The sequence below is a fragment of the Diadema antillarum genome, unplaced genomic scaffold (assembly GCF_040938485.1).
Source record: "Diadema antillarum isolate AM-2024a unplaced genomic scaffold, OU_Dant_1.0 seq00001096_RagTag, whole genome shotgun sequence".
Classification (NCBI taxonomy): domain Eukaryota; kingdom Metazoa; phylum Echinodermata; class Echinoidea; order Diadematoida; family Diadematidae; genus Diadema; species Diadema antillarum.
In genome coordinates, this window is record NW_027271913.1 from 157,821 (window position 1) to 229,909 (window position 72,089).

The following is a 72,089-nucleotide window of genomic DNA, read 5'->3' on the forward strand; positions in this document are numbered from 1 at the left end:
AAATTGAATCGAATTATTCAAACTAAAATTATTCAAACTAAAATATCTATTGAGTAATTTTATAATGAAAGTAATCACTAAATTAGAAATTATCAAATAGGCTTACACGGTGTTGACTTTATTATATTGCTACAGCAAGATGCGTGACTGTTGGGAGGGTATGGGTTAATGGGTTAATGGCGGTGTTGGTGGTGGTGTGTGGATGGTGGCAGTGATGGTGAGAGTGGTGGTGTGTTCCTGTAATGTGTGATATCGTGACTGGTATGGGTATGTGGGTTAATGGGTTAATGGCGGTGGTGGTGGTGGTGTTGGTGGTGGTGTGTGGATGGTGGCAGTGGTGGTGAGAGTGGTGGTGTGTGTTGTTCCTGTGATGTGTGACATCGTGGAGGGCTTGCGCTGCACGTCCACTCATGGCGGCCACCAGGGAGAATTCCGCCCGACCATCCGGGGGTTGCATCTCTTTTATTGACTCTGGACGTTCTGCATGAATGATCCCAAATATCCTAGTCTTCTTTTGCCAGCCGCTTTCTCTAAAATCTGAAGAGGACAGTAACCTAGAGCCGAATAACTTAGTCTTTTCTTAACAGCCGCTTTCTCTAATTTCTAGACAGGGCAGCGTTCAAAACAGCACAACATTATATTGGGTGAAGTGAAAAAGACTTGCGCGTGAAGACCAAACTGTTTATTGTTCGCGTCAAGTGCTCACAGTTTAACTACATAAAAAGCTTTAAACCACAATCCTAGAGTTCCTGTAATTGTGTATACAATAGGTTGTGAATAGTGATGACAGTTTCAATACACCTGCTGATAGGCCTTATCCATCGCTGAAAAGGAACTTTGACACCAAGTATTCTTCCAGTATGGTCGAGGATTGAAGTTCAAAAGACTGGAGTGGACAATGGACAATGCAAGCCTGGTTTTCTATACGGATTACGTAAAGATACCGCAGTTTTAATAGTGTGGAGGCTTTCTGCCCGTTATTCGCTCTGCATTTAGGGCAGGGCAGGCATGGGAGCAATATGTATCACACCCCACCCATAAACTAAAAGCATACATAGCAAGGCTTAAATTGCCTTTCTCTAAAATAATAAGTTTAAGTTTGAGATCTAATGTGTACCTCACGCAAAAACCGTTCACATGATAAGTTCACATTTGTTCATTATGAAATATGATATACTGTTAATACCCGACTGTCTGCTATAAGAATATATTTTGTTTATCCTAAATGCTGGTCGTTCTCTCGCAAACTATTTTGGTAGATCAATTGGCGCTCAAAAAAAAAATCGCATTACGAATAAATGAATACACACAATATTAGTATACAAGAGTGTGGCGGCCATTTTGGATACCGTTTAGGCTGATTTGATGTATTCGCTGAACTGAAATATTATACATAAATACAAATTTTTGACTTTCACCCTTGGTTCGATCTCCCTTATCACTTTAGAACGTAATATCTTATTTCACCACCTGTAAGACATATTTCATATTTTGGTGGCCATGTTTATTTTGAATCTGTCAAAATCCTTCAGGATGCAAGAGTTGAATCATGCAGATTCGAATTCAGTCCCTGAAGCAGTGTTAAACCACCGTGTTTTCCGGGGAAGGGGGCCATTATTCATAAGGAAATGCACAAGCAGGATTTTAGATTTAGTTGGCGGCCACTTTGACAATCATTTCGCTGGTCATCTTCAATATTTCAAACTTTCAAAGCAGCAAACGTTGTATCGTCCAGGCTCAGATTCAGCACTTTCGAAATAGGGAAAAAACAATTTTTGTTTAAGTTATTTCACCATTTATAGGTAAAATATCAAATGATTTAAGAGTTTGGCGGGCATCTTAAATATCTGAAAACCCATTTTATTTTAGCATTTATTTCATGACGTTGTAAAATGATAGTTCTAAAAAGTAAATGAAATGTTTACAACAGATAACAAAAAGTATGTAGATGTTAATTCTTTGTCAAACGAAGTACATGTAGTTCTTTCGTCTGGAGCTCACGTGACATGTTTTTGTTTTATTGTTCATCGAGAAGTGACGAGGAATTATGCTGAACCAATTCTCGGAATTCAGAAGCACAGTGAGATGGGGCGTACTAGATATGAAGCTATAAAATAAAGCTGGCAAATGTGGTTACATGTATATCACTTGGATAATTGTCATAAGTGCGTTTAGTTTTTCTTGGAACCAGGATTGCTTAAGAGTGATTTCTCTTTGTAATCTATTCCAACTGCAGATATTGACGAGTGTGCAAGTAGCCCGTGTGAGAATGGAGGGACATGCATCAACCGCCTTAACTCCTACTCCTGTGACTGTCCAACGGGAACCTCTGGCACGAGGTGTCAGACAGGTAGCTGTAGTCTTCCACCCTTTCTCTCTCAGACTGCATCGTTGTTCAAAACACAGCTGACTGTAGTCACTTTGTCACGATATTTTGGAGGAGAATTCACTTATCAAAGCACGCCAACAGAGCTAAGTCAGTCACATTTACCACCATAGTACGGCAGTAACGTGAGAAAGAAAATCTGAAAAAAGAAAGAAGTAGAAACAGAAAATTATAAGCTCTGCGGTGCGGTATCTTCCTTGTCTTTTTCGTTTCGCAAAGAAATTTTGTTTACCCATATTCAAACATTCAGGTACGAATAAAAGTCATTATATTATATATATATATATGTATATATATATATATATATATATATATGATTCATAATCATAGTATGAAATACATGCAGCATCTTATCATTCCAAACCTTGAACGTGGTATCATTGCAGAAAAATGTCGCTTTTATCAAGTTTGGCTTGAATGAAACATTGTAAGAAAAGTGAAAATATTGAGAGACACTGAAGTTCAAAGAAATACGCGATTCATTTTACATAATAGAATTAATAACAATTGTTGAACTATAGAAGAGTTGAGTTACCGTAAGATTATTGTAAAACATACGTTACTGTGACAGTATTTTGGCTCAATATAACTTTTTTTTTTCTCGCTTACACTGTAGTGTCTACAGTCTGTTCGTCGCTACAGTGTCAGAATGGAGGAACATGTGTGACTAATGCAGCTGGCCAAGCAAGCTGCACCTGTGTGGCTGGTTACACCGGCAACCTTTGTCAAACAAGTGAGAAATGGCGACTGGAAACTAAAATTCATGTCGAGAAGACTCTCGTCTTTTTCACTTTACCACCTGATGATATTTTACTTTTGTTGCTGTTCTGTGTAGATACATTGGTTTGAATATGTAATCGTAAGACACGGCCTCGCATTGTAACAATGCTCATTTTGTAACAGGGAAGATTGAGGGGACAGATGACATGATTATTAAAAACAGCAGCTTTTTATGTTACGCTCTTCCCTTATTCTCTCATAAGAACCAACTAATTAGGGCGTAAGATTCATTTCAGACTATGTTCTTTCGTCACTTCGTCAGCAGATATCCAATCTCTAGCAAGCTTTCCTAAGCAAGCCCATGTTGTCATGGATCTTATTCCACACCTGCCAGTTGAGTTTAGCCAACATGACTCCAGTATCACGAGGGAGTAGCCCGGGGAGCAGCCCGGGGGAGTTCCTCATGGAATAGCCAAGTGTGACTGAAGTATTCATGTAAATGGAAACACAGAACCAACGAAAGTTTAATTAATGTTGTGTTGCAGACATCAACGAATGTTCCAGCACCCCGTGCCTTAACAATGGAGTGTGTACGGACCTAGTCAACAGCTACTTCTGCAGCTGCCGGGATCCCTTTACAGGCTCTCAATGCGAAACGAACTGTAAGTTTTCTCTTCGGAAACCTCTTCTCCACTCCTTGCCTGTCTTGTGTAGACTGCTGTATCATAAGGCTGCGTTCACATAGAAGTATACTATTCGGGTATTCGGGCTCGTTTTTCGAGGGCACGCGAATAGCTTGAATCGAACGATAGGATTTCCTCACACCGGTTCACATAGGAGGGCACTATTCGAAAGTACCGAATAGCTGCGAATAGAATAGCAAAGTGGGAATCGAGCTTGTTCGATTTTCTTGCAGCGTATACCGTCTCTCGTTTATGAAATAATGACACTTTTGGTCTAGATTTGCCCTTTAGCAACAATAAGCATGTAGACTGACATTCTGATGCAGTTTAGAAATTATTAATAAGATTTGCTGGGATGTAGGAGGAAGAAATCCTCACTGCATGGGATGGTGAGTTGATGGTGCGGATGATAGTGTACTCGGTGCCCGAATAGCGAATAGCGAATACCGAATACCGAATACCGAATACCGAATACTTCTATGTGAACGCAGCCTCACAGTCAATACAGTGCTAGAATGGCTCTCAGACATAGATAGAGGGCGGAATCATTATCCTCTTGGTGCTGATACACAGATAGCTGCATGCAACCGAGCTTAGAGCAAAGTTCTCCCTCACTAGTCTGTCGGTCACATGAACTTAGACAATGGTAGAGGGTGATTGTGACTTCTTGTCTGCGCAAGTAGTCACAGTTCTCACCAGAAAAGCTTGCAAGTAGTGGTAAAGCGATTTGTTTAGACTCAGTTCGGTGGCTTTCATGGGGCGATAGGGCAAGAAAGCGACTGTTGGAATCTTATCAAGGTACATTCTTGTCCTAGAGCAGGCGTCCAGATCATTTTAAGTCGCCTTCTCTCCCTAGAGACTGAGAGAAAGGGCCCGGATAAGTCGCCTCCAAGCCGTACGTGTGAGCTTACTTAATTCTCCACTCCTTTAATTCCCGGAGAAAGAGAGCAGCAGCGTGGAAAAAGTTATTACAGATTGTCTTTGGCTTTTCAACAATACTCATTTCATTCATCAAGTTTGCGTATTACAGAAGTTAACGTTCAATTTCTTCAAAATATGGGCAAAGTCTAAACAATCTTTATTGTCCTTGTTACCTCCCAGCTCTGAACAATGTGCGCTCTGCTGTAAGCAGCGCCCTCGGAGCTGCTAACACGGCACAGGGAGGATTACCGGGGTCGTGGATCGGTGTCATCGTCGTACTCATTCTCATCATCATCGTCATGGCCATGTACATTATCTACAGACATTACAGGGCTAGACGGGAGCGGTAAGCAGGCTTTGCTCTTTTAAGTTTTGTGCCGCAATTATGAATTCAAGTGCAAAACAAACATTACCTCCCCTTCATCCTCGACTGCTGATAATAAAAGGGGACAAGATGGATGTGATTTCTACCTCTGTTTTCGGAACCCGTTTTACACTTTAAAACACGTGATTCTAACTCATTTAGTCATGCATAAATAGGGCCTACGTCGTTAATCAGCTAATAGATGATGAAATCAGCATGAATTTACTGGGTTTTTTTTTTCGCTGCTGCTTTTCCCATTAGTTCACCAAGCTTTAGACCCATAAAAGCCAAGGGAAGATTTAAATTGGCATATAAGGCATGCATTGATTTAAAAAAAATCTATGAGAGTTTGATTATTTTACATCACTTTGGTAGCCTTGCGACTAACACCACAATCTTTTCTAAAGAGTAAAAAACGGCTACGTCTTCATTTGAGACTTTCCCATCAATACAGCAAAAGAATGGAATAAAAAGGGGACCTTCAATAAAATGCTGGCGTTTGCCTGACCCATATCTTTTTTAGGAATCGTTTTGAAGACGATGAGGAGTTGCTCCGCCAGTATGCCCACAGGGAGCTGGACCCACAGCAGCCGGCTGAAGCAGGTGCCTACGAGCTGGTCCACGTACCCAGAGGGGCACGGTGAGTATACGTGCACACTGTGAGCGAACATTGTGATATGCCATAATTGACCTATTCATTTTCATCTCTCATTTTTATGTCGAATCATCAAAAATAACTTACTACGTATTGTGAAGATTAAATTCTTGAAGGAAGTGCTAATTTGATCACACGACCAATTCTCGGGTAAAGAGATAACACATGAACATCAGATACATTTGGACTACAGTGAAGTATTTTTACGCCAACAACATGTTTTCTTTTTTTTTTCCTTCCTTGACAGCACTGGAAGTGTTGCCGCCCTTAACGCCAATCAGGCGCCTTGGCCGGTGAGCGCTGATGAGATCACTAGTTCAGGCACACCAGCGAATATCTAAGACCAAACACATGAGATCAACATAAAGTCACGTGACCTCATTGTGTTACGATTGCACTCGAGTCTAATAGCGTGATGTTAACAAGAACGATTATGGCAAAGCTTCAGAACATTCACTTTCCCACTTAATGATGATTATGGATGACTCGCGTTAATACCAAACTATTATTATGATGTCGATTTAGCTTGCACACAGTAAGATCGCTGACTGAAAAAAAAGAGAACCTAATCATGTAAAATTGCATTTATCCTGTTTGCTCCTGTTTATTTGTCTGGATTAAATGCATCTAATAATATTGATTTGAAGTAGCAAAATCGCATTAAGCTTAAACGAATGTTGTTGTTTTTTAATTACTTGATATTTGAATTTGTGGTTTCCAATATTATATTGTATGTGATACAAAAATATGCGATTATTATGAAGTGTCTTTTGTATGCAATAAGATTTCCCATATAGTGACATAATACGTCTTGTAATGCAGTTGGAACTCTCAATATTCAATGGTCTAATGTCATCTTAATTAACAAAATCACAAGTTAAATCCAGATCAGACATTCACCAATCACCGCCTGAATAAAACCTACTTTGTTATTGAACGTTACCTAGTTGTAGGTTCCCGTGAGCTGATGAGCATGTGTGTATTGTACATTGTAGATGACTATCATCTAGATTATTATGACTGGATCATAACACTTTTTTCTTCTGCAAACAAGTACACTGTCTTGATGTTATCATGTCTGTGAGCCTTGTGCCTGACCACAGAGTCATGTAGATAATCATGATATTCACAATTTGGTCGCAGTGTTGCTCGCCAGACAGGGGTTAAATGTCTGCCATTATACATTGTATCTCTTGCATTTCAGTAACTGTGTATCATTGTTATCATTTCCGATATACTCAGAATAATCCAAGTATATGGATGACCTAGCAGAAAAAAACAAAACAGAACATTAAAAAGACTGAAAATTATATCCTAAAAAGAATAATTCTCTCTTTGTTAATTGCTTCCTATTGTTCTTTTTGTACATAAATTGATTCAAGATGTAGTGATGAAGAACTCGTGACAGTATATCGTTACTGTAGCGATGAAAAAAAAATGTTACTCTGGCAAAGGGCTGCACGACTCATTGAATGATCATAATCTATAATTCAAGTTTCTTATAGGTTTTTTCTACTTTTCAATACGGGAACAATCTTTGGATGTTTTGGCTATTTACTACATAGCTTGCGTGGCTTATTTTGTTCTTTGACTCATTTTATCTCATAGTATTAATCTTGGTAAGACAGGATATGTAATGACTGGAACATTCTCAAAAAGCTTGACATTATCTATTACAGTAGATTCGCTATGTACTTATATAGAAGAAAATTAGTTTTACAAGGCATAAAGTGACATAGGCCTATTGATATAACTGAAACATGCATGCATGCAAAAAAAAAAATGAAAGAAAAGAACAATCAGATCATCGAATATGTCTCACCTAAACCGTTTACCACATGTTTCACTACAAAAGGAGTCAATGTAATGAATATAGAGAATATGAATTTCTCATTCTGTACTTTGATGTATCAGTGAGCAATAATGTGCAGGCGGCATTTGCTTAACACAGAGGGATGCACAAAAGGACTACATATAGGCAGTACGCTAGCTTTTTAAGAGTCTCCACAAACACATTTAGTGAGAAATAGAAAGAAAATCCCTCGTATACGCCATACATGAGATTGTAATTCATAAGCATACCATAGACAGATTCGTGGTAATATAGGTTTAACTAGAGATGCTCACATTTTCATCCTATATCAAGAAATTATGCAGTCTGCTTTCATCGATATTATGCATAAATATTTGTATGGGATGTATTATTACTCAGATGGGCATTAATTTAGAAATGAATAGAGATTTATTTTTGCCTAAAAATGTATGTGTAATGAAAGGTAGCTCATAATATATCAGAGGTGTAATCAATACAGTATGTTTACTGTCAAGTGTAAATTAGTTCACAGTAATTAATAATTACAGTATAAAGAAGTCACGATACATGTTGTTACTTTGCGTCTGTGGTTACATGATATCTAGTAGCACAATTTAAAGTATGTTTATCTTTAAAGAATAAATATTGCATATCCATCAAAAGTTTGCGGTTATTTGACGACTCGTATGTTGTGGTCCCATACCGGTTCCATAGCAAGAAGCTATCCGTCGGAAAGGTGATTACATATTTCTGAGAGGATTGTCTGCTTCTGTTTACATTGCATGAATTTTGCTACATTACTATACAGAATGTATGTCTGAATGAAACATATAAAGTCAAATCATTCAGCTTTCCGCTCATGTCCTAGTCACATAGGTAGTTGAGAACCCGGCCTTGCATTACCACAAGTAGACTAGAATCCCCCGATATTCCAAGTACACTATAAATAATCTAAAAATTTCATTTCATTTCATTTCATTTATTTCCATCATTCCACAAGGATAAAAAAACAAACACATGACATATAAAAAACAAAACAACGTTAAAACAAGGTATTGTTACATTCATATGCTATACAAATCAGCACAAAGTACACAACTTTAATGATGAAAAATGGAATGCACATAAGAAAGCCTTTAAATGGCTTGTAAGACTGTGCATACCTAATAATGTATAGAAACAGATTTGAATTGAGAAAACAAACAAGCAAAAACACACAGAAACAAACAAACAAACAAATTAACATGGTCAAAATACATAAGGATATCACCCAAAATCTAAAACCGATACTTTCACATAGAACTTCAGTATAAACTCAGAAGAATCTTTTTATACTGTTTTTTAAAAATATTATTAAAATGGGCAAATATAAGGCAATGTTGAAGCGCTTTACCCCTTCCTCAATAATTACATTGAGCATTGTCTCTCCACAAAACAAAATTCATTTTTCATTTTCTACTTAATATCAACAGCATAAAGTCCCAATACGAGGATACTTAGAAAAAAGAGTAATCACGTTACATTATGGGTAACAAAAATAATGTCAACGAGAAAAATGTCAACTTCATTATGTGTTCCCTTCGATACAACATCCGCTTCTGCCTCTGAAAATTACTTAATATTCAATCACCTTGTTTACCTCGATCACTCCTGCAATTATTCCCTACCAAATTACCGTGAAGCACACATAATCAAATGGAGAAGAAAACATTATATATTTACTGGCATAGAGAAATCGTACAAAAAGAGCAAATTATACGAGATGAACGTGAAAGAGGGGAAATGAGAGAAAATTCGAGGCTGAGAACAAGCGACGCCGAAGAGCAAACAGAACTCATTAAATGAGAAAACAATGTTGAGGTGAGAGGGAGAGAGGGAGGGAGGGAAGGGAAAGAGAAAATGAGACTTGAATCGAGAGAGGCTGAGTCGAAACTCAGACAATAGAGAGCAGCCATTCCTTTTCAGTAAAACCAGCGACGCGTAACAAGGTTTGATCGTGTTCAACATGTCTTTCACTGAAGCCAACCCGAAAGCGCACAGGTATTAAAAGCAGCCGTCCTCAGACCCCACGCTACTGTTCTACCAGAGGTAATGTGAGTGGATGGTGCGAAGGCGTGTTACACACCACCAAGCAGAGAGCTTTTGTAACGTTGTCTTCACAACTGACGCTAAGTCCAGACATCTGAACGAGGTGGCAATTTGTTTAGACGGACTAAGAACATCATTATAAAGTTAGGATTACAAGACGATTAACGGGGTGTCAACGCGTAAAGTGATCAACATCAACGTGAGAAGAAGCAATGTTTCGTTGATTATTACTGTCGACAGAAACGGAATTATCTCGTCAACATGAAAACAATACATCTGCATCTGGGCTTATTTCTTATAAGCTTCATTGGAGTATCATCGGCTATCAATGGTGAGTATGTTCTCTCTCTGCTTGATATATAATCTATTATATTTGAAATATTCCCACTAAACATGCTTCTGACTTTTTGATTACTTATAGGGGAAAAAAAACTAGACAAGAAATATAGCTAATCATCTATGATTGCAAAGTTATTTCCTTCATGTTCATCTGCAGAATAATCATCGACCCTTACAGAAAAAGAAAATCCTATGCAGCAAACTATTTCTGAAGACATTGCAGATGGTACATGATTATTTTATCATATTGACGCATACATGTCGACGGAAAAGAATCTCTTAACTTTGCTTTTTGCAAGAGAATTATGGCAATGATCATCTCCTTAATCACCGTAATGCTATCTTTGGTAGAAAGTACAGTAAGTCTGAAATAAACCGTAATTCAAAGTGGTGCCTGCAGGTATCCAAAGCGCGTTACAAAATTATATCGGAAGTATTACGAACGCCTTAATGCAATGATTATTATCAAAGTCTAAAACGAAAACATTATAAAATGATTTTTGATCAAACGTTTTAGTGTGTCTGCGTCGTTAAAATATGTGAATATATTGTAACGTTAATCTATTCATCCAAAGTAGAGTACAATATATATATATATATATATATATATATATATATGGCCTATACAATGTATATATCATTTTTTAGTTAGAATATTCTTTCTTGTTAAAAATCAAAGGAAATTTGCCAAGGAGTCAAACAAATTCTGATGTGATTCGTTTTCAAAGAGTAATGAAAAAATAAATTCTATTTAAAAAAAAACTATAAACACACAGGTCTCGTTTGTGATACTGAAGATCGCAATGTGCCAATGTACCTTCAACAACTGAACGAGACACTTATATCATTTGTTTGGCTAAATCTTGTTGCTTGTATTGATTGAATGCTGACGGAAGCTTTCGTCATTAACGTGCCATTTATAATTTTGTAAATTAACGCAAAGACTTAACTAACTAGTAGCTCTATACCCATTAAATGCCTCGTAACTAAAGAACTCTGAAAATGCAGCTACGTAAGTGGGGTTTTTGTTGTTGTTGTTTTTTCGACCACACCCGCGGATTGTGTATCAAGGTTGGTGTGGTTCTTTTTCAGTGAACCCCTATGTTATGAGATCACAAGGGACGAACACAATGGAATCCGCACCCATGAAAAAGACTTAGCATAACAAAAGGACCAGGACTCTGGCATTCAGCAAATGCAATGTTACGTAATCAACATCTCGACGAACTTGTTACGCCAAGCTTCGATGTGCAATAGATTTTCACAAACAGTTATCATGACCAGTTGCTTCTCGCAGTTTAACTGTCCTCATTCTTATTGGTCATATTCACTGTGTATCAGTGGTACATCAGTCCTAATGTGGATCATCAGTTTAAACAAAAGCATTCATTAACGTGTTGGGGGAAGCACCTACTTCATTTAACTTTTACCTGCGATGTCCCATGAATCCCCTTGTTAAGTGGTAATACCTGGCAGTCTTTCGATGATATTTATGGCATTAGATCCTCTAGGAAAACAGTGCTAACATTGGTCAAAGCCTTGTGAATTATAAGTTCATATCAATGCCACTGTCCTCATAAAATCTTTAATATACCTGATCTTTTAGCTGACAATGAGGGTAACATTATGGTTGAAATTCTCGTGTAGGATGTGTGAGGAGATCTTATACCATGCACATTCTTCTTTGCATTCACCACGCTATAAATCATTTCAAGTGTATCACGCCACTCGATGTAAAACGACTTTTCGGGAAAGTTATTAAAACACTATCAGGATACCAACAGTTTCATTGAATTATGAATTTATGAAATGTCAAAGTCTCCTTTCGTTCAAAAATGGCTACTTCCATTGCAAACTGCACAACAACAACTATCACTGAAACAACGCACACTCATTAAACGCGCAGATACAGTAACTCTCAATATGACTTTTGTCGATGTTAGCCATTGTGACACCATTCCGTTTTAACTACATTTTTTAATATTTTATTCGATCATCCTTTTAACAATGCAATTGTTTGGCGAAAGAATCTATCTTATCTTAATTGATTGCATTTGAATGAAAATATGAAAGAAGTAAATAATTCAGTAGATATTCAGGAATGTTTTTTCTGGCTTAACTAAAAGACAACGTTTGTCTGTAGCTTTAATGTACTTACATCCATTATCTTTATCCATGTTTTCTCTTTTTTTTTTCACCTGCCGTGATTTTTCCTTGTTTCCTGCTACAGTGTTTATCACGCGTTTAATGGGTTATCCCTATACAATCGTACATTTCTAGAACATTGTGACGTTAGAAAGAAAATTAATGAAGTGATCCTTTTCTGGCTTCTTTAGATGTTTTCCTGCTGTACAAATATGTAAATAGCAATGTAAGTGGAAAGAAGTAAACCACCCCAACCTTCAAACACTGTTTTTGTCATTGTATCATAACAGTCTCGCAGGCAGGACAGTTTATGTACCACACCTCCGTAGGGTCACAAGAAACACTCCGATATGAAAAGTGTGTTTTTCTAGAGCAGGGTGAGACACTGGTGTTGCCGCGAATTCAATATTTAGACAGCCTTTCCGAGGTGTCTCAATCAACGCTCACACGAGGTAGCTTTTTTTGCCATCACCTGTCTTGAATTGAACACGTGATTAAATAAACACTGATGAGATGGCAGGGAGGAATGGGGAGCGAGGACAATGCGTTGTGACTGATGCTATACTACATCATGTATATGGATGACTGGATGTGTGAATTCACAATGTACTTCGATTGATTAAGCTTGTGTTTTATTCAGCCTACTTTTTGTACATGTAAAAGTCTGTACAATACGACAGCCAACGTACAGTATGATTGTACTTCAATTCTGTAAAAACATACGAAACCTCAGTCTTAAATTAGATATTATTTTATGAATAGATACATAATCTTGTCAGCATTTTATACATGGTCATTCTAGAGCGACTGTATCAGTAACGGGCGAAGTCATTCTGTAGGGCCAATTTAACAGAAATAACAGGCAATGTTACGGCAATTCTCATTTAAAGAAACTGCAAAATGGCTACATCAGGGTTGGATTTTTGTCTCGCCTTTAATTGCTTGTTACTAATTTGACACGAAATGCCAAGTACACCTTTTCAAGTCGTTATGAATAAAAATGCATCAATATTTCTATAAACTTGTAGATTTCTAAACCCTGGAAAACTTGCGAATTTCCTTTGAGTTGTTTCAATCATTTTTGTTAATGATTTAGATTTGAACAATTATTGTAGGAATTATGAATTCTAAAAAGAAACAAAAAATATCATGTATTTACGGCTATGTGTGTGACCACAACATTATACAACATGTAGATCACATTAATGTGAGCCAAGAAACAATGTCTCTTATTTCCATTGCATGCAGTTATGAAGGCAAGCAATCACTAATCAAATTTACTTGACATCAACAGATGTGTACGTTTATGGTGTGAATCTAAAAATCCCGAATTTTAATGGATCAAAGAGAGTTGTTCAGTTATATCGTGTCTAAATTAGAGACTATCGCCAAATTTCTGGCGGGCGTATATGGCACACAGCGGACGTTTCCCCAATATTAATTACACTCTTTGATTGAACGATGCACGTTATGAATGGCCGGCCGCGCTATTTTACGTTGCCATGACGACCCTGTATCCATTGACTTAACGCCTGAATGATGACAGTATATTGCTCTCCAGGTTATTTCATACACAGGCAACTATAACCGTGCCGGTATGACTAATGCATAAACTGTGCATTAGATAAAATGGCGCTTTTTGTACGGCACTGAGACAGTCTTCGCTGTACAATATGATTTCAATGATAATTATATTGTACATAACTTTGATTTGCTTCGTGTTATTAGCTATCAAGACTCAAAACTACTTGCTGTTTAAGTGACAAAAAAAAAATGATAATAGTAATGATAATATGCCCAGTGTACTATGTTGGGTTGAAATTCACTTCTCCAGTTAAGTTCTCTCATGAATGTATACATAATGTGTCTCATATACTAGCAGGAAGAGATTCACTGAGGTGATTTTGAAGCTTCGAGAAGGAAAAGATAGAGAGACAAAGAATAAATAACTACCTAATGTACAGTAGCAGTATAGAATGGACAAGGGAAATATCCTGACAATTCCTCTTAGGCCAGTAACTCTACATGTACATCCATTACAATGTGTCAAACACTCTATCCCCATGAAGTTTTGCCACTGATTACATGTTTTTATTAGATGTTAGATATGTTATAAACTGCTCTTCCACTCTCGTCATTTCTAACATGTTCTCGCTTAGATTTTTAAATCTCGTAGACTTTGTACAGGATTCACCGGGATGATGCAGGGCCCGAGCAAAGGGTTTATGTTTTAGTTAAGACCTATGTTACAATTATTATTGTCATCGAAATCATGCACTATTCTTGGCACAATGTGCTGCAATACCAACATCAGTTTTCATGTTACCATCAGCATCTATATCTATAGTAAGTGCGTTATTGTCATCGTTTTTATTGTCGCCATCATACTTATTAATCACATAAATCGTATTGTCTCCTTGTGTTTAGAGTGTGCGAGTTCACCCTGTGAGAATAATGCACCTTGCGTGGACGGACTGGAGGGTTCCTACACCTGTTTGTGTCCCCAGGGCTTTGAGGGGACCAACTGTGAGCTGCGTTCAGGTAATAACACATAGGCCTGCTGGGATGTGTATATCAACTTGTGACTCTTTTTTTAAACTACCTGTGGGGAAATCCCCTATACAAATATATTGAACTTTGTTTACGTGCAATCGTTTGTATTCTAGTTGTTTCCTCTGTGCCAAAAAGGTTTACAATTTATAGAAACATGCACGAGGAAAGGGGTATTGATTATTGTTTCTTCTCTGATCGTGTTTTGGAAAGTTCATCCTTGGCAGTCTGGAAGATTACATGAAGAACACATTATACGAACTACCTCAAGAACAGATTGACTATAAGACGAACAGAAAGACTTTATAGGAATCTGAAATCATTATAAAAAAGGGGAGAATGAGAAACACTACCGATAACGGGAAGAATGAAAGATTGAAAAAAAATATTTTAAGTAATGCACTGAAGTTGCCTTTTAAGTTGACACTGTCATTTCGAACCTGGAAAAAACTGTTGTTAAAGAGAAGTGTTTGTTGTTGTTAGTCTTATTAAATGTATTCCGTTCCCTCTTCATTCAAATTGCAATATTAGACCAGAACTGTGGAAGTAATGTCTACGACCAGGTCGGGTCGTTTGAAAGCCCCAACTACCCTGGTCTCTACGACAACCGTCTCGTCTGCGTGTACCTCGTTCGAAGCCATGGCGCGCACACAATGAACTTCACCTTCGAAGCATTCAACACCGAGCTGAACAAAGACACGCTGGAGTTCGGCTACGGAGATGCAGTGGACTTCAATGCCGTGGATGAAATTTACCAGGGAGATCTGTCCAATAATCTTCCATTCCTGTCCGTGTCGGCGTCTTCTGTCTGGTTTCTCTTCTCATCAGACAGAAACATCCAAAGGACCGGGTTTAGAATCACTGTTAGCGCAGGTTTGTCGACAATATCATAATTAATTGATTCATCAATTCCTTCTGTGAGCACCAGTTTTTTTCTGACATGATGCAGCTTTATGCCATGGCTAACCAAAGTGATAGATATTCGATTACAGTCATGTTTGAATCATGAGATTTATAGCTTTGGCAAGAAAGAGATTATTAATGAAGATGTGCTAAGACAATCTATTTTTAATCAATTGTTACCCTCCGTATAAAAATGTATTTGTAAAATCGCATCTATCTACGTTTAAAAAACATGTCGGGAAAACGAACAAGTAAACTTCGAACCTGTTATCTGCTGCTTTCCGGGCAGCGACACTACCATCTGACCATTAGGCTATACCTGCTAATATGGTTGCCGGCAGTGATATGATTAAGTTGGAACAAACACCCGTGCTCCGAAGTTGCTTGAAAACTCTGTCAGAGATTTTCTCTGTTTTTCATTGTAAGATACTCGTAGGTAAATAAACCAAATCATTTCTTTGTAGAATATCTCTTTTTAAATGCATAGAGAATACAATTCTCCCTCCTAATGCCTTTTGCAGATGGTGATGACTGCCTTAGCGCGCCCTGTATAAACGGCGCCACCTGCGTTGATGGGGTACGCAGCTACAGATGTGAATGTCCGCCCGGGTTCGAAGGATTCAACTGCGAAACTAGTGAGTCATATTTGTGTACACAGAAATAAGTTAGCAGGTTAGGGTAGATGCAGATATTATATTTTTAATTCCTCTTCTGCTACAAATCATGTTTCCGCTGATTCGTCATTGAAAATGTAAAGGTAAGAGCAATCCACATGAGTGTCGTTTGCAACAGGTGATGTGACCAGCTAATAAAGGGTCGTCTTGACTCTGATGAAAATTTCTTCTTGTTTTGTTTCTTACATGTATTCATCTATATTTATCTGCATTCACATCTATCTATTGTGTCTATGGGGAACATTTCGTAGTACAACCTATTCTGGCACTTTGAAAACATTTCCAAGCAAAATAAAAACAAAAAACAAACAAACACAAATAGATAAATTGATGAATAAATATACTGAATTATAGTGTAAAAAAAATAGTAATGGAACTACCACTGGTAATAAATTGACCTCCAGGATATACTTCCAGCTGTGAGTGAAAGAAAAGACAAAATGTGAAATATTGAGTCTTCATCGTAGTTTCATGTCAAAATAGACACGGTTTTTCGGATTGTTTTTTAAAAATCGGAAGCAATCATAATATGAATATTAATTTTGATGCGGACTGGGATCGTATATAACAGGTAGAAAGTTATGATGCAGCCGCAAGAGTTTTCTAGGTTTACCATAGCGGGGATTTTTCTTATTCCTCTCCATAACTCATGTATGTAGATGTTGACGAGTGTGCAAGCGATCCATGTATGAACGACGGTACGTGTGTGGATGGAATCAACGGGTATGACTGCCTCTGTACCCCCGGCTGGACAGGGGACAACTGTGAGACAAGTACGTTGGATACCCGCACTGTAAAAACATCGGTGTTAGATTTAACACCACGGGTGTTAAATCTAACACCGATCAAACTTCAATAAAGGACCACACCCACAGGTGTTGAAAATGCACTGTGATGGTGTTGAAAAGTGTTAACCTGACACTTCGTGGTGTTAATTTGACACCGTATCTGGTGTTATTTTGACACTGTACTGGTGTTAATTCAAAAATGACACCACATGGTGTTGATTTGATATGTGTTGGTGTTAATATCAATGGTTTAACATCCGTCCAGCTTCAATAAGAGACCACACCAGCTGGTGTTACTTTGGTGTAAATTTATTTTCACATTTTTTCACAAATCTAGTATTTTAATGTAAAATTCTTGATCGTCTTGTTTAAATTAAAAATCAACAAAAAGTGCAGTTACTAAGAAACTCTTCAAAAAACAGTTTGAAATTTGGAAATGATACCCGGAGGTGTTAATTTAACACCATAAATGAGCACCGAAAATTTAACACCAGCTCGGTGTTCACTATTCAACACCGGACTTTTTGCAGTGCGGCTTCTCCCAATGTCATCTGTTTTTGTTTTGTTTTTTTTTTCAGTCTCTAACAAATTTCGATCTGTCACTATTACCCGACTCAACACTGTGTGCACAGTAAAACCATTCATGGCATAAGACAATACACTGGCTGCAGTGTGTTAGTCATAAGTTGACCTATCATTCAGATTTTCCATTGCCAAAGTCATATCAACATTGTGACGGCTCCTCTCGATCGTTTCCACGTCAGTTTAGATTGCAATTATTCGTTTATTGTCAAACGATTTAATTTAAGGAAGTTTTCTTCAGTGTGTTGATGTTTGCTTTGGCGTTTTCATGCTCACCTCCACACCTGTCTCACACATAGTCGCCATTAGCAGTAGATATGAGTGAATTTAAGCTGGAGATTGAGAAATGCTTAAAAAATCATTGATGATATTCATGCATTCATAATCAATTCGCCATTATGGCTATATTACGACCATAGAAAAAAAGACTACTTCACAGATATCCTTTCAAGTAAGTTGTGTGTATGAGTAATCATCATTCATAATAGTTATAGTAACCATAGTCATTTTAGCAATATCATTACCATTACTATCTTTTGCCACGTAATTTGTCTTATAGAGAACAAATGAAACATAATATGAAATACATCATTATTCTAATTTTGTCAGCACATAGCCACAGTCGTAGAATCATTTGATTGCTATTGTTTTTGAACATATCTTCATTTTCAACACATCCTCTAAGAATAGATTTGTTACCTTGCAGGACTTAATCACAGAATCATTTCCCGTGTCCTACTATTAGCTTTCCTTCTATCTACTCGTCTGTCATTTTACAATCCACTAATCTGCCATTCTGTATACATCAGTGTGTATCTATTCTCCTCTATCCGTTTTATATGGCACCCCTACCCAAAACACACGAACTCAAACAATACAAAACATAACACAGAAGATATAAATGTAACTGCTCTTCTCCCATAAAGACATCGATGAGTGCGCGAGTGACCCATGCTTGAATGGAGGCACCTGTACGGACGAAATCAACGGCTATCGATGTACCTGTCTCTCTGGGTGGACCGGTCCTCGCTGTGAGATTGGTATGAATTTGAAATCATCTTCCTTTACCTGAATGGTTAAGATTACTTTACCCTATCTGTGTTGTTGATGAACTATTTCTTCCACTTTTTATATGATTATGAACATCTATACTTTTCTGAAACCTTTGTGATTTTGTGTGAGTTTGATAAACACAGAGTGCTGTGTTTCTAATGTCTGACTGTGAGTAACAAAAATGCATTTTCTACTGAGTCCTCTTTTTTTTCTGTATCTCTTTTGAGAAGTAAATTGTGTGGTGAGGAGTGAACTCAGAGAATTAAGCTAAAAGATGTACAGTTTCGACTACCTATAAGACCATATTCTTGAAGAGGATATGTCATGAGAGGGGGATCTATGACTTGCACTGACTTTGTTGCCACACGTGAAGATTGTGGGGTTTTTTTTCGCGTGTATCATAACTTTCTTTAAAGGATTTGATAAGTTTTGTTCATCTGGATATATAACGTCATCATGTCACACCAGGTTGTAGAATGATTTAATTGCTTAACAATTTCTGTATACTCTTGCAAAAGAAAAACAAAACTTATTCCCCGCTGTGTTGACCTTGGAGATGTTGCAATTTTCTTGAGAAACAAAGTCACCTTTGCAGTGGATTGTACTTCCTTCGACTTTTGACTTGAAAGTATATAAAGTTACGCTATTGTCGTATTACCGAAACAATGAATGTTCTTTCACTTTGTTCCGTCAATCACTTTCGATTCCTTTTTTTTTTTCATTTTTGATTTGATTGACTTTTCGTTTGTTTTTATTTTACTATTCGGAGTGGGGAAAACATACAGGGTAATTTCCATTGGATAGACAGAACCGTCTAACCTTGCCTTTCAATTATCAGTTAACAGAATGCATATTAATCTTTTATTTGCCTCAGTCTTTTTAATCTCTTTCTACCTGTAACTCTTTAGATGTCGACGAGTGTGCTAGCAACCCTTGTCTCAACGGGGGAACCTGTACCGATCTGGTCAACGGCTATGTGTGTGAATGCGTGCCCGGCTTTGTAGGGGACGAGTGCCAACTGAGTAAGGATCAGACTAAAGCACCGAATAATACTTAATTCTGTATCAAATCACGTTGATTTGATAGAGGAGTATGAATGGGTCTCTTCAAATTTTCTCTCCTGCCAATATAACAGGGTAATCGCTGTGCACATTACTATCGGAAAGGGGAAAACTGAAGAAAACAGAAACACACACGAAATTTCATACATGCATTTTATAAAAGAAAAATTAGCAAAACGCGAAAAGTATGCCACTTCCGCCATTTTATCTCATTCTTTCTACCTCTACCTTTTATTCCATGATATATGTCTACTGTTTTTATTTCACCTCAGGCTATCCAGTGATACTCGTAGAAAATCTTTTCATATCATTTATGTCATAGAACTAGGAATAACTTTGTGTGAGTCTTCGTCATTCTTCATATACATTGTGATCTCGTTCCATTCAAACAGTGAGTGCACAGACGTATATCAGTAAGTGTTCACTCTGATCATAAAATCATTAGCGTATATCATGAGCATATTAACCGTGTTCACCTACCACCTCCCTTCATGCTCCTATTTGGAACAAATGACACTTCTAAGAAGAGATGCTAGTACTGGCACTTGCAAAATGTGGAGCTGAGCCAGTGGAAATTATAGTCGCATGTTCCACGTGGTTTTGCCACGACAATTAACAGTCAATCAGTAAATCTTATAACTTTATTGGATTAAATGACATATAGGATTTCTGACAAAAGACACTCTTGTAAAAGTATTGTCAATCCATGTCAGCACTTTATGTTTACACATGTTGACTTCTTTCCATTGTTTTGCAGACTTTGATGAATGTGGTAGCATGCCATGTCAAAATGGAGGAACGTGTAATGATCTCATCAACGGCTATGTTTGCTTATGTGCTCCCGGTTACCAAGGCGACGAATGTCAAATCAGTAAGCCTATCTTTTGTTTTTCACATGCGACAGGGAAAGAGGCAAAACAAAATAAAAACACAATACAACACAACGAGACGAAATACGCAGAGAAAAAAATGAGAAAGTCATATGGACAAATTTAAACTGAGAAATAAAAAGCACTACAGACATTACTGTCAACATAAAACTGAAGGCACTTTGTGTAATAAATTTGCATTTACAGCTAAAGCAGAACTATCGCAGTACTGTAGAAAATCACGTATAAGTTGATTTTTCAGAATGCACCACTTCTGTTCAGAAACACGAACTCATGACAAAAAGATCTTCGAGATACATACTGTTATTTCACATTGTCAAGATTGTCATCTTTCCAAGTTTGTATTGAAATCACACTGTGTATGGTTAAGTATGATGAACTATGTATGCTATATATGCTTCAAAGACTAATGTCATATATATGATTTACCAAGTACGATATTCATTAAAAAGGTTATCGTAAGGTTGCATGTTAACATCGTCGCAGAAACTGCTTTACAGATCGGTATAGATTCGTTAAACATTTTAAAGGTTATCGGTGATTTGATCAAATAGCTTCACAACTTTCTTAAATCCATTCATATTCTACCAGACATAGACGAGTGTGCCTCCAACCCGTGCGAAAACGGCGCAACCTGTATCGACCTCGTCAACTCTTACCGCTGTGAGTGTGCAGCAGGTTGGACCGGAACAACGTGCAATGAAAGTAAGTGAAAAGAACAAGATTTCATTCTATGTCATGAGGTACTCTAGATAGCTCTTAAAGGGATAGTACAGTATTGGTGGAGATGAGAATTGGGCTTTTAACTTCTTGCGAGATACCAGGAAAACACTTATGAAATAGTACAGAGCATACCATTTTAAGAGGAATTCAAAGTTTATTTGATGAAAATCGGGTTTGGAATGACTGAAACATCCAAAAACAAAGTAAAACAAAGCGATCGTAATAAAGTGTAGGTCCCACACTTATTAGAATCGCTCTGTTTTGGATATCTCAGCCATTTCAAAACCAATTTTCATCAAATAAATGTTGAATTACCCATGGAATTACATGCTCTTTCATATTTCATGAGAGGTTTCTCATTATCTCACCAAAAATGTTAGAAACCTGAAATTAGGTCTCAACCAAAACTGTATGATCCCTTTAATTTTTGTCATAGCAGCCTTAAGTCCCTATTGGTATTGATTCAAATTCTGTGACATACATCAATCCAGAGGGGTTCTTCACAATAGTCTATACTGATTCTACAAACTTTAGTCTTCACTAGAGTTTACTAACTTAGTCAGCAAAAAGATTTTGGCGACCACATATTGTCACCAAAACGATAGCGCGTTGAAGAGTTGGCCTTTCTTTTCTCAATATTAATTATATGAACACTTAACAACTGTTGTCGCACTTTACTACTGTGGTTTATACCGGGATCCCTACTTCGTATGATGTCAAATATTTATGATAATCGCATTAAGTAGAAGATCACGTGATTTGATGCCTATAATAGTCAAAGCCATTTCCTCAGTATCCTGGAGTGATGAGTTTTCTACATAACTTTCTTCCAGACATTGATGAGTGTGCCAGCAACCCTTGTCTCAATGGCGGAATATGCATGGATGAGGTGAATGGGTATTCCTGCACGTGCTTGGGTGGCTACGAGGGACTGCACTGTGAAATCGGTACGTGGTTTACTCCTTACTAACATCACTCTGTCTTACTCTTCACTTATATTCATTAATACTGAATAACACCTATCAGCAAAATGCATACATAATTGTATATCCATCGAATGTTCTATACGTATTGAGGGGGTGTCTGTGCGTTCAATGTGTTTTTTGCAAAGGCACGAATATGACAGTCTCCTAGATCAATTTCAGCCGGAAATATGACAAGGTATCTACAAACAGACATAGGGATGAACTGTTGCTTCAAATAGTTTGAATTATTATACTATCATTTTGTGATGACGCGTCAATAACTCTTGAAATGGGAGATGATCGCTTTGCTAATCAATCAATGGCTTTCATCGCCTAAGGTTTGATTTAGGCTAGAAATTAAAATTTTCGTCTCTATTACAAATTTTTAGATACCAATGAATGCCGCAGCGACCCATGTGTGAATGGAGGTACGTGTTTTGACGTCATCAACGGGTTCCTCTGCCAGTGCGTGCCGGGCTACACCGGGGTGAGGTGTGAGACAGGTGAGTCACTAGCTGTATATCGTATACCCTTGTCAGAGCGTAGAGGTTTGTGCTCCAGGGGCCCGTTGCATAAAACTTACCGTTGAATTTCAATGGTAACTTCCGTCAAAATTAGGCGTCACAGCCAATCAGCATCAAGGATTATAAAATTTACCGCTAATTTGAAGACTTACCGCTAGAAAGGAGCGGTAAGTCCAGCGGTAAGGGTTTTATGCAACAGGGCCCTGGTATGCGTGGTATATGGGTTATAATAATAGAAAGTAGTTTCAATCGAGGATAATAGCTTTCAGCAGCTTAGTTCAGCATAACACAAAAGCTAAGTGATGAAACTGCGAGTCGAGGAAAAGCTATAAAAGATTGGGAGCTCCTGAGGAAAATTGTTCTTAAAACTACACGTGTCAGCAGGATTTACATTATAACAGTGAGCCTTGAGATGCTCACACATCATACCATAGAATATAATGACTTTATAATGTATGTTGAATGCAGGTACATGTAATGATGATCAACCAGACGCATCTATCTTTGTAAATGAGTTGTTACGTCACTACCGTTTTGAAGGGTAACCTGCCAATCTGAATTTTCTACTTACGACAGATATTGATGAATGTTCGAGCGACCCCTGTGTGAATGGTCAATGCATCGATACGCTCAATGCATACGTCTGCAACTGTGACGCAGGGTGGACAGCACCTCGCTGTGACGTCAGTAAGTGAACCCTCTACTGTGTCCCTGGTCTTTCCTTGTACACTAATCTTGCGTGGTGACTTTGAGTTTGTGTAAAAATGTTAACGGCAAGCTAACTCAGAGGCCCTTCCCTTTATATACCTGTTTTGAATACTCTTAAAATCTACACGATGTTAATTGTGTGACGAATGTATGCATTGATATGGCTGTTTTCGATTGGAAAAGCGAAACTGTACTGAAGTAAATATCATATGAAATAGAATCGACAAGATAATAGCAACTGGATGTGGTTTAATGTCACATATTTGTTAAATGTCATAAAACTATTGAACCACAGGATAAAAAGAGAACGCGAAACAGACAATTATGACAACTTGACAAGAGCTTGTTCCTTCGCGACTTGGGGAACGAGCAGAGGAAAATGCTGTACTACAGTTTGATAAATCCAGGGAGGTGTTCTCACCTCCCTGATAAATCGTCAATTTTAGGTCGAACCCTGAGAATTAATCAATAGACAGCGAACGCGGAGTACACAGACATAATTGACGGCGTACGAATGAAACTTAAAAACAATGTAATTTTTTGTCAAAGTGTGACGATGCTACATGCCATTTTCTGTCAGATATCGACGAGTGTGCCAGTAGACCTTGTCAGAATGGAGGATCATGTACTGACCAAGTCAATGGTTATATCTGCACCTGTTCGCCCGGCTACACTGGTATCATCTGTCAGACAGGTAAGTCGCTCCTCTCTATAACTGATTTTTTCTTTCGATATACAAAGCAATATCTGACTATTTTTCCTGGAAAACGGGCAGCTCACCTGATTTGTGCTTTTAGCGTATAGATTGTTGTACAAAGATTATTTTGGTACGGTATACACACACAAAACATTGATCGCATCCACGTCCGCCTTTTTCCGTACAGGGCCTTCGCGTAGAATTGTTAGATGAGTGAAATAATAGCTTCACCTTGAAGTAATTCAAGTAAAAGCAGTGATCAGACCATTGCGGTGTGAGTAGAAAACTTATTTGATATCATTCGGTTTTAATAGGAATATCGAACATTTCATCTCTTTAGCTGTGGTGAAGGGAATGACAAAAGGACATGTATATCTGATGAAAACTCAACTATCCTATTACACCAAGCTACCGCTAGCTTGCAATTTGCATAGATTGATCTGTTATGGAAGTGTCATACCCAAGAGATGCTATCATTCTGTACTCCAAGCTTTATATGCCCATTTCATATTTGTATCAATAGAAATCAACGAGTGCTCGTCCAATCCATGTGTAAACGGCTTGTGCAACGATGAAATAAACTCATACTCTTGTTCGTGCCGACCTGGATGGACCGGCACCAACTGTGAAGTAGGTGAGTGAGATACTCCACTAAGAAGAAGAAAGAGGAGGAGGATGAAGAAGACGAAGAAGAAGAAGAAGAAGAAGAGAGATAAAGTGAGAAGAATACAGAGAGGATAAACGTCTACCTGGAGATACTGGAGAGACAGCAAGAAGATATTGAATAAAATTTGATGAAGGAACTGAACAAAAGGAATATCATAGGGAAGAAACGAAGACGCTATAGAATCATAAGGAAAGGAAGTGAAGTTTTGATTTCATACCGTAATTTGGTATCCCACCGTGTTTATTTTTTTTACATTTCTCAATCTATGAATTCAGAAACAGAAAGTAAGTTGTAGGATTAACCTTGATACCATACTTTGATATATTTTGCATTTTACCGCCGAGTGACAGACATAATCAAAGCCTACATCTTGTAGGATATGATGACTGACTTTCTTCTATGGATGTGTGATTTTACGCCAATCAATATACAGGTAAATTGCGAAGAAAACATTGTGTATGGAGTAATTTGAAATGTAAAATTTGCAATTTTAACAGATATCAATGAATGTAGCAGCGGTCCATGCCTAAACGGAGCCACGTGCAACAATGAGGCTAATTTCTACACGTGTGACTGTCTACCTGGATGGACTGGTACTAACTGTGAGACAGGTGAGAACGTTAGGTGACAAGCTTCACAAAATGTCCGTCTGAAGTGAATGTCGTAATCAAGAGTCAAATGCGAAAAACGTTAACGAAAATATTGTAGGCCTATTATCTTGATAAATGCCTTCTTCATGTCATATATAGGCCTGCCTCTCGGGATTAGCTGACTATAATGATAATGATAATGATCACAATGTTAATAATCATGATAGATATTATCATAATTATTAAAATCATTATTATCATTGGTAGTAGCAGTAGCTGTAAAGTATTATTATTAGTGGTAGTATAGTAGCGATAGTAGTAGTAGTATAGTATCATTAAATTATCATTCTTATTATCATTAGCATCATCAGTAATACACATGCGAAGCATTATTCTGCAAAAAAAAAAGAATCAGTGAAATGGTTTGACCACTTAAAAAATAACTTTTAGAAAATTAGATAACTAGTTCTATTTCTCTATTTTGTTCTAAGGATTACTTTTTTAGTTCAGCTTCACTGACTATATTTGATATTCATTACTCATTTGTAATACATTGTATTCATTTTCTTCGCAGACATCGACGAATGTGCCAGCTTCCCGTGCCAGAATGGTATCTGCAGTGATCTTATCAACCAGTATGTGTGTACCTGCGACCTTGGCTGGACAGGTGTCAACTGTGAAACGGACATCAACGAGTGTAGCAGTGCCCCCTGTCAGAACGGCGCTCAGTGCCTCAATCAGATCAACCGATATGAATGCGTCTGTCTTCCTGGGTGGGAAGGGGTTAACTGTGACATTGGTAGGTTGGACGTTCAGCTTTCTTCTTAAGCTTTTATGAGTCAGAAGGAGATATCTAAAGTGGATGTTGAAAGCGTTATTTAGTTAACATCGGTATTTCAATCTTATTACGATATCTCTCGTCACATAACCATCCATAATTAAACATAACATGATTATAACATATATAACATATATCCGTTGAGAGCGGGCTGACAATACTCGGGACTCGTCCTCATCGGGTTAACGGAACATAGTCGTAGGCTGAATTTGTCTAAATATACATTATAGATCATATTTTTGATGACACGCCATTAAAATTGACAAGTAAATAAGCTGACATATTGTATTCTTATCGTGTGCACTTTTTGATTAGTGTGTTTATTTTTATCTTTCTTTGATCAGATATTAACGAATGTGCCAGCGGTCCATGCCAAAACGGCGGAACGTGTACAGACGAACTGAACGGGTTTACATGCACGTGCGCCCCTGGGTTCATGGGAACGTTCTGTACTGAAGGTAAGTCGTGTTTGGTGTTCTGCGGGTAGATTATACCTTGACAACGAGTACCGCCATGCAAAGGGTTAAGTTCTCATTTTTCTGAAAACTAGACGACTACAAAAAGGCATTGGATTCATGATATACACTGTACATGCAACAAATAACGGAATGCATTTCAGTGTATTGTTTTATGGCCATGTTATACATTCAAATAATTTCAAATTAAATCATCAAGATTCCACGAGAACAACTAAAAGTTGATAGTTTTTAGACTGTCAAAATTCAAATTGTTGAGTAATCTAACAGTTTTGGAAAATGCTGCTATGAACTAACATTGTTGCAATTATTTCCGAGGGATTTGTGATTGGTAACATTATGTCTGCAACCTGACAAAGACACTATAAAAGAAAAAAAATAGCAGAACTGTGAATATGCCAAATTGCTTTTATTCGAATTCATGGAACTTTTTAACTGGGGACCTATAGTTACAAGCTGTTCACTTTACCCGTTATTCAATTCAATTCAATTTTATTATTTCAGTTTTCGATATAAACATATAGACATCACTTTTTTTGGTAATAGAAAATAAGGTGAGTAAAATTATGTGAGATGAAAAGAGAAAAATATAAACAAATCAAGTAAATACTTGGAATCCAGGTTGCACGTATTAGTTGATATATTATGTCAGACAAGTTTCACACAAGTGTATTATTATCAGCAGGAACACGTACCTCTATTCGTAACTTATGTTTATGATTTTTAAGCGTAAATAAATAAGTCTATAGCTTAAGCCATTCTTGATTAGACGACACTTGTAGATACGATTTCTTCACAATTTGAAGGTTTGAAGGAATTCGAGAAAATACCTTCTTATGAACATGTAGGTCAATATACATACATGGAATGTTAGAGATGGAATCAACTTCACTTCTTCTCATTTTTTTTTTCAGATGTGAACGAATGCCGTTCAAATCCATGTCAGAACGGTGGTTTGTGTAACAACCTTCTGAACTTGTACACCTGTGACTGCCAAGCTGGGTACACTGGCACCAACTGCGAAACAAGTAAGACATATATTTTGTTGTTCCTGTTGCGAGCAAGGTGAACAACGATTTGATATATATCTTATTTTGTATATTATGTTATAGTGATATTCTGTGCGTGTCTTTCGGAGCTGGTGATTCTTTTTCTTTTTTATTTCCAAATTCTATTTCATTGATCAAGTCTCGTCAACCCTAAGGGGGAAATACGCCTAAAGTGCCATTTATTAGCACAGTTAAGCTTCACTCTCAACGTGACTTTTCTCTGAATATTTCTAGAATACATCCAGGGAGCATGCAGGGATTTGTGGGTTTTTTCTTCTTCAAGACTGTTGTGTAGCTAGAGTCTTGATAAATCTTTAACTACTGACGATCTGAGATCGAAGTAGTCATGTGAGTTCGCATCGGAGGAAGAAAATGACCCGTTGTCCTCTCAAAATTCATCTCTTTTCAATGTTCGTTAGCTTTATTTCGCTTGTTCCATCGATATTACAATGATGATTGTCACATTGTTTTTTCTGTTTCCCTTGTCAAGACATCGATGAGTGTGCCAGCGTGCCTTGCCAGAATGGTGGAACCTGTAGAGATCTGGTGAACGCCTATATCTGCTCGTGTGCGAATGGGTGGGCCGGCGTAAACTGTGAAATTAGTAAGTCAATTTGTGTGCGATAGAATCTGGCTACATAGTCACCCAAGATTATTGTATACAGTGTGTTCGAATTTCCTCCGATTTCGGGCAATGTGTTTCGCCATTCTAAAATTTTAACTTGTCTGTGAAAGATGTGGAAACGACATGAACGTGAAATCACATGAACGTGTCACGTGATGGTTATAGATATAGAATTTAGCTGTTTCCTATCAGATAACAAGAGCATATAGAATACACACTCTTACTCCGAATGAACGATCTCATGAACTCAAATTACTCAAATAAAGAGAATAGTGACATCATCGACAAAGCTCCAACTCTTTTGTGGGATCGTGTTTAAAATATATTTTCTCCAACTTCTCATGTAGACATAGACGAATGTGCGAGCGCGCCATGCCGAAATGGCGCCACCTGTACGGACCTGGTAAACGGCTACCAGTGCACTTGTGCGCCGGGCTGGACCGGTACGGTTTGTGATATCGACATCAACGAGTGCTCCAGCAACCCGTGCGTCAATGGGATTTGCAGCAACGCCAACAACATGTACTTCTGCACGTGTAGTCCCGGTTGGACCGGCACAAATTGCGACGTTGGTAAGAGATCTGAAACAATGGTGACTATACTCTTTAGCTTACCTGTAAAAGTCAAAGCCTCATATTTGAAACTCTGTGGATTTTAAACATCTGATGATCAATATTGTGAAATTAAGGGGAAGTAGCATGCAGTATGAGTCCCAGATTTAGAGGTGACTAGTTCACACAAACCAAATTTTGGAAGTCTGCTAAGAGTATATCTTATTAAGTTGTACCGTCCTATCAAGCTGATTCTTCTCTTCTTATTGCCCTCTCAAAGACATCAATGAGTGTGCAAGCAACCCATGTGGTAACGGCGCTACCTGCGATGATCAAATCAACAACTACGTCTGCACCTGTGCGCCAGGATGGACCGGAGTAAACTGCTTTGTGGGTGAGTACACTCAAAGACGATGCAATGAAAGCGGCGTAACTGTAGTAAGAGGTCATAAAGCGTTCGATTAATCAACCATTCCCTTTCAGAACTCTGACTTGTTCATTACAATGATAATGTACGCTTGGATGTGTGTGTCTTTGGGATGTCCAGGTTTTTTTCCCCGTCACTTTGTTTAATCTATGCTACAGCCCCACATCCCCACATCCCCCACATCCAACTGGACCCCATGGAAGACCAGCTTAGTGTAGCTGAATATGGGCTATCCAGCCATCTTCACAGATGGAAAATGAACAACAACAACAACAACAACAACAGCAGCCGGATAAGTCTCTAAAGTTTGAACACTGTTGAACAACGGTAGCCTTGTGTGACTTTTGAGAATTGTTGTTTCATTGTTTTGGGTTATCACATTTCTCCTTCGTCTTTGCAGGCTTATTCAAGAAAAAAGTCTGAGTTATCTGACGTTTCATACCGGGTTGAAATCCATTCTCATGTCTAATTGTTTTCTTCGTAAGAAAATTAGCTTTGAGCGAATTTTCTGCTAATGTTTTGTTCTTTCTACAGATATCGACGAATGTGTTTCAAGCCCATGTCTCAATGGAGCAACATGCAACAATTTCCAGAATATGTACACATGCTCGTGTGCGGGCGGTTTTACAGGGGTCAACTGTGAAACCAGTAAGTTGAAAATCATATAACCTTATACTGTACCTGGAAACGCAATGTTGCAAAATATATATTTTCAGTAAAGAATGCTGAAAAACAACTCGATTTTTTTTGTGTACAACTCATCAAAACAATATAAGTCTGTCAGCTAGTGTCAAACTTTCTGGATCTCAATCGATAAGCTAATGCGTTTTGTTTCAATTATCTTATTCGAGTTCTTTACTTTTCTAAGCGTTTCATGCCCGTTTTACATGGTTAATCTAAAATGTGTTTTTAATACCTATTTTATTACCAATTACAGCAGTAAAATATCACGCACACATACATACATGCAACTGCATACAACTAGATGTACCAGTACAAACAACAACAACAACAACAACAACAACTCAGGCTAATGCTACGTAGACGGGATGGGTAGACGAGATATTCTCCTGTTTTTCCCCTCCGTATTCCAGTGCTGCTCGTTCCAGTCCTCACGTCGGTTAACATTGAGCTATAGCAGACGCCGTTATTACAGCGTCTGGTCATATTGGCCGCCAGGAACATGGCGTAAACGCAGCATCACACAGATACATTCAAAATCGTCGCTTGTGACATAATTCTGCCCATGTAAGCACTATGATGGATCTCTTTTTTCTTTCACCTCACTCAGACATCGATGAATGTGAGTCGTCACCCTGTCTCAATGGAGGCACCTGTCAGGATGGAATCAATCAATACACCTGTCTGTGTGATGGAGGCTGGCAAGGAACCAACTGTGAAATTGGTAAACGTAGTAGCCTCTGTCGAGTTGAAGTTTATACAAACATTATTATGTAGTCGAGGGAGAAGGCTGTGTTCGATTCCCTCCGAAGCATTACTGTCACTTAAGCCACCACAGTACCGATAAATAAAGGCAATACCATGATATTTTGTTTGTGCTTTCCTCTTGATACCAAGCCAATACCAAAAGTAAATGTTAATGACCAGCCTTCCCGCCATGCAAGCGGCAGAATAATAGTACTGGATATCAGACCAAATTCTGAAGAAAAAAAAATGAGAGAAACAAGTAGACCTATCTTCAGACGAGTCGTGTCTACATATCAATGTTTGCTAGGCATTGTTTCCCGCTCCGACTCCACGAATCTATTTATTTATTATACATGAATGTATATGATACCTGATAGCGAAAAGTATATTTGATTTCAATCACTTTCCACAGAAATCAACGAATGCTCGAGTCTCCCCTGTCAAAACGGCGGAACCTGCATAGATGGAACAAATAGTTTCACTTGCGATTGTGCGTCTGGATGGACTGGAACAGTATGTGATGAAGGTATGATTTTATAAACATGTCTTGAATAAGGAGTTAAATTTATGCCATTCCTGATAGAAAAGGAGAAAATTTCCACATCCTTTATTAATGTCAATCCATGGAAGTATAAAAGTGAGTAACAGCAAAATGTTCTCATTTGACTGTAGTTAATTACATTCAGCCCTTTTTAATCTTTTACTTGACTTAACTTCATGAATATTATAAATACTACATACGATAATGATATCACTGTGTGTTTGATTCTCGACAGACATCGATGAGTGTGCCAGCGCCCCCTGTGAAAATGGTGGAGTTTGTACCGACGGAACGGATATATATTTCTGCACCTGTCCGCCTGGATGGCATGGTTACAATTGTCAAACAGGTGTGGACTAGGAGCGAAATTACAACCTTCCCCGTTTGATTATTGTCTAAGTGAATTAAGTGGTGTTTATGGTAGCGTGATATGTTTTTCCACTATATACAATAGAAACTACTTGATAAGGATTACGTTAAAACTTTTGTCGAAGTGATCCGACATACTATGAACTGTCCGTTCAAGTCTTGTGAAATTGTTTCGAATGAAGAGAGCAAATGTTAACAAATGCTATACTTCTGCATTCATAATTATCAGGAGATAATTGCGTCATAGGTTCATTCCCCAAATTGTATTTAAAACAGTCTATGGTCTGTCGATATTTGAGATTATTAAGTAATTCTCGGTTTCAAAAGGGTGTTAAGAGTTTTCACTTAGAAGTATGGAAGAACTTCACGTAATCCCTTGTCGCCAGAGACCAACATTATTCAGTCTAATATCATCAGCATTTCAGTCTGATTAATTTCAACTTCAAGATCGTTGAATGGCATCTCGTGGAGATACTATACCGTTTAACATGTTCTTGTTTATCACAAAAACTTGATACAGATCGACAAGAATGTAGCAGCGATCCTTGTCAAAATGGTGCGACCTGCTTTGATGGGATCGATGGCTATGTGTGTCTCTGTGTCACAGGATTCACTGGCACTCATTGTGAAACAGGTAATTCTTTCTCATTGTGATATCATCAAAATCTTCATTTTCAAGTATATTATGATAATAAAATCCCCTTGCCAGACAACTCATCAAATTCAATGTCAAGACAAAGATATGTTCATTGTACATTTGACTTCTTAATGCCATCCAAACTGTGCAAAAACAATATAAAATGAAAATATATACTATATATATATATCAACGTACGATGTGACAGAAAAAAAATACTATTTGCGGTTTTAAAATGTGTTTTGTGTCACTCACATTATGATTTCGGTGACATACAGTGGGCAGATCGTGTAACTCTTTTTATGTGCCTTTTCTGCAGACATCAACGAGTGTGCGAGTAACCCGTGTCAAAACGGAGCCACCTGTCACAACGAGGTCAATCAATACAGCTGTCAATGCGCTCCAGGATACGATGGAAACAATTGCCAATTTGGTGAGTAAAATCGATACATCATTATTTGACTATTTTGTTTCCTGTTGGCAAAGGGTGCACAAGTGATATTCCATTACCACTTTATGCTGATTTTTTTTTATAAGATAGATACATTCTTTTAAGAAATATTTTTACATGAGTCATTATTTCAAACGCTATGCTAATTGTCTAGCGTATCTGCCGTGGGAAGAGGGCGACTCTTTATGATAGTTGTTGTCGTTTAGTTATGCTAAGAAGTTACTGTTATAATTAAGCTTTTCTAGTGCAGAAACAAAGGCTTGGAGAAAATACGAAACGAAACAGAGATCCCGACGCACCAGCATTCTATGGAATTTCGCCGTCAATCTGTTGTCTGGAGATTATTGTGATCAGTACGCGGCAGTAGCAAACATTCTTAGATAAATGTTTTTCCTTGGAAAGCCCTTCTTTCCGGTTTATGATGACAATGTTGTAGAGAAATAAAAACATTCATTGCACCACAGTTCAATTCAAGAAACGTTCCTGAAAAAAAAAGTCTCCTGCTCAAGTGGAAAAGAATCTGCCCTATCTGATGGTCTCGAATTGGTCTATAACGCATGAAATTGATAAATCAGTTTTAGGCATGTTAGGGCACTAATCATGTCATTATCACTCTCTTGACAGAAATCAACGAGTGTGCAAGCAACCCGTGTGAGAATGGAGGGACCTGCACAGACCGGGTGAACCTATTTACCTGTACCTGTCGTCCCGGGTACACCGGGGTACGATGCGAATCGGGTAGGTGTTACCCCTCTATCACCGGCTCTATTCACCTGTTTGTAATTGCTGGTTTCGGGGATTTTTTTTGGCAAGAATAGAATTGTTGTTGTTGAACGACGAAAGCCTGATTAAGATGCACGTTTTGAGAACATGATTGAGACATTTTTCTTACAGTAAAGCCCCCATACCGCACTCACACCATTATACTGTTATCTTGTTTGTTTGTTTGTTTGTTTGTTTGTGATTTTGATATTTCCGCTTTCATTTTGCATAGGAGTTTGCTTATTGATATCATCTCGTGTATGTTAAAATGCTTTAAGAGTTAATTTTAATCTAGATATTGAATTTCTGCTTTTAAATGATCACAAAACTCATGTTGCGTATTCTGTCTATAGCGTTTCATACATGCAACAGAATTTGACATGTATATCACTTTGTTTGCAGATATCCAAGAGTGTCTTAGCGGGCCATGTGAAAATGGAGCGACCTGCATTGATCACGTCAATGACTTTACCTGCATCTGTTTTCCCGGGTTTACTGGGCCACGATGTGAATTTGGTAAATTAAGCAAAATAACAAGCAACTTAATAACGATGATTATGTGTTTTTGTTGGTGTGCATTATCTATGGATTCCACATTTTCTCAATCCTTAAAAAATGCTTCACTCAGCTACAACGCCAGTATAGAAAACAAAGGATGAAACATATTTTTCAATAAGATTTCCATCTTCGTATTAGGCAAAACTTTATGCCCTATCAAAACAATGCTTTCCACTGTAAAGTGATTCAATGAATACAGTTCAAGAATTCGCCATTTGGTCTGAACAGAAAAGAAAAACAGATGACCAATTACCATATTCTATTTATCTTCAGTCTATACTGCACATGGACGGGCAAGTGTAGGCGTACATGTTCATTTTGATGCAATTAAACTATTGTTGTATTTGTTACATGTTGTAAACATAACTGAAACTTACATGATGTAGGGTAGCATTAAGATATTATTGTATGTGTTCATTTTATTCTATTTTCAGAGATTGACGAGTGCGCCAGTTCGCCATGTATGAACGGTGGGGCGTGTAGTGATGAGATAAACAGATACACGTGTGATTGCCGAGATGGCTTCCAAGGAGTAAACTGTGAAGAAGGTAACGACGACTTGTAATTATCGACTTTCTGGAGTCGGCTTGTATCAGAATTGTAGCAACAATCGATGTCACAGTCTGTAGGAGTTCCGTTGATAGCGTATCAATATTACATCACAATGATGTAATGCGACAGGAGAAATTTCTATCCTTGATACATGTACTGTTCTAATATCTATCAGTTGTCTCCTGCACATTTTATGACCTTTTTTTTTCAAATAGAAGTTGCAAGTGCTCTTCTTAATTGTATTACTATCATTGTTAAGTTTTAAGATGGAATTCTAAATTAGCTACACCTGTATGTTCGTAAATCTAACAGATATTGATGAGTGCTCCAGCAACCCGTGTCTTAACGGTGGACAGTGCACGGATAACATTAACTTCTACACGTGTGACTGTGTGGATGGCTGGACGGGGACCAACTGCCAGCAAGGTTAGTGACACAACACGCATTACAATGCAGCTTATGTTTATTCAACATGTTTGGCTATTAATGTCTTCCGGTGATATAAACAGCACTTTTATTGTTAACACTGTCACAATTGACTGCAATTCTCATCATCTGTGCGAATATGATTAGACACTCAACATACACAGCATGACAAGGCTCTTCTTTCCTATTCAATTTTAATGCTTTGAATTCTGTTCAAATGCTTTTTTTTTATTGTCTGAACTCGTTTCTGTTATATCTTGTAGTATTATAGTATATATATATATATATATATATATATACTATAATATATTATATATATATATATATATATATATATATATATATATATATACATATATAAAACAAGACACCTGTTTGATGTCTTGTTTCTAAATCATGCGCTTTCCTCGCCAGGATAAAGCGTTTTCAGTCTAATGCCATTTTAGGTTTTTATCACATTATAATGCATTACTTATATCGCAGAAGACGTATATCATAAACTGACGCTGCGTGAAAATACAGTGTATATGGCATAACAAAATCACGTAAAAATGTCACTGTTTGTACTCGGTTGAATTAGATAAGGAAGTTGTTTTTCTACTTCGGATGTATTATAGGAGACGGCACAGGTCAGACGATAGTTTTAGATAGTATTTCTATGTACTGTTGAGATATTTCTTTGTCCTTTCTTTCCAAACAGAAATCCTGGAATGTTCCAGTAATCCTTGTCTGAATGGAGCAACATGCATTGATGAGGTCAATAGGTATCAGTGTGTCTGTAGCGATGGATGGGAAGGCACGCACTGTGAGCGGGGTAAATCTAATCCCTTGTCTATATTAATATTTTAGATCAATTCATAATATACATATTATAGATACATGTGAAAAGGGCTCACGATGAAAGATGCATGATTGAATATGTTGTGATACCCTTTACAGAGAAAGCTTTATGAATGTTTTCAAGTTGGACTCGTTCGACATGTATTGAATGGAATAGCTTTACATTAAAATTGAAAAGTTCTTAGTCGTTAATATCTTTACTCTCAGAAGCTTCACATCTAACGTTCTGTATGTCAAAACTTTGGTCAAGGTACATTTTTTGGAACTATTCTCCAAGTGATGAAATGCAAAACACTCTTGTTAATGTTTACCACTATATACGCAATAAATACTGGAGCTGTCCCTTCTATACTTTAAGGGGAGATGAAAATTTACAGTCTAACGTTTAGGTTATTCTGCATATTATACGTTTATACAAACAAAAGCAATCGAAGTAACTGAAACGTCTCTTTCTCCAACAGAGACCAATGAATGCAGAAGTTCTCCATGTACCAATGGAGGGCGCTGTTTCCCTCATTTCAACTCCTTCACCTGCCAGTGTGTGCCGGGGTACACAGGTGACAGGTGCGAGACGGACATTAATGAATGCAGCAGCAACCCGTGTGTGAATGGAGGCACATGTTCACAGGCTATTGATTACTACTCGTGCGCCTGTCTGCCGGGGTACACCGGAACCAACTGTGAAACAGGTAAATGCATCACACCAAGCAAATTTGAGTTACATAAAATCACCTCTCCTGTATACCTATCTATTAGTTCTTGCGAGTGCATATTATGTTCATGTTCTTACCCCCCCCCCCAAAAAAAAAGAAGAAAAAAACAGGGGGAGGAAGAATGTGATGATTATAAACATGTTCTCTTAATTTACAACAATTCTACTTAATGTTTTGTTTTTCAATCCATTTATCAAAATATGTCAGCCACTGATCCATCTGGCAATTGAGTATGAAAATCATGTAACTAATATTCAAATGTAATGCTAGATGAAAACATCATCAGGAATGATAAAGGCTCTACTGACATATTGTGGCACTATGTGCTAGTTTTAATATTTTAGAAGACTGAAGGACATTTTAAAGATATGTTTATCATGCATACACTGTTCAGATATCAACGAGTGCGCGAGCAACCCGTGCCGTAATGGAGGTGTTTGCACCGACTTCGTCAATAGGTACGAATGCACGTGTCCACCAGGATGGATCGGAACAAACTGCGAAACAAGTAAGTGCCGTCTTTCATTGGAAGATGATCCCACGTGACCCTCATCCATTGTGCACGGTGATGCTCTGTTTTGCAAAAGTGATCACAGATGATTTTTGTTGTGTCTTTGGTTAAGGGATGTGAACTACCTGACGCACAAAGACTTATGTAAACAAAACAACTCCTGGAAACAGTTGACTCAATCGTTAGCAATGATTTCGAAAGAGAGTGTAAGGACCGGGGTGTAGAGAGCAAAGTAGAAATCGTCACAGTCTTTTCCTTTAAGTTCAGTATAGGGGTCTCGTTTATCTCGATCCACATTACGTGAAGACAGCCATTTGATGTCGCAGGAACGAAGCTTAGAAAATAAAGAAAAAGACGAAAGTTAAAGAAAAATCATTTTTACACCATTGATTAAATGAAATAGGATGTTACCTGAGTTATGCATTTCAACACTTTCCGTAACTTCGCGTGTTTAGTTTAATACGTATATTGATTGTTTCATGTTGTTTTCGCAAGCAAGGAAGAAATCATATTTACAGTTATGACTAAAAATCCGCTCAAACCTTTGTATTTTAGGCGCAGACGACTGTGCACCAAACCCTTGTCGTAATGGCGCCACGTGCCTTGACGGAGATAACACTTTCACTTGTGTCTGCCTGGCCGGTTTCAATGGCTCTCTCTGTGAAATAAGTAAGTACATTGATGGTAAATTGCTTTTGAAACATGATAATGTAACAAAATAGGCCTATTCTACATTAGATATCTATCAGTGAGCATTGTTAATCTTGAAATTGATTTGAAATTGGCATTGGTCCCGTCTTGCGTAACAGTTCTGGTAACTTCATTGTATCCACTCCCATATTTAAAGTCGCAAGTAAACATTGTCTATGATCTGTGATGTTGTAAAGGCTGTAATGGCCTATGGGTGTATAAAGGACAAAGGATATATTACAAAACAAGAAAAAAAAACGCCAGTATTCATTTTTCAACTTACACATTATCCTCTTCAAAAGCAAATTTTAAATACATGTAATAAATACGATATTAAATATATATTTTTTCCTACAAACTTCTTCATCTTTGAAAGAAAAGCATGTTTCTGTAAAAGCAAGCGAAGAAAGTAGATGAATATATGTCTGAAAAAAAAGCTAAAGGTTTTGTATCTAATATCAATTGGAATCGTATTTACATTATTTAATCGTATCGCAGTTGCCTGTCAGCTTGGGATCATTTGTCTTTATATATTGTATGTGATATTTCATTTTGTACCTGAATGTTTACGTGAATAAAATTTCTTTGTGAAAAAAAAAAAAAAATGTTTCTGTACAATGTCTGCTCGTTTGCTTGTTTGAAAAGATATCGACGAATGTGCCAGTAATCCGTGCCAAATGGATGCCACCTGTAACGACGGAATCAACCGTTACACATGTGTCTGTGCCCTAGGGTGGACCGGCTACAACTGTAACGAAGGTGAGTGAGTTCCAATATTACCGTTAATTATTGATGGTAATCTTGTCCTAAGGAAAAATGTACTGTTGCAGTACTCATACTGCAATTATAGCCTATATGTGTTCTTACGCTTTTCCAACGACTTACTTCAAGACTTTTGAATAGTTAACTTTGTGCAATGTATTTCTCTTGGATATTACAAAGATTTTAATGTGGATGTCAATATATTTTTTCTTACACATATTTTCGTTGTTTTGTATTATTATTATTTGCACAATTTTTATGCACATTTCGTCACAAATATTTTTGTACCAGACATATTAAAACCTCTCTCTCTCTAAAGCATCTGTGCAATGACAAGCAGCTTTGACTGTGACTCTCCTTATGTTTACAGCTCATTTTGTGTCTCTGCATTGTGACTTTTTTTGTAGCGAAACAATTAGATTTGATCAAATGTGATTTTCTCTCCTGTCAGATATCAATGAGTGTGCCAGCAATCCCTGTGTGAATGGCGGAGTTTGTAACAACCTTCAGAACGCATTTAGTTGTGATTGTCCGTCTGGCTGGACGGGTGTTCTTTGTGAAGGAGGTAAGAATGAGTTGATTTATCATAATATCGAAATTCGTTCATTCATTTATTTCCATTTTAGGGCGTAATAATAACATTTACAAATTTTAAAACACGTTTAGAATACTACGTCTTATGATAAATGGTGAGATAACAAAAAGAACAAAAAGCACACAAAAGGCTTGTTGGAAATGACCCCTTACAATCATTTTAACATTTCACAATCTTCCTTTTGTCATACGAAATTATTTGCATTCAAGAAAGCTTGAGGAATCAACGTTAATAGAGGTATAATGAAACAATCGCTTTTATCTCAATGTACCAAAGACTCCAATTGTCGATTTTCAATAATTCGATTATTGACAATGAAAAAGTAATGTACTGTAGATACGAACGACATTTAATGTCTAATTTGACGACAATGTGACTTTCCGATTCACAGATATCAACGAATGTGAGAGTAATCCCTGTCTCAACCAAGGGCTGTGTACCAACGGAAGGAATTTTTACTCCTGTTTCTGTCAGCAGGGATGGACTGGAACGCAGTGTGAAATAAGTAAGGCCACATGGAATTTATCTCAATTTACGAGAATTTTATGTGCTCTGTAGTTGGTGTGAGAAATAGACAGGGAAATTTCAAAAATAAAGAAAAAGCAAGCAAAAAAAATAATGCACGGTGCTTTTCTCTGCAATGTGAGAACTGAATTCTCATCCACTTGTGTAATATTGTACTTGATATGATATATGATATGATATGATATGATATGATCATAACTATTAGGATAAATGATATTATATAATCATAACTATTAGGGTAAATGATATTATATAATCATAACTATTATGAGATATGATATGAACATCTAAGATATAAAACATCTAAGTGCTAGGAATAACATACTGGCGAGGATTCGAACCCCAGACCGTCTGTTTACAGATCCAGAGTCTTATCCACTTACTATACCATGGTGCTCTCACAAGTAGCTTAACTTGCAAAAAGTAGAAAGTCAAATTCGCATGCGAATGAAGTCTTTCATTGTTTACTGTTCGCCTTCCCACACAGATGTGGATGAATGTGCCAGCATGCCGTGCCAGAATGGAGGAACGTGTGTTGATTTGGAAAACCGCTACCAGTGCACCTGTGCCGCTGGTTGGACCGGGGTGCACTGTGAGATTGGTAAGTTTGCCCAAATTATCTATTATACCGCCTTTAAAAAGAAGGGGACGAAGGAGATATCGTTCAGTCTGACAATTTTTCTTTGAACATTTTCTTAATCTTGGAATCGAAAATGTCACAGGTAAGTTTGTTTTCAGGATGTGATATGAGAACTTTTTACGTACAACCGTTACTTCATCTTGCTATCACCACAAGAAAAAAAGACATTTGCTGGAGGTCAAAACATTGTTCGATCAGTTGGTAGAGATTCTTGAAAAGATCGAAAAGCAATTACAAACTCTTATCGATTGAAATAGATTTACTCGAAGTCAACACATACCGTTTTTCATATCTTACATGGAATTGTGTAAGTACTCATTGCGTTAGCTTTTGTAGAGATGAAATTATATTCTTGGTCACGGCAAGCATGTCCGAAATACAAGACGATGGATTTTTGACTGTCGCGGCCTATGAAAAGTAGCATACGATTGGTTGAATACCCTACCTTAGCTTTAGTACGGTTAGTTTAAACTTTTTGTGGTTGTATTGAAAAAAAAAAAGATTGTGCCCAGGCGTCCTCATTTGATTAATCTGATTGATTTCTGTCTTTCTACAGGAGTTAACGAGTGTTCCAGTAACCCGTGTGTGAATGGTATTTGTATTGACGTGGAGAATGGCTATGAATGCCGCTGTGACCCAGGCTACACAGGGACTCTTTGTGAGACAAGTATGTGGGATATGACTCTTACTCGATGGGAAATCGAATCGCAAAGCAATTAATTCATGTTGTGCAAAACAAAACAACAACGATTTACTGTCAATATCAATATTACCGATCAACATAATGAACACCATCATTTAACAGCTTGATAATAATTTTTCTTATTATATACGAAGTATGCGTTTGATTAGTCTTCAGAGCGTATGGTCCTCTATACAGAGCCAATACTCATAGTACTCTGGCAGCTTGTGCAATGTCTACATAATTATTATAGTATAACGATTCATTCCGAGCAGAGTTTGAAGTGTTGGGGGATACCAGAAATTATGCAGATTAAGTTCTTTTTGAAACTTTATGCTTGATTTCATCTTCTTATTGCCCACAAATGTGCATGGATTCAAACTAACCTGCAATGATATTGTACATAAATCAATCATGGCCGTTACAATGTATTGTGAGAAGCAGTGAGTATTCTTATACTGCCAATGCGGATGTGATATCCAAAGGTACGGCAAATATTGATGAACACGTTACAATTCTTGCAGTAACATATTCAAGCTCTTAGTGACTTTTGATTACAATATGAGTTTTGAAGCTCAACTACATTTTGATGACCATATGTATCCATAAACTAAATCTTTCCACAGCACTGGCTCTGGGAGATAACATGAGCAGTAAAGTTCTGGTAGCTACTCAATGCGACACAGAAATATCACGCATTGCCTTTTAAGGTCTGTTTGTGATCTCATAGGCAGTAAGAGGAAGTGTACCAGTTGTCATGTTGATTAACGTTGTATTTCAACCTATAACAGATATAGACGAGTGTAGCAGTGACCCGTGTATGAATGGCGGGGTTTGTGTGGACGGTGACAATGCTTTCTCCTGTGTGTGCCCGGATGGCTGGCAGGGAATCATCTGCGAAGAAGGTAATCAACTCTTGTTTTGATTTCATTAAATCTGGTTTCATTTGAATTCATAAGGAACCACCGTCCTAAATCGTAGACGGACTGTACACATTTTTCGCGGTTATTTTGGACGCAGAAAACTCGATACAAGCTTACAATATAGGATAGCTTCCCAGCTTGGGTAGGCGATTAGACGGTATATACAAGATATAGTTAATTTAGGAAAAGATGATTGGCATCTTCTACTAGAAAATCAGTCTTGTCACAGATAGTGCTAAAATGGAAGAAAAGAATGCATTCGTTTGTTGCATAAAGAAGAAAACTCCAATTATTTGTCGTTCACAGATGCCTCACAATGTTTGTATTTACACAGATGAAGACGAATGCGCAAGTTTCCCGTGCCAGAATGGTGGAATCTGTACCAATGGTCTGGCTTTGTACACCTGTACCTGCCCTACTGGTTTCACTGGAATCAACTGTCAGATCAGTGAGTAACAGCCGCATAAAGATAAAAACAACAACCAAACAACTCCATTTGTTCGAGTACGTTAAATGAAGCATACACTCAAGTTAGTTTTTGGTAATGATATAGTATATAATAATATTATTGGAAGACAATGAGTACTTGAAACAATGAAGGAGTCATAAAAGCTACATGATTCTGGGCAAAAATTATCATGCTTGTAGACCCCTTCTACTGAAGAGAGTTAATACATGTACTATATACTAAACAGAGAGAGAAACGTTGTCTTGTCTTGAAAAGAGCGATGCTAATCAATGTTGCTAAACCGAAATTGTAGTTTTGTACTCCATATCAAAGAATATACGCAAAAATGAAAAGGGAAAGAAAAAGAGAAGAAGAGGAAGAAGAAAAAGAAAGAGAAGAAGAAGAAGAAGAGGAAGAAGAAAAAGGAGAAGAAGAAGAAGAAGGAAAAGAAGAAGAAAAAGGAGAGGACGAAAGGAGACGGGATTTGAAGAGAAGGACATAGGCCGAGAGTTAGAAAGATACATCTTAGCCAAGATCTTAGCAACACACATCTGAATTTTTGATTTTGCTATAAACTGGAGGGCGATTAATTCATCTCAATTACAGTGGACTCACGTTATATCGAAATTTCTTTACAGCCGAACAAATAAACAATAAAATACGTAGGGAGGATAATGTTGCAGCCTGAATTTTTATTTCGTTGTACCCAGAATTTCGTTATAACCGCTTCCGTCATGTCCGCTATGACGGGAGTTCACTGCACATCATCCAACTCGGATTGTGTATTCTTTCATTTGGTTATTTCTTATACTTTAACAGATATCGATGAGTGTAGCAGCGATCCCTGTATGAATGGTGGACTCTGCTTCAATGATGGTAACGATGGTTATATATGCGAGTGTAAACCCGGCTACGAAGGAACTCGATGCGAAACAGGTGAGTTTATCTATAAACATGTACCTATAGAACATTAAAGGTTTTACACTGCGTCTTTTTCCGAGCCCAAGGACCTTTTCTCAAACCCAAAGAATCATTCACCGACTTGCAAACTTTCTTCGTGAGTATTAATTTCTTCGTAGACAACATCATTTTTAGTACCAGTTAGGCAAAGAACAATATTGTACCCGAAAGAGTTTCAAATCTAGAAATAGATATTGGTAATCCCTTGTGATTTGTGTTTTGGTTCCAGAAATCATGGAGTGCGCTTCTTCCCCATGTCTGAATGGAGCCATGTGCATTGAAGGCATCAACTCGTTCACATGTCAGTGTCAGCCGGGATTCGCTGGCTCGCTGTGCGGAACAAATATTGACGAGTGTGAAAGCTTCCCCTGCGAAAACGGCGGTGCTTGCCGGGACGAGGTGAACGGCTTCATGTGCTCGTGCCCTACCGGATACTCAGGCGATCGCTGTGAGATTAGTAAGTTTGATTCATTCATACCTGCGTTGAAGATCATGGGTTGGCAGTTCGATGAGAAGAATGCCTTTGTCAAGCCTGCATGAAATAACTTAATCACTTTGATGGATTTACGGCAAAATGTAATGTTAGTCGTAATTTCATCCATCAAGAACAAGAGGTGGATTGGTCGAGTTGACGCAGTGAAGGTGGCAAACTTAACGTCACGTAGTATCGCTGGAATGACACCTACAGATAAAAAAACCCCCACTCATCAAAAACAGTCCCGTTATGATACATGCATAGCCTATCTATTATATTAGACAAGTTTGTCATAGCATGGAATAGTCTATAAAAAAGAGTCTTAATAAACAAACAACACATGACGTTTTTGTGGTTCATAGATGTGTAGATGGTAGATATTGTCTTAAGTGTAGACCTAATTATGGCCAAGATTCATCTTCATAAAACTTTTAATTCGTAGAATTTATCACAGAAATGCAAATAGCGAATAATTCAATCATTCTCTCCAAACAGACAACAACGAATGTGAAAGCAACCCTTGTCAAAACCTTGCCACCTGTGTGAACAGAGTGGACAGCCACGGATATGACTGCTTCTGTCAACCTGGATTTACTGGCACACACTGTGAGATTAGTGAGTATAATTCATCTCATCTCATCTAGTATAACCCTCTTTGCTCACAAAACCATCTCCCACCCCTTCTCTCTCTCTCTCTCTCCCCCCCAGTCAGTGTCGTCGGCTCCAACTAGGCGATCTGTTTCAGACCTGTTTTAGAGGCAAAAAGTTTGTTTTATCATTCTATATATTGCATTTTCAAGGTATTGCTCTCTTAAATAAAGAGCAACATTCAATCAATTGCAGCGGATTCTTTTTCTTTATTTTGTTCCTCAGCCAGAAGAGAATAATTATTTCATAGGAGTCGTATCCACACTGAACATAATCATACATAGAAGAGACGTTAATGATTTTACACACGCCAGCAGAGTCGCTTAAAAGTCGAAACAAAACCGTCTAGGGTTGTTTAACAAAACGTTCAACAAACTTTTCGTCAAACTTGACTGGAGGAGATAAAACGGTATAGTGTCGGTATAGTCTCAGTGATTGTTTCCTAATGCTACAACATTTCATGTTAAGATGGCATCATATATCAAGAATTAAAAATAGTCTGCTATAACCCCTTGTTCCCAGACGGAATTAGAAACTGATATTTTGTCCCCTTCATCTGTTCCTTACACCCTCCCAGATATCGATGAATGCGCCAGCACACCGTGCATGAATGGAGGCATCTGTAATGACTTGGCTAATGGTTATCAATGCACCTGCCCCATGGGATGGAGTGGAACCAACTGTCAAACAGGTAATACTAACAATGAAATAATCACCATCATGGTGACAAAGCGAGCGTTAGGCTTTATTGACTTCGTTGTGAAGTTATAGGGAAGGTTCTCTTAGGATTTTACCTTGTTGAAAGTCATTTCCGAACAATGGTAAACCTTAGAATTGACATACAGTAGCTCAATATTGAATATTTCTGCATCACGTAACATAAAACAAGTCTTTATTGGTGCTTCTCATTTTGCCATCACCCTTTGTACATGTACCGACCTTGCGCTCTAAAGACGAAGAATATACCTATACGTATATATACCTCCTGCCTACAGAGGAGCTTGTGGTATAATATGGAGCGCATATGTGATATCAAGTTTGTTCAATTGGTTCCTGAAAGTTTTGTCTGTAAACTTTTGATTGTGGGCTTTTAAACAGCTCTTAATTTGCCGTTCACTTTCGCATACGGCACGTACAATTCTTTTGACCTCCTTCAGGTATACTGCGTTCTAACTATTTCTGTTCTTTTTCCGCGATACATTGTGTTCGCTAAAAAGCTGACAATAAGATTTGATAATTGCGAGGAACTGAAAATCACTATGGAGTCGTTTGATTTTGGATAATACAAGACGTTGCCTTGCTCAATGCACAGCTGTCGGATGCCGAGTAAACTACACCTTGGCGGCTGGAGGCAAGGTTGAGATCCACTCACCTAATTATCCGTCAAACTACAACAATGGGGAGGACTGCCGTTGGTTTATTACGGGCATCAATGGCCGACCCATTCATCTTGACTACAAAGACTTCATCACCGAAAACCGCTACGACCGTCTCACCATCGGTGTTGGATCAAATCCGAATGATGCCGGATCGATTCTTTACGAAAGATCCGGACCTGTAATGCCTTCCGACGAAACGATACAACCAAATGGCTTGTGGATAACCTTTATTTCGGATAATGAAAAGACGGAGAGAGGTTTCTCCATTGAGATCCGAGATTCAGCCTATGTCGGTGAGTTTCCAATTCACATGTTATAATACTTAATTATTTTAGAACTGTTAAGCGCACTATAAGACAATGAATTAAACTATGACACTGGAGTTTTAGTGACGAACCATAGAGTTTTCAGAAGTTTAGGCTTCACAAGCATAACACATTTGGAATCCGTCGCGCTATTGGCATGACACTGATCAACACGTGTACATTTTTAGATTCGTAATCATTTTGTTCATGTTAATTACCTGTGTGTTTTTAATCTTGTCTTAAAGTAGCCAAGTACAGTCTGTAGAAAGCTGTAAAACATTATGTCGTCATTTTCTTCTCTCTCTTCAAATGCTCTTTATCTTATATCTTACAGCCATCCGACCATGTGACGCTAAGCCATGTATCAATGGTGGCACGTGTGAAAACGTGGGTAGCACAGGGTTCCAGTGTTCGTGCACAAATCTTTGGCAAGGACAAAACTGCGAGATTCCATCAGGTGAGTGCTGACTTTGATCCCATCACAGTCACGAACAAGACTACCAAATACAACGGCGATGGCGCTTTCAGATAGTAGATGTTACAGGCTGATCCAGGGTCGTACATGTGGTGGCAGGCAAATGACAATTTCTTGGACAGCTGCCCTCATATTTGTTTCTGGGACGACGATCATATCTTAACTGCTTATTCAATGAAATGTTGGCATGGTAGGCTGGATGTAACAGTATGTTCGTCCTAAACGCACAAAATAATCATATTAAACTGACATATTGCGCATTGCTGCACTTGGCCCCTTATTCTGTATTGATTCAATTCATGCATCATGCTCTATGATAGATAATGCTTTGAAATCAGAAATCGTGTGAATCTATATGCTTAATTCATGTCGTCCTAAGTCATTTTTACAGCTGCAGAATGCAAAGATTCTTTTTTCCTCCAAGCTCATGTGAACTGTCTGCTTTCATAATCCCAAAGCTATAAACAAGTGCGCCCTCAACCCGTGCACGAATGGAGCAGAATGCACCAACATGGGCATGGACTACACCTGTACGTGTCCGGTTGGATTCACAGGAAAAAATTGCTCAATGGGTAAGTTCTTGGGACTTGATTTTAATATTCTTCCAGCCAATAGAAAACCATAATCTTTTTACATGATAGCCTATGGATTACGAACAAGCCGTCATAAGGTCTCCTCGAAGTAATTGCTGGAGTTAATCGATGTGTTAATAGATATATTTTGAATACATCATCTAAACGAATATAATGATTATGGTATATAATATATATCAACGATTGTGCCCCTTCTTCGTGGTCTTCTAACACGGATTGCAATGATAACACGGCCTCAGCGGTTATTCGCAGTGACAAACAAAACTTCTTCAAGCTCATATCAGTGTTAGTCCAGGAAATTTGGATTTTCAGTAATAAGGTAATTCTTTGAGGTCGTGTCAGCTTGATCAATAGATGACTTCAATTCATTTAATTGTTCAGTTTTATTCAATCTTTTTCTTATGTTTGTAAGTGTAATTACTCTTATCTGTTAAACCTTATATCACTTAAGTCCAGTGAAAAGTATTTTCTTTATTAAGAAAGACCTGCATTAAAAATGTACCATCTTTGTTATGTTTCATCTATCAGAAATTAACGAGTGCGAATCTAATCCGTGCCAGAACAATGGAGCTTGCGTTGATATAATAGGAGGATACGTCTGCGTGTGCGCCAACTGCTACACGGGGGAACACTGCGAGGAAGGTGCGTACGACAACGTCAAACTGCCGCTTCTTATAACATAAGACATTATTTTCACTTGAGAGCTTTCAGAAGAAAGAAGAGATTGCAATTTTCTGTATCATACCTCACAAGGGATGAATTGTGCAGCTGTTTGCGGTTATTTTTTTTAACACACAATTGTTGCATTTTATTGTGTTGCCTGTTGCTTGTCGTAGTAGCGCAGTGGACGCAAAGTAGAAGTTGTTTGAATTCAGCAAAAAAAAAAAAAAAAATACCACACACAACAAAACAATGTAGCACCGTTGAGACATTGTACTTATGCATGACTACCCAGATTTTAGTGTCTTTGACTTAATGATGTGAATGTATGATAGGCGCATTGGAAAGAATATGTCGCTGCATCTGAGTGATTATGTATGGATGTGTGGATTTTACGTTTCTTTCTTTCTTTCTTTCTTTTAAATGATCTATTCACTTATATAGCCCCCACCACCGCAGCCTGCAGTAAGAATGTGTGTGAAAACGATGGAGTATGCACGTTCCTTGACGGGTATTTCTCTTGCGATTGTCAGGATGGATATATTGGCAGCTACTGTCAGAAGGGTAAGCCGTGATACATGATTGTTTCTGTGATGTGAGCAAATGCTTCCATTGTTCCAAAGAAGGTTTTGTGCTGTACACTATCATTGTGGCTTATAGTCATCTTTTTCGCATGCTGTCTGTACACTCTTGTGTTAGGTTGCAATTACTGGATGACTACATGTTTTACGTGTTTGGCATTCCATGGCAGTTTGAACAGATGATAATTTCAGGCGCCATACTGTGAGCAGGATGGCGTAGAAGGTTTGCTGTTCATTAATGTTTCTGTCATGAATTTTCATAAGGTCGATGTTATCAATTATGATAGAGCATTTAGTTTATTTACTTCGTATTGATTACATTGTATCAGTAGTCTGTAATCCACCATGACTGCAGTTTTCAGAGTCAACAGATTGAGACTACAATATGTGTGCAATATAGATTTCTATTGTGACTTTGTAGTATGTTTAGGAATACACAATAACATCCCAAAATACTTACGGACGAACTACACAAAATATATTGTTCTGATGAATAAGTGACCCCCTGTTCTTATTAACCCGGTGTATTTTGTATTTTGTCTGTCAATAGATATTGATTACTGTCGTGACGACCCTTGCCTTAATGGAGGCACATGCACCAATCAAAACGGGACGTTTTCATGCGCGTGTACGGATAGTTACATTGGCGTAACGTGCTCTATCAGAGGTAAGATCAAAAGTCATTATTGTTTTGTGATTGAAAACCCTTGTCGTTCTAACAAATTGTGGATAAAAATTATTGCCCGTCTATCACTTGTTCGTTTCTTTGATTTTCGATAAAAAGGTTTACTTGAAAAATGTGGGCCGAGAGTTCCATCTAGAATAGACTTACCAACCTTTGACATATAATAAGTATCATCGTTGTGGTCATTGTTTTCGTCAAGATTGCTTTGTCATATTCAGTCATCCATTAGCAAGATTGATTTCATTTTGAAAGCTTGTCATTGAAACAAGCATTTTTATTCATGCATGCATGTGATAATGTTCTTCAACTTTTCCATTCAGTAACAACGGCTTGTGTGATGGAGAACCCATGCCAGAACGGAGGTCTGTGCAACTATATAGATAACTCCTACGTCTGTGCCTGTCCCCTGGGATTTACAGGCACTTTCTGTCAGACCGGTGAGTATCATGTTAGGTTCCTGAAAACAAGTTTATCTAACGAGCCGCTAGCAGGTTGTTACTCTGTCCTGGTGGGTTATGATTTTTATTGGAAACTTCGCGCGAGATGATTATTAACACTGAATTATAGCAAGAGGTTATGGTATGAATTATTTTCAAAGACTGAATTACACTATTTATGGACTGTCACTTTGATTCAATCATGTCTGGCGTTTTATCATTAAAATGAGTTCTTACTGGTGATAACATTAATTTTCTGATCACATTCTCGATACTCGATACTCTGAATCACAAAGTGTGTGCTTTTCTGTACTTTGTCTCCAAGATATTAACGACTGCGCCAACAACACGTGTCGGAACAACGGAGTCTGTGAAGACCAAGTGAACGGTTTCTTATGCTACTGTCAGAGTGGTTTCACCGGAGATCTGTGTGAGATAGGTAGGAAGATCTACATAAGGACGATAACACCATGCTTATACAATATATCACTCTCCAAACACAACACTAAACGGAGCATTGCAGTGTATAACATGTATATATTATGGATTATGTACTACAAATGCAGTTATGGGCACATGGATTGATCACGAAGGAGGCCATTACTTTTCAACCTACTCCAGACACTATACGTCTTCATCATGACATGACGTACTAAATTGGGCATTATGTTTGTTCGTTATCGTGCAACTACACTTCAAGGATGTTGCATGATCATTGAATAATTCTTGCTATTATTGATATGTCGAAAAGTTATTTTCAAGCTCTTTATAACCACGTCATGTTATGTTAATGATCTGATATCCTTTAATCAACATTCCCGTAAGTCCTCACGCTTTTTATTTCGTAACTTTGGTTATTGATGCCTCGACGCGCTGACTTTTATGGATAGGTAGGCCTAATACGTTCCACTTAGAATTGCATGGATTTCTTCGTTTTTCCTCCTCTATACAGACATTGATGAGTGTGTTAGCAACCCGTGTCAGAATGGAGGGACCTGTTTCAATGGTATCAACAGGTTCTACTGTCAGTGTCCGGATGGCTTTGATCAACCTGTCTGCAGCTCAGATGGAGGTCTGTTGTTCAAAGATTTTTCTCTTCTGATTCAATTGGCAGTTATCTTACAAGTATCTTAAAGACAAACGCTTAACTTGTACGTAGTGTATGAGAACATTTTATTTAATGGTTGTTGTTCAAGAGAATTTTGCATTGTTGGCAAAATTTGCCAGTGTAGGAAGATTTTGACACGACATCAGAGGATATTTAACTTGGCGTGTTTGCCAAAGTGTGAGAAAATGATTCCGAATGGAGACAAACCAATACGCAGTGGCGGATCCAAGGGGGAGCACACCGGGCGCGCCCCTTTATTTTTGTTAAAACAAAAGAAATAAAAAGAAAATATGGGGGGGGGGGGAGGGCGTGCGCCCCCTTTAATTTTGTGAAAGCGTTCTCTCTTTGCGGAATTCCTGGATCCGCCCCTGAATACGGGTATATCTCTGTATAAAAAGATCTTAACTGTTGAAGTTGTTGAAGTTCGCTCTAAATACTCATGCGTTCCTCATCCTTCCCCGTATCCATCGATAGGAACAAACCTAGCACAGACAGCTGACCAGTACACGTTCCTTGGTCAGGAGATTTCCCTCAATCCGTGGTACATTCTCCTCATCGTCGCTCTCGCTCTCATCGCCGTCTTCTTCCTCATACTCTTCATCTCTTCTGCAACATGCGGCAGAAAGAAAAGGTAAAGACCAACGGCCATCTCATTTCAATTTTACACTTTTCTTGCGAGCTGTATGCTTTATCGAGCAATCCATGAGAAAATGAAATAATCTGTCAAGTCAAGTGCTAGAGAATTTACACTATAAGTCAAAATCTCTAAAAAGTAATACATGGGCCCTCTGGTAGAGTGAGCAGTGGCAACACTGAAGAGGCTACCCTGGGTAAATAAGACCTTCTTCTTATTATCATTATTATTATTATTATTATTATTATTATTATTATTATCATTCTTATTATTATTATTATTATCATTATTATCATTATTATTATCATCATTATTATAATTATTATTATTAGTAAAAGATTGAAGGTTTATTTTTGAATTCTATCAAATTGGCATTGCTTTGAAGAACAAGCTAAAAGGGCAAACGTAATATCCACAGAATGCGATAGCTTGAAAAGATATTCATCAGAACTATTGTCTTACAGCCTTTTCTTTGCCTAATCATGCAGTAAGTCTCCCGAGTTTCATGTAAGCCTTACCCGACGTGTGTTGGCAAATCTTTTCTGTCGTGTTTCACTGTCATCGGAAGCGAACTTTTATAGTGAATTTTTAGACGCGTATAACTTATTGTAATGTTTATGAAAATGTTTACATTGCCTATTCGTCTTCCCTGCAGTGCTCTGTACGATGCAGAGTTGGCGAAGAAAGAGCGAGAACGAGGCATACCAAATTCTCAGCTGCAGGATTCGATCCCAGTCTTCGAAGACATGGACCGGCCGGCCACCCGGGAGAACGACTACGGCTTTCTGCCTCCGAATGCAGCCGAGTGAGTGCCGAGTCATAATGAAATAATCAAAATATCGAAATTGATTCATCCAACATTCTAGTGTCTGCTAAAGCAATTTAAAATGGGTTAGTCACCTCGAATATGAGATACCATAAACTGGAAAATTTGTGCAGAGCGACTATACTTACATATTACGTATCAGATTACGATTATTATCATCGTTTTGTATTTATGTGCATGCTTATTTTTACTATAGGTTTTCTGATTTGTGGGTGTGTGTGTGGGAGGGGGGCCGGTTGCAGGGGCTGTTATCTAAGTACGAGCATGTTTTAGCATAAAGCCCAGTGTATGGCACCCTCCTTACTATAGTCACCTGTGGAGGTCGACAATTTATTAATACACGTTCACAGCAATGTGCACACATTTTGATGGGTGTGTTCCTCATCAGAGTGCCTTTCCTATACATTAAACGTATTTAAGCAATGATTTTCAATGAATGAGAAAGGTTGAGCTTTCTATAGACAGAAAGTGGAACCATTCTGAAAGTGCACCATGACGAATCCTGTGTAATTTGTGTCTAGTGACACTTAAATGTTGGTATAGTCACTGTTATATGAAAATAAAAAATTGAATTTCCCTCGATGTCCATTGTATTGCAGGTCAACAGTCCGCGAAGTGAACAGCTACGAGAACCCCTGGCCACAGAGCAATGACGATCTTCAGAAGACACATCTCTAGACAAGGACCGCCATGTGTTCAGAGGAGGAAAAGGAGATTTGTAGTGATTTATAGCGATACCTTCTGAGATTAAGTATTCTTTCAACAACAAAAAAGTGCCTTTGCGCTGGTCTCGGTTGACACTGCGTCTGATGTTATCTTGATTCTCCCTGTCCATTTCACCATTGACCTAGGTCCATGATTTCACTAAAGAGAACGACGTTACTCACACAGACAACAGACACATTGACATAAAACACACACACACACACACACACACACACACAATTAACGCGTTACTACGTTTGATCAGACTTACACGGACATGATAAACCACATACGAAGGAAACACACACATGACGCAGACTCATTCAACACATTCTCTCCACCAATAACAGGTGTAGCAATGTCTCCAGCTAACATTTTCAAGAAATCGATGCTCTCTGCAAATCGTGGTATATTTCTGGTAAAATTACTGTCCATAGATAAAACCCAATATCTATACAATAAATCTGTTTGATGCAATGGAAGCTAAACAGGGTATTCATGGTATTAGTCTATTTTATCGCTATACTTTACTGGAGTATGATCATGTATACGTAAAACTTTACTATGCTATAGTATTATATTTCTTTGAACTGTTATTGCATTTTCTAATGAATATCCGTGAAACAATTTCTATGTCATAATTCCGCATTTGTGACAATCACATTGATAGTAATATCCAAGTGAAAGAAGAAGTTATCAAAATATAGTATAAGCCATTGCAAATAATGCATGTGTATATTATAGGGTGTGCCTATGCATGTATGATAACAACTGACTAGTCATATTACGCTACATTCACTTATAGCACTTCCGTGCTTTTTATAAAAGGAATAGGCCAAAAATGACAGGTCCAAGAGGAAATAAAGTCAAAATTATTTTCATTTAAAACTTAGGAAGTGAGTCTTTCAACTTTTAGTTTTGAAATTTTAATTGAGTAAATACTAAACAGTGATAAGTGATCAAGACATAACCAATATCATCATTATATTTTACCGTGTGGTTTGTAGTGTTTTTACGAACAATTAAAAGAATTTTACAAGCACAAGTCTCCGTGATGTGAAATGTGCGTAATTTGTTGTCGAATACGTAGAGCATTGTAAGGAGATATTCCCAAAAATTTAATTGACATTCCGCTGGTATTAGCGTTTACAGTGCCTGTACAGTATGTCCAAAAAAAAAACACTTTTCGCACTGATAACACCCAATAATATCAAACCGTCTAAATGCTACTTTAGAGTCTTAAAATACAACATCTTAGCTCTATTTTGCAGAAAATTCCATTCGAATTGGATAAGCGGTCACAGAGAAATGTGGATTGTTGTAAAGTATGTCATGAGTCCGATTCTTCCAAGTTTAGCACTTGGATGCTCTTGGAAATGCGAATTAATGTGTGGACACAAGAGACAGAACTTGGAGGGAAGAGATATCTGGAATGCTCTACAAAATTCCTCATTTCTCTCTGACCACTGCAGCAAATCGAATGGGGCTTTCTGTAAGATGTGGGCAATGAGTTATAGTTTCAAACTCTGAAATTGTGTTTGGATTGATTAGCTATTTTTAAAGCTATCGTTGAGGAGGGTACCGTTGATTTTTTTTTTTTTTTTTTTGGGGGGGGGGGACATACGGTATATAATATTGGCAAATTATGCTGTTCCTTGCTATTGCCGACTTCTGACAAAAGCTGAAGTCTGTACTATGGAAACGCGTGGCAAGCCCTCAATATCGAAGATGGCAAGATTATAGATACTTTTTTACGTTTCCTCAGAAATGTTTACCATGAATGGGACCTGCTAGACTGATTCAACATTCAAAATCAGTTCAATGTTATGTCTGCATAAATAGTAATACATGTAGTTCGCCATTTTGTTATTGCGTTATCTTCAATAAAAAAATATTTAAAAAACACTCTGTTTTCTGTAGGCTTAGAATTCCTGGGGCAAAATCCAAGAAGAAAAGTCGACAACAGAGAAATATATATATATACGTTTGGGAAGGGAATTATCTCTCGCACTATATATATATATATATATATATATATATATATATATATATATGTATGTATGTATATATATATAGAGTAAATACTTGCGCACCAATCTACATGTAAGTATTCATATACGGGTCAATCCACGTCGAATCAACCAATGCTGTCAACCCGACCCCTTCAATTCTTTTTCTAACTCGCACTATTTAGGCCTATATTGATTTTTGGGTGTTTACGACCATTTTCGACTGCTTAAAGCACCTATTACACATTTCGGTTACAAACTATTTAGGTAACCCATGAAAATATAGGTGAATATCTATCAATAAACAAAAATTGGTGCCACTCCTCGATGGGACGAGTGGTGATGTGACCTTGAACTGGCAACTTTTTGAAGAAAAAAAATCACACTTTGAGGGCGCCCTACAAGAAAACGACGTACACTTTTTGGCCGATTTTAGGTAGGTCTATAGAGCAAGTGAGAGTCTTTAATTATGCATAATATCGGGTTCTAAGCTACTTGAATTTTGAACTTTAACCTTGACGCTTAACACCATTTTCGGTGACCTCGTGGGCAATAATGGATGGTAAGATCAGCGCTATGATATATTGAACATGTTCAGATCATAAAGTTCTTCCAATTTTATAAAGAAAATGAGCAATGTAACTCATCTAACTTGGCTGCAGCAGTCAATCAAAAATAACAAATTTTATCTAAACTCGGTTCGACCACGCACTGGTTGCTAAGGGAGGCCGTATCTTAGCAACCATATGACCTTGGGGCAAATATTTCAGGATCTTCCGCCAGACACTTGGGAAAACATTTGGTGCGAGTTTTAAAAAAAAAATGAAGGGTTCGGGTTACAAATTGTCTGAACATTGATTGATTTGACGTGGATTGACCCAGCATTCTTCCCAGTTAAACACAATGATACTGAATTTCATTTTTATGAATCCCGAAGGAGCTATGAGATTGTGAAGTAATCTTCCCTCTCATGTTCGATCAAATTACACTTTTATTTTGGTACATTCTTTGTGTGCTTTTGATAAAACTACACGCGGACAGCATCACGAAATATCATATAGAGTATGGCACAAAGAAGTTGCAAAAACGCTGGAAAAAATCATTACAGTCATTAACGGATACAATAGGAGATTCAGGCTTCTACCAACCTTAAGTATTTTACTGGCTATAGCTTTCGTCCTACACTCCTGTGGACTTCATCCAGGCTAAGTGGTAACACCATTTCTCTAGCACAGCTTTCATTCAGCTTTACCTAAACATGCCCTCAACACCGCAGGACCCAACACGGGATGGAATGATGCCACAATACTAGCCTTTGAAGGAATTTTTTTGGCCAAGAAAAATGAAAGAGTCTTGTTATCTGTATAAAAATAATCAAAACACACTCAATGGAGATTCCGGATACAGCTTATCGCCAAACTTCGGTCCAACGATCAAGGAACAAGCAGGCAGTGCTAGAGAAACGGTGTTACCATTTGGCCTGGACGAAGGAGGCAGACTTTTATCAGAAGAAGAAGAAGAAGTACACAGGAGTGCAGGACAAAAGCTAGCTAAATTACTAAAGGGTGGTAGAAGCCTGTATCTCCTATTTTACTCCCCAACTGATGAAAGCTTTCTGCAATCATAAAGCAAATTCGATTTTCCTCGAAATGTTTATAGTGTTTCATCCACATACCTGTTTGGGACAACTACCTTCTTGAGACTGTTGGATTGCGATCACATCGCAAGACCTATACCTCGCATATGGAAACTGTTTTGAGATCAACAACGACATTTTATACAGCGTACAATGACATCATGGCGATCTCTATACCATGATAGCATAATATTCGCGTATATCGCAGCTTTACTGAATCTGATTTCATATGTAGAAAACTGCTTGCAACACATTGTCGTGTAATATCATCTCATTTATTTAATCTACACAACCACATAACACTCGGAGTGTAATATGAATTAGATATGAATGCATAAGAAATGAATGTGTATTATGCACATTATTCAGCCCATGACATTCTATATTTCAGTACAGCTGTATATAAATCAAATTCAATTCAGTTTTAAAGCATTCACTTTTAGTATCCCTTGCATGACTGCCAGCAAACTTGATATGAATAGGTATACATGCTATAGAACGATCGACTGTTGCTGCTGGTCTTGGGAAAAACAACAACAACCTGGAATGACACTTAGTGCATGTAGTACATAACTGTACTGCCATTAAAAACTTGTTCTGTAAAAAAAAGAAAAGAAAAAAATCCTTATACACAAAACAAGGTCAATGATAAAGACTTTGATAAAGGTCTTTGACCGAAACGTCAGTCCAATTTTTTGGCTCCTGTGGTGTTCATACGACTGTTTCCACTCTTGATATCTATTCATTACACACCGACGCAGAATTTTCATATTTTGATGGATATATATATATATATATATATATATTATATATATATATATATATATATATATATATATATATTATCTATATACATTGGACACATGAAAAAAACCCAAGACAAACCCGACCTGACAAAAAACAACAACAAACAAACAAAGAAAACTTGCAAGTAAGGCTGCTATGAAGATTACCCCTTTGTCGGTACATTGTTACTCGTATAGGCCTAACAGAGAAGGGTTATTTGCCAAGGTTTGGAACATGGTATATAGCAAGCTTCATAAAATCACAGATACAAAGAGAAAAAGTGCATTCATAATGTAGTCAGCGTTAACCATGGCAACCAGGTATAATAATGAGATATATTCTAAGGCCTATATATACTACATATATATATATATATATACTATCACACGCAAACACTCACACAAACACACACACACACACACACACACACACACTTAATAGTATAGGTCTGCATGGTCGAAAGTACAAACGAGACGTGAAGAATTGATTACTAAACCGAAATTAGGAATGCATGTTTACAATCTTATTATACTGTGCATGTATTTATGAATGTGGCGGAGAATGGGTGCAAGTAAGGGTGAGAGAGAGAGGCGGGGGGTTACTACTCAGTATCTAATTTTATGAAGTTTGAGTGAGAGGAAGAGCTAGTAAATAGTCTCGGTCATTATAAACGTTGGAAAGCTCTGGTATCATTAGATGTGACCATCGAGTAAGAATAAATGTCATGACAGCGACGACGATCATTGTACCGGATTGAATTACTTCTTTAAAAAGACACTTTACTTGTCTCCTCATATTGATGTTTTCCTGTAGGTATTGTATACATGTAGTAAGGCAATCAGTTTATGACCCTGCCAACGAGGAATCAAATCTATGGGAATCATGAAGGGGAGCTTACCAAATAGGTCCTATACAAGAAGATTCTAAAACTAGACATGGTATGCTACGTAATGTATTGTGCAACGCAATGCTAATAAAACATCCCGACCACTGTGCAGTTCAAATCCCTTCATTATGGCTCCTGTCCTATACACTTGAAAAAAGGCGTTGCTCTGCCTGGGGAAAAATCAGGTCTACATTGTCAAGGAAAAAGGGCACTAATACCGTATAATTCAATCCATGTCATATCCTCACATTGCACTGCCAGAGACAATGACTTATATTAGCCTTTTCACCATCAGGTTCATTTTCATGTACTAAACTGTCTAATGAAATAATGATAATGATAATGACAATGATAATGATGATGATAATAGTAATAATAATCATAATCATAATTATCATAATCATAATCACAGATTCATGCAAATCTGGCAAAAGCAAAGAAGAGCAAATATACCCAAAAAAAAGTAAAATAGAAAAACTATAGTTGAAAAAAACGTGTCACGATTAAAAACAAAGGGTCCTTTCGAGAGAAAGTGAAATTTGTGTCAATTGACCTTACAACATAAACAACTGGGACAAACAGAAAATTAATTGCAGGAATACAGAAAGTATACGCCAAAACTTCGAAGTCAGTAGATGTATAACTATCTTCGTTTTTCCACAGATACCAGCCAAAGACATTTCGTCATCGCACTGGTGAACTTTATGATATAGATGTGGATGCTTTTTCAAAAAAGTCTTCAAGTTTTGAGCATTTTCGGCCTCTTCGATCTCCTCTCCGCTCTCTGACTTCATGATCGACGTCAGCATGGGTACGGCACCAGCAGTGGCGACGGCAGTGAAGAGCTTTACAGTAGCTGGAAGATCGTCGATACCGTCGATGGAGACGATCGTAGAGAGGCCAAATGCCATTACGACAGCAATCACGAGCAGCTTTAGAAAAATGGCCCCAACCTCAAGGTGAATTGGCTGGTATTCCGCCACCATTTTTTTGAACAGATATAGGGAAATGACGGGAAAAGGTTGGTTTTCCCGTAATGAAATAGGTTTGCGTGACTCTGCATCAGATGTTCCATGTCGACTCTGCGTCGACGCCAACTGCGAATCGACGCGCTCAGCAGCTTCTACGACGCGCTTGAGAAAAATGCGATATGTGTTGTAAAAGGTCGTCACTTCTTTGATGACGTACCCCGCAAAGGTCAGACCTACTATCAGGAAGGGCCCATAATAGTTGGCGTTCAACACGAAGCCGATGAAAGTATATCCAAGCACCTCTGCTACGTACACAAACACAGCGACGAAGACAAATACAACAACAATTAGCCCGACTACTGAGAGCAGGACATGCAGGGAGATAGAAATCACCCCCAAAATGATCTCGGCAAGCTTCTCCATTTTTAGTTTATATATACATTTCGCGACGCACCAATGCGGAATGTAGACCAGAGGCACAGAATTGAGCGCTAACAACATGAGGAACGCCACTGGAACGAAGGGAAGAACGAAGATAATGAAAAAGAACGCGTTGACCCGTCCTCGCCCACCGCAACGACCGAATAGGTCTTTCAAAATCTCTCTGATGGAGAAAATCCATACAGCTGGGTTGATGGCCATTTGAGTTCTGTACCACATGGTGGAAATGAATATAGAGAGATGATGTGAGCCAGTTTCAAGAGGAACGCAAATATTCTCGGGCATTTCGAACATATAGCTGAAATACACACGATTAACCTCCTCGACCTCAAGATAGGTTGAAACGTAATTGAAACCAAAATGGAAGAAGATGGCCATGACAACGAAAATGAGGTTTGAAAATATTATCCAAAATCTCACTAAACCTTTATCAAGAAGCAGTTGGTACGCGACGGCAGTGCGCTGTGAGAACGAATCCCCAAGTACGGCATCCGATATGATGGACGGTATGAAAGGTATAAACATGAACGCAGCGACGAAGATGAACCAACGCGCAGCCGCAATTAGACGACAGTCCTGAAAACTAAAGCACAGAAGATGCTTCAGTCCAAGTGGTAAATCTGAATTCAAACTCATATATAGGCCTAGTTCACCATTAATCGTAACAGGAGGGTTTTTCCGAATGAAGAAACTCGCTGCGAGAGGAGAGAAGAAGGCAAGGAAAATGCCAAAGCTAAATATTACCCTCAACCATCCATGCTTTCTCACCCTGATAGGTTCAGAGTCAAATTGATCACTACCAAACCAGCAGTCATACGCTGTGCTTCCTTGAAAGACATAATAAGTACAGAGAGGAATGCCGTAAACTCCAATTAGGTAAAACTTATCAGAAGTCAGTTGCCTCTCAAAGCACACAAGCGATTCCTTTCCAGCATAGATGTGTGTGTCCTTCACAGACTGCATGAGCTCTGACACAAACAGCGCCATTATTTGTCCTTTGAGTCTATCATCAGCCTGTTGGAAGCACCCGTTATGAGGCACAGCAACAGTCAAGTTAAGGTGGAAGACACCGTAGCTGAGCGTGGTTAACGATAATTGCTCGAAGTCAAATGGATATGTCAGTAGGAGTTTCCCTTTCCCGTCGACGGCCCAAACCCATGTCAAGGGGTCGACCACATATGAACTGTTCGAGTACATCGTGAAAGTGCTATTAAAATCCAGTTTGAAATACACAAATATGGCTCCCTTTGAAACAACATCACGTAACTCTGTCATCATGGTTTCTTTGTTTCTGAGGAGAAGAGTGCATTCCATGGCAGACGACGCATTCTGCTCTTGCGTACCTCCCTGCTCAGACCGTGAGCTCATGTCTGTTGGTGCGATGCTGGTAATAGTGGAATTGTTCCTTTCAGTAAGAGCACCACTTGTTATCAATGTAGGCCTAATTATTAGACATAATAATATGTACGCAGCACAATCCAGTCTTCCTGTCAGTTTCGCAGACGCCATTTTGAATATATTTACAACTACAATTCATTCAGGACAACTTGCACCGTGTCGTGGACAGAACAAAGAGTTTTAGGATTCCAATCTGAATTCTTGTAGAACATAAAACTTCTACGGTTCCTGCTGTTAAACCGCAGGCCACATAATAGCTTCATCTTTGCTTCTTCAGCTTCCGACTGCAGGTCCTCCTCAAATATAAACTTTGTACTCAGGGAGCGATCGAAGCCAGCTCACTTTAAAAGCAGTCTATAAAGAAAATGGAATCAGATACTCACGCGAGCTACCTATCCAATCACTGCGAACCCGTCAATCCACAACTCGCTGATCATGCAATGTTTAACGAAAAACAAGACGTTTCGCGAAACGACATAAGTCTGTAGTCTTAGGAGGCACGCCCACACTGTCAATCATATTCCATGTTCTCGCCAAGGTATTATGTGCAGGCCTTGGCGGGTTACTGTGCAAGCACACGGACATGTTACCATGCAAACAGGTTCAATAGAACCTTTTTGAGGTCATGTGGGGGCACTGCGGTCTTGCACCCATTTACATCCTACCCATATATCACAGTACTAGGAGTTCTGTTAGGAACGGCTTCCACTGTGCTTGGGCATTGAAGTTTCGTATAACTCCCCCCCCCCCCTTCTCTCTCCCTCCCCCCCCCCCTCTCTCTCTCTCTCTCTCCCTCTTGGTCCCAATCTGGATCTGTGTGTTTTTTTGTGTTTTTGTGTGTGCATGTGCGTGTGTGTAAGCGTTTCTTTTTCTGGTATTTGTTTGCAAAATACTCAAAGGGTTCTGCCTTTTTATGGTGAAAGGAAGACGGGTTGGAAAAGTACTTTCACTAGAGCTTCATAAATATAGGTAGCCGGTTTATATTCTCTCTGTAGAGGTTTATCCCTCTGTATCAAGCGAGCGTCACCAGCGTGCATGAGAAATCAGTATTTTTCCATGAACTTGTTGTGTGTACATTCTTAATAATGATTATTGACAGGATGGTATGCCAATTTATATCGTAAACTATCGATTCGGGGACATTTCGTGGACATTTTCTAAGTTGTTTTCACTATATGGCAAACACTCGAAACTAAAAAATTCAATTCGAGGAACTGCACAATATTGCCATTCGCACTGAATGATATAATACTGATGATATTTGTTTTGTAAATAGACCTGAAATAGTTAAAAGGGCAGGGATTATAGTTACAGATGTAAGCGACCATTTGCCTGTATTTTGTCATTATGATTTCGGTAATATTGAAAGTCCTGAAAAGATTTATTAACGCAATATTTGTGATGATTATATCATACAATTTTGTGAAAAGTTAAGTGAGATTGATTGGAATAATGATGTAATGCAGGGGAATGTTGATGATCAATTTGATAAATTTATGAAAGTGGTAACTCAATTGTATAATCAGTGTTTTCCATATATTGAAAGTAAACGGAAATGTAATCAATATAAAAAACCATGGTTTGATAATACTCTTAGGAAAATGTGTAATAAGAAAAATGTATTGTATTCGAAGTATTTAAAGAATCCAACAGAGTATCGAAAGGCTGTTTATATTGCATGTAGAAATAAAGTTAATGCTGAGTTACGTCAAAAGAAGCGAAATTATTATTGTAATGAATTTAAGAATGTTCATAATGATATTAAAGGTACGTGGAAAATTATAAACAGGCTTCTTTGTAAGGTGAGGGAAAAAGTGCAATATCGCATTTTGCAACCGAATGGGCAATTTCTGTGTGATCAATATGCCATTGCTGATACAGTTAATGTATTTTTTTTAGTAATATAGGTTCAAATATTGTAAATATAACAGTTCCGTCTACCTCTTTACATTTTACGAAATGTTTATCAACAAGTGATAATCCTCACTATGTTTTTAAGGTCTATAAAAGTATGTGATATTCTCGAAATTGTACAAAATTTAAAAACAGGTAGAGAGGAGTATTTATTTTATTTGTAAATCCCTTGTGCAATATGTTTAATACATCTTTAAAGGATGGTGTGTTTCCAAAGTGTTTAAAAATAGCCAAACTTATTCCTGTCCACAAAGGAGGTGATAAAGATTTTTTAACAAATTGTAGACATATTTCTCTTTTATCTGTTTCCTCGAAGATATTTGAGAGGCTGATATTTAATCAGCTGATGAAATTTTTACTTGAAAGAGATATTTTATATTCGAAACAATTTGGTCTCAGAAAAGGGTATTCTTCATACATGGCTCTAATGGAATTAAGTAATATAATAGCACAGTCTTTTGAAAATAAGAAGATTTTGATTGGATTATTTCTAGATTTGTCAAAAGCTTTTGATTGTATGGATCATAGTATTCTCATAAAAAGATGGAAATATATGGTATTAGAGGAACTGCATTGAATTTGTTTCGGAATTATTTATGTGATAGAGTGCAATATGTGTCCATAAATGGTATATCGTCTACATTTCGTTGTGTATATATTGGTGTTCCTCAGGGATCTGTTTTAGGACCTTTATTTTTCCTTATATATTATGTTAATGATTTGCATTTTTCAAGTGAGTTACTTCACACTATTGCTTTTGCAGATGACCCTAGTTTATTTTTGTCTGGTAATGATATGAATGTTCTTCGTTCAATTTTTAATCGGGACTTTGTTTAGTTAATGATTGGTTTCAAGCAAATAGACTTCAATATTAAACGTGGATAAAACATGTTGTATGCTTTTTAAGCCTAGAAACAAATACACATGAAGTTGATATATGTATTGATGATTGTAAGATTTCTTTTGTTAAGTCAGTGAAATTTTTGGGTGTAGTAATTGATGGGAAATTAATATGGAAGGAACATATTGATATGGTGTGTATGAAAATAAGGAAAACAATTGGTGTTATGAATAGGCTAAAACATAGTTTACCGTTCAACATACTCGTTAGACTTTATCAAACCTTGATCTTGCCGCACCTTACCTACTGAAATAATACTTGGGGGAACAGTGCAATATGCCATTTGAATAGAATTTTAAATCTTCAGAAACGTGCAATAAGAATCATAACGAACTCGTAACCATATTCCCATTCCAGCCATCTGTTCGAAAAATTAAATTTTCTGAAAATATTTGACATCAATATGTCCCAAACTGTCTGTTTTATGTATCTGTTTACAAATAATATGTTGCCATTTTGATTTTGTAAAGAATGATGAAGTAAGTAGATATCGTACAAGCCAGGCGGAAGATTATAGATTGCCCAATTTCAAGTATGAGTTCTCACCATCCACAATAATATACATTGGCCCTAAGATGTGGAATAGTCTCTCAAATGATATTAAGCAGTGTGTCTCTATGTCTGCATTTAAGAGAAAATATAAAGAATATATTGTAAAATCATAACTACGTACAATAGTGCCTTCCTGCAATAATTCCTTTATGCTAATATATGTATATATCAGTAGTCTCGTTTTGTCTTGTTTTTGATTTTTTTTTGTTCTTCTTTGTATTGTGTCATAATTGTTATTTTTTACTAGGGAGAAGCCTTGACAGGTCAATGGCCTTTGCTTCTTCCTCCACACTCTATATTGCATATGATTGACATGTTGTCCTGTATTGTTCATTCTTCTTTTTTTTAACCAGTTGTGCAAGTTGTGGAAATAGATGAAATGAAATGAAATCAAATCAAATCAACAAAGCTTTGGAAAGTAACGCTGTTACTTGCAGACTGGAAAATGCTGTAAAACAAACTCTTACTGATGAAGTGACGCCTGTATAGCTATGGAAAAGGTGAGTTGGCTCAGTCGGTAGCGCGTCTGCCTCACGATCACGCGGCCCGGGTTCGAACCCAAATCTGGACTGAGCAATGTTGTGTGTTAGCATACTGTCCCCTCCAGCAAGAGGCAAAACACTCTGTCCCTCGGATAGGACATAAAATGGAGGTCCCGTGTATGAGAGAGTAACAACTCATGCACGTAAAAAGATCCCACTGCATTCATTCACCGCAAAGAGCAGGGTGTTTACCCGGTGAAGTGGTCCCACCTCACATCCAACTGGACCCCATGGAAGACCAGCTTATGTAGCTGAATATGGGCTATCCAGCCATCTTCTCAGATGGAAAATGAACAAACGAACAAACAAACAAACTGAAAGTTTGCTCGAATACATTGACTTTGAGATGCAGACGAGAGACACTCGTATATCTTTCCTCGAGAAACAGGTCGAGTCGCTGCTCGACCAGCAGGACGAGTCGGACCAGCATTCTCAAAACAAACAAACAGACAGACAATCATTAAACAAACTGCTCAATGTTCACCAGATCAATGAGAATGTGAACAAAAATACAGACGAAACCGTGAATAAGTTATGTGCTGACAAGCTCAACTTTGACAGAAGTCACAGTTCGGGATCTAGTAAGGAAAAGAAAACCAGGGAAGTGATTACAAAATTCACAAACTATTGTATCCAAAACAAAATCTACAGAAATTGCAAAAGCTGCGAAATCTATTAATACTACAAAGGGGGGGGGGGGGGGGGGGACTACGTTCACGAAAGTCCTACAGGCGCAGTCCGACTGGCAAACAAAAGACAAAAAACAAAAACGAGAAGATTACTTGTAAGTTCGTGATCTTTCCATGATCTCGAAGTTTTACCAGTGTGACCGCAAACTTCAATGAAATTCTCCTAAAACTTCTCGGGAAACTTCCCATTCCAACTAGGGATCACCCCGCCAAACCCATTGATCTGTTTGCGGGCGGTGTCTCCGAAGCGCGAGGCCATTGTCATGTACAGATGTGCATTGTTACGTCACAATCACTAGCCATTGGACGACGCGCTCATTCTTCTTGAACTTGTATCACAATCATATGGATAGTTTTCCACTGGAAGTCAACATGATTACGATCACGATGTAAAGCGGGCGGTGTCGTCTGCAAATCTTATCACAGAAAGTGGACGGAATGTGCGCTCGCTGCGTAATCATGCAATGCCACCACACACCACGCACGTACATGTACGTGTTGTACGTCCACACCACACGAAGAGTTCCCGTTTACGTTTGTAAACTGAATGCTCACAGTATAGTACTGGTGGTGCAGCACTGACACTGTGTACTGTGATGTGAAGACTGTAATACGAGTAATTATACCATTGTACACGGTGATCACCGTCTAACCCGTTAAAAGTCTAGACGTTTTATTCGATTATCATCTCGCCGAGGACTAGACTAGATAGTAGGCTAGAATCCTAGAGTTCTCTAGAGTTGCAGATTTGCAGATCGAACACTGCAGTCTACAAAGTCAAAGACTCCGCCTGCTCGCCAGCTGAACGTTTGTCGTACTTGACTCCGATAGCTTCGTTCCTCTTGCTGAGAGGGCTGGACCCGGCCAGGCCGCGAGGTTACAGTCGACCTAGCGTTAGCAACTGGGTTGTTGCAGACCAGCATTATGCAGGACCAAGTGGTAGATGATGTGGACATCGATGATGTGGACAACGATGAGGTAAGTGGACACAAAATAATTATAAAGCTTTTTTTTTAATTTCAATTTCATATAGACCCTATTCTAGATTCTAGCTCTAACGTTAAAATTCTATTATTAGTCTAACGCTAGAATAATCCGTCTAAACGTTAGTTAGACCAATTGTTATGTCTAACAATCAGACTCTGTTGTATGGTTGGGGCACCACCTATCGACAGGGCACCTTCCCATCGACACCCTGCGTATCATGGCTGTTTGCGTATAGAACAAAAAAGTACGCGCGGGATTAAGTGTCATTAGCTATAAAAACAATAAAAACGAAGAAACGAAAATCAAACTCAAACAAACCAAGCTAAAAATTACACATCCGATCAGTAACGACGCATGGCTGTGAAATTCACGTGTATTACCTATGGCCTGTGAAATTCACGTGTATACCTATGCTGTGAAATTCACGTGTATACCTATGGAGGAGAGGGGGTGTCGATCGCAAGGTTCCCTTTTTAGCTGCGCGAAGAAAACGGAACGCACGCACTAAAATTGCGCTATTTTAAAACGGAGATTCATAATCAACGAGACGGTCACGACATTCAAAACTGCAGTATTTATGGCATATTTGAGGTAAGAATTAGGCGGATTTGTATTATATTTTTAGAATAAACAAGCTACAGATCCTTAGGGTGTCGATACGTGGTACCCCCAACCCTACTGTAACGGGTTAAAATGTGTCGTTTAGTCTGTTGTCTGTTGAGTCTGATTCAGAAGAGTCAGTAGATCTATAACTAACAGTTAGGTCTCACCGACTAGATATCTCCTCTAGAAACTTTCTAGTCCTACTAGAGTCTACACAAGGTCTCTCTAACGATGGTAAGACTAGAGCTAGCGTTAGACTGCTGCCGAGAGTCTAACGTTAGATAAAAGTGTTTTGTTTTTTTCAGAAGTTAGATCCATAGGTGTAACGTTAAGCCCAGTCGCTTTGCCAAAATACTAACGTTAATGACAATGTTACATTAATTTGCCAAACCGTAGTAGGGAACCAACTGTTAACAATGCACATACTACTATTAATACTAGCAATGCACATACCGCATTACCGGTTGATACTCTATTTACCTGGTATGTCTATTTTTGTACTTTGATTGTGTTTCTTTGATTATTAATGAATAAATTCTAACAGTAGGCCTAGTAACATGTTAGAAAAGTCTCAATATTGGAAATTTGCAACAGCTAGTCACTAGTGTGGCTCTGCTACAGAGGGACTTCTAAACGATAAGTTGGTAGACTTTTCTATGCTTATGACTAGGTTTACTGCAGAGTGATAAATAAATGAATAGGTCTAATTATAGAAAAATCTTCAGTTCATGTTACCTGACTCTAACTGTTATGTTTATTTCATATGTCAACACAGGAGTCTTTCTTCCAAGATATTGACGTCCTCCAAAATCATGGCATTGTAAGTAAAAATGTGTTCCCTGCAAGTGTGGACATGCGCTGATTTGTGTGGCTGTGTGTTTTGTCTTTACGTTAGAATTTTGGAGGAGTGTATTGATTCTCTGAATTTTTTAAAGTTTTTTTTAAAGATATTAGTTCTTTGGTCCCCTCTTTATTGCAATGCATTCTGAAGAGTGTACTTAGCATAGCATGCTTCCTTTACACAGTCATTAACTAGAAAAAGAAAACACCTTATTTTCTTTCTGAATTAAATATTTTTGGAATAACGAACTGTAACCTAACCTGAAGTGTTTCCAAACCAGTACTACTACTAGACATACAGTTGTTTTGATCATCTGTTGGTACAACTGACTACTCATATTAACCCCTTTCCAAATACAAATCACAAGGCCTACTCAACCGAGGCCTACTAATAACTATTGTTATATGTATGTGAATCTCTATTGGACAGGATTTTCTTTTTTGACAATACAGTCAACATCTATATGAACACCAGTTTACCTGCTATTGCCTTTATCATTGGTTTTGGCACATAAATTACTTTCATGTGAAATATTGATCATCATAAACATATGCCACTTGCTGCTATATGCAGTAAAATGTAAATAATACAAAACTAATGAATATGCCTATATTTACAATATACAAAATATTTGGTCTTTTATTTAACAGAATATGGCAGACATCAAGAAGCTAAAGAATGCTGGAATTTGCACAATAAGAGTAAGTTATTTGTATGTTGAGAATAAATTACTTTATTTCAGTCTCATTATGTACATTTGTATGTAAGTATACTCTAAGATCTGTATCTTAGATAACCTAAATTGAGAAATATATACACAAACAAACTAGTATAAAAGGAGCTGTGCAGCACTTCCAATTCCAAGCAAGGTTGTCATTTCAAGACTTTCCTTCCCCCCTCTATCCTGTGAGGCCAACATGACCTAGGTGAAATCAATAGTTATTTCCTGTATCAGATATTTTCTTGACATGTTCAGTTTGCAGGTTACATCACTAAAAATTAGATACAGCAGTTTTGCTGATCTGGAATGCTTCCCAAGGAGTGGGGAGTGAGCAACAATATGGGCCTATCCAGTGAAGGAGGTAATTAAGTGGGTGTATAATATGAGCCGTGAGAGCTCTACAGAGTGGATATGGTGGAATATAAGTCATATATTATTATCATTGTTATTGGTGTCATTATTATTATCATTTTTATTATCATTATTAGTTTGTTGAAGTTTTATTCTGATTGGAATGGTTGACATATATATGCACATTTACTACAGGAATGAGAAGGGAAAATGTGTTGACATCTCATAATGCTATCATTTTGGCAATAGCAAATTCATGGGATTAATGCTGATAAACTTTCTTGTACTGCAGGGAATTCAGATGACAACACGCAAACGTATGTGTGACATTAAAGGGATATCTGAGGCTAAGATGGAGAAAATCAAAGAAGCTGCTTCAAAGCTTGAGGTATGTAACCTTGGTTAATCATATTAATGGCTTAAAATGTCACAGGTATCTTGTTACTGCCTAATTATGTTAAAAAATAAGTTCACTGTATGATGAGTTGTTCCTTAGTGTCATCATGTCATGGAGAACTCTACCACAGCAGCTACTTTGCAATTAAGTTGGACTGATGCAAAGTGATGGTTTGTGCATGTGTGTGTGCGTGTGTGTGTGTGTGACATGACAACTGTGGTGGTTTCAATTAAGCTTTGGAAAAAGATGACCCCTCAATGAAATAAAATCTACTCTTAGTAAATAAAAAGGCTGAATGCATTAATCTACTTTAAATCATTGATGGAAAGAAAGAAAGAAAAGGAACTTTAAACTCTGGTATACTGTTGTTATGCAGAAAATAAATCTAAAGTTTGTGTGAAGTGAGGAAAAAAGTTATGAAGACCCTCATCGTTTAAATGAAGGAGGACAGAGTGATCTGTTAGTGCTATCCAGTATAAATTTTTACTGCACAGGGTTGGTATCAGGATGCAGGAAACACCGAAAGTTACATAAAACTGGAATTTGTAATGACTGAATACATATATTTTCATTTTTTCAGTTTTTTTTTTCTTTACCTGTTTATTTGTTTGTTTTTCTCACAGGATAATGGGTTCACAACAGCTTTAGAGTACAGTGTAAAAAGAAGAAATGTGTTTCGAATCACGACAGGTAGCTCCGAACTTGAGTAAGTCAGGAAAGCTCTTTCTTTATGTGTCCGTGTTTTGTGGGTTTTGACTTTTGTGTCCAGCCCATATTTGGGTAGAGAGCAGTGTATTTCCTGGATGTCTTCAAAGCAAAAGTTTAGTTGTCAAAGTAATGTTAAAGTGATTTGAAATGTGCTGTTCAGTGTGTGAAATGAGCATCATCAAGATGAACAGGGTGTACCTTTACTTTAACGTGTTGAGGACGAGTCCTGAGTATACTTGGGCAGGTGTCTTTGGGAAATGTGTGTTGTAGCAAAATCAGTCTGTCCTCAAAAGGTTAATGTCAAAAGCCAGTGTTTTTTGGTGACATAATACTCCTGAATTTCACAGATAAGTGCATGATCACACTGAATCTAACTTAAAGAGATCGTTTCTTAGATAGGTTCCCCCAAAAAAGGTATATCATACAGTTTGTCTCTGCTGTCTTGATTAGATATGAACACATCTGTCAAATGGCATAACATACACAAAATGTGAGTCAAGTTTCTTGAAAGATATATTTCTATTTATTGAATATAAGTTTGAAATAACTGAGTGGTCCCTTTAATAACATCACTTTTCATTAAGGCCTTTGTTATGTTATTACATGTATGTGTTTGTATGTGTTTGATAGTCATTACAGAGTAACTGCATGCAATGGGCAATTGTAATACATTTGTATAGAGAATGGGTGGAGACATGTCTGTCAACACTTTTTCCATTTTAGATAACAGAAATCCATATCCTGTTTGATACATTACCATATTTTTTATGCTGCTTTGTTTTACAAATGGTGGCATCAACAGATTATTATCAAAATCGAGTGCACACACACACAAATGCCTAAAAGCAAATTGAATGACAGCGAGTCAAGTTGTGTGTTAACTTCTGCATTTTGCTTTTTCCTCAAGCCCCCAACCTCACATGGTTCACAAACAAATCAAGAAAGACCCTGCCAGTTACAAAAAAAAAATAATAACTTCACTTTAGTTTGTTTACACTCAAGATTCCATTCTGAATTTCCAAAGTTTCTGAGACAGTCTTCATTTGGTAAGTTGATGTACACGACAAGACACAACTCATAGAGACTCATCCTCAAGCCTCATTAAAAAAAAAAAAAAAAAAAACATTTGTTTACACTTCCAGCAAACTGCTAGGTGGAGGCATTGAAAGCATGGCTATAACGGAAGCCTTTGGAGGTAAGTGCAGTGAATGTCAAATTTCTCTCTATTCCACTGTATGCATACTGATTTAGGTAAGTGCAATGAATGTCAGATTTCTCTCTATTCCACTGTATGCATACTGATTTGTGAGGAAATGGGATGGTGTTACACATGTGCTTCAGACCTATAAATACTATGCAGAGTTTCCATCAGAACCCACAATGGTATTGCCATTGAATTTGATTATGCCTGAATGGGGAGGATTGGACTGATTAACACTTTTTGTGCCTGCAATATCCTGCTCTTTATAATATTAACAAATGTTTCTAACCCTGGCTACCTTGCTTGTGGATATGTGTTAGCCAGGAGAAAGCCACTTTCCCTTGTAGGTCTTGGTAGCAATGGATGTGAACGAAAACATATTTTATTGCAGTCTAATTAAGAAGCCTGAACTCGTGTTGATTTTCAGAATTCCGCACAGGAAAGACTCAGTTGTCACACACACTGTGTGTGTGTACACAGCTTCCAGGAGCCAATGGCTACCCAGGGGGAAAGGTTATCTTCATTGACACTGAAAACACTTTGTATCCTTTACCAGACTCCATCTTTCCTGCTTTG

General features: G+C 37.8%; 3 protein-coding genes across 3 annotated transcripts in view; 2 read left to right on the plus strand and 1 right to left on the minus strand.

Annotated features, from left to right (window-relative positions):
• The first annotated feature begins 10,971 nt into the window (after nucleotides 1-10,971).
• On the plus strand, nucleotides 10,972-52,952 carry LOC139743534 (uncharacterized). Its single transcript, XM_071654013.1, has 58 exons — nucleotides 10,972-10,981; nucleotides 14,542-14,655; nucleotides 15,196-15,537; nucleotides 16,089-16,202; nucleotides 16,901-17,014; nucleotides 18,538-18,651; nucleotides 19,573-19,686; nucleotides 20,483-20,596; nucleotides 21,207-21,320; nucleotides 22,172-22,285; nucleotides 22,693-22,806; nucleotides 23,404-23,514; nucleotides 24,116-24,229; nucleotides 24,756-24,866; nucleotides 25,397-25,510; nucleotides 26,064-26,288; nucleotides 26,672-26,785; nucleotides 27,718-27,831; nucleotides 28,343-28,456; nucleotides 28,825-29,049; nucleotides 29,309-29,422; nucleotides 29,990-30,103; nucleotides 30,747-30,860; nucleotides 31,296-31,409; nucleotides 31,660-31,773; nucleotides 32,314-32,427; nucleotides 32,750-32,863; nucleotides 33,506-33,619; nucleotides 34,046-34,159; nucleotides 34,636-34,749; nucleotides 35,066-35,179; nucleotides 35,880-35,993; nucleotides 36,481-36,708; nucleotides 37,127-37,240; nucleotides 37,799-37,912; nucleotides 38,579-38,692; nucleotides 39,147-39,260; nucleotides 39,682-39,795; nucleotides 40,303-40,416; nucleotides 41,012-41,122; nucleotides 41,929-42,042; nucleotides 42,395-42,508; nucleotides 43,328-43,444; nucleotides 43,698-43,925; nucleotides 44,439-44,558; nucleotides 45,169-45,282; nucleotides 45,904-46,263; nucleotides 46,610-46,732; nucleotides 47,209-47,322; nucleotides 47,872-47,985; nucleotides 48,448-48,567; nucleotides 49,135-49,251; nucleotides 49,590-49,706; nucleotides 50,032-50,145; nucleotides 50,659-50,778; nucleotides 51,289-51,445; nucleotides 52,104-52,253; nucleotides 52,874-52,952. Exons 1-58 carry the CDS (start codon nucleotides 10,972-10,974, stop codon nucleotides 52,950-52,952), a joined length of 7,503 nt encoding a protein of 2,500 aa, XP_071510114.1.
• Nucleotides 52,953-58,253: 5,301 nt separating this feature from the next.
• On the minus strand, nucleotides 58,254-61,184 carry LOC139743535 (uncharacterized). The gene is made up of 2 exons (XM_071654014.1): nucleotides 58,964-61,184; nucleotides 58,254-58,261 (listed from the first exon to the last, which is right to left on the minus strand). The coding sequence occupies exons 1-2, from the start codon at nucleotides 61,074-61,076 to the stop codon at nucleotides 58,254-58,256; spliced, it is 2,121 nt and encodes a 706-aa protein (XP_071510115.1). The 5' UTR covers nucleotides 61,077-61,184.
• Nucleotides 61,185-66,628: 5,444 nt separating this feature from the next.
• Nucleotides 66,629-72,089, plus strand: part of LOC139743548 (meiotic recombination protein DMC1/LIM15 homolog) — a 14,920-nt gene continuing 9,459 nt past the window's right edge. Inside the window, exons 1-7 of the mRNA XM_071654027.1 lie at nucleotides 66,629-66,682; nucleotides 68,070-68,114; nucleotides 68,786-68,836; nucleotides 69,500-69,595; nucleotides 70,228-70,310; nucleotides 71,455-71,507; nucleotides 71,941-72,055. Of these exons, the coding sequence (XP_071510128.1) occupies nucleotides 66,629-66,682; nucleotides 68,070-68,114; nucleotides 68,786-68,836; nucleotides 69,500-69,595; nucleotides 70,228-70,310; nucleotides 71,455-71,507; nucleotides 71,941-72,055 (497 nt within the window). The remainder of the gene's footprint in view (nucleotides 66,683-68,069; nucleotides 68,115-68,785; nucleotides 68,837-69,499; nucleotides 69,596-70,227; nucleotides 70,311-71,454; nucleotides 71,508-71,940; nucleotides 72,056-72,089) is intronic.

Excerpts from the sequence above, each read along its gene's own strand:
- LOC139743534 (XM_071654013.1), top strand. Across the intron at positions 32,428-32,749 it reads TGGCACTCATTGTGAAACAG|ACATCAACGAGTGTGCGAGT; the intron begins GTAATTCTTTCT and ends CCTTTTCTGCAG. Across the intron at positions 34,160-34,635 it reads TGGGCCACGATGTGAATTTG|AGATTGACGAGTGCGCCAGT; the intron begins GTAAATTAAGCA and ends TTCTATTTTCAG.
- LOC139743535 (XM_071654014.1), bottom strand. The coding sequence starts at position 61,076 with ATGAGCTCACGGTCTGAGCAGGGAGGTACGCAAGAGCAGAATGCGTCG.